At 40.5% G+C, this 55239-nt stretch overlaps 3 protein-coding genes across 4 annotated transcripts; 1 reads left to right on the forward strand and 2 right to left on the reverse strand.

Annotated features, from left to right (window-relative positions):
• Window positions 1–7126: 7126 nt before the first annotated feature.
• Window positions 7127–21706, reverse strand: sec63 (SEC63 homolog, protein translocation regulator). Its single transcript, XM_068343030.1, has 20 exons — window positions 21470–21706; window positions 20656–20755; window positions 19014–19128; window positions 18808–18920; window positions 18632–18693; window positions 18191–18249; window positions 16656–16706; window positions 16420–16528; window positions 14501–14595; window positions 14270–14402; window positions 13742–13834; window positions 13470–13615; window positions 13231–13378; window positions 12758–12840; window positions 12512–12580; window positions 12223–12378; window positions 11947–12120; window positions 11622–11822; window positions 10744–10848; window positions 7127–9443 (listed from the first exon to the last, which is right to left on the reverse strand). The coding sequence occupies exons 1-20, from the start codon at window positions 21591–21593 to the stop codon at window positions 9306–9308; spliced, it is 2274 nt and encodes a 757-aa protein (XP_068199131.1). The 5' UTR covers window positions 21594–21706; the 3' UTR covers window positions 7127–9305.
• Window positions 21707–22320: 614 nt separating this feature from the next.
• On the reverse strand, window positions 22321–25682 carry iyd (iodotyrosine deiodinase). The gene is made up of 5 exons (XM_068343223.1): window positions 24809–25682; window positions 23740–23940; window positions 23493–23652; window positions 23204–23360; window positions 22321–23059 (listed from the first exon to the last, which is right to left on the reverse strand). The coding sequence occupies exons 1-5, from the start codon at window positions 24990–24992 to the stop codon at window positions 22877–22879; spliced, it is 885 nt and encodes a 294-aa protein (XP_068199324.1). The 5' UTR covers window positions 24993–25682; the 3' UTR covers window positions 22321–22876.
• Window positions 25683–28517: 2835 nt separating this feature from the next.
• On the forward strand, window positions 28518–45765 carry ppp1r14c (protein phosphatase 1, regulatory (inhibitor) subunit 14C). 2 transcript variants are annotated; one of them, XM_068343221.1, is made up of 4 exons: window positions 28518–28844; window positions 41701–41784; window positions 42124–42156; window positions 43465–45765. In XM_068343221.1, the coding sequence occupies exons 1-4, from the start codon at window positions 28608–28610 to the stop codon at window positions 43537–43539; spliced, it is 429 nt and encodes a 142-aa protein (XP_068199322.1). In that variant the 5' UTR covers window positions 28518–28607; the 3' UTR covers window positions 43540–45765. The 2 variants fall into 2 exon arrangements, with proteins under 2 accessions (XP_068199322.1, XP_068199323.1); XM_068343222.1 differs by lacking the exon at window positions 42124–42156.
• Window positions 45766–55239: the final 9474 nt, after the last annotated feature.

Here is a 55239-nt window from a genome sequence, read left to right on the forward strand (position 1 = left end):
ATGTGGTACAAGTAACTCAAATGTATTATCATCATCTTGTTTAAAACTACTGGAGAAGCTCAACTTCCCTGAACTCCTGTTACATTTGTAGGTCAGACCAAAGATGAGAGTACGAATCCTAGAAAGCAACCAGAAAGTCAGACAAAAGCCAGCAGCTATTAGCAGAGTTTAATTACAGGTTTAACAGGCAGCTATGCACCATCAGCTAAGTTAGTTAAGTCAGTTAGTTAAGTCTGCATTTTGCCCATAAAATGACTTGTGTTTCATTGGAATCAGGGAGCAGAATATGCAATGTAATGTTTTTTGAAAGTAAATTCAGCAACGTTATGATCTCTGTAGATATATCACGGAGTGATTGTTGAATGACTTCTGGTCACTGAGCTAACTTTTTAATCAAACACCTCCTGAAAGCTATCAAAAGAGTGAAAAAAGGTTTGAGATTATATGCTGAAAAATAATTTTTTTAAAAACATTTTCACTTCGGAATATTATGAATGAAACAATGACTGATATCACCAAAAACTTTCGAGAAAGGATTCTTTTTATGGTGGTTCAGATAAATGTATTGGGGGGAAAAAACAGTTTAAAAAAAAAAAAAAATTACACATACTTTGTGTATTGAATTATCTGCATGAGATATTTTTGAGTAGTAGTCTTTGGAATGTAACTAATTACTTAATGACATCTTGTTGCAAAAAAAAATGTCATAGATTGATTATTAAATGTGATTAAATAGAAGATAATGGCTAATTTTACTCACATGTGTTGTCTGGATTTTTTATTAAAGACATCATTATGGCTGAAAAAAAATCTGTGGCTCTAATAGACACATGAACAAAAAAAATAAACTCCATCACTGTTTGGATAATGAGTTTCCAACATTAACATAAAGAATTTGAGACTTCATTAAATTAATATCGTGAAGGAATCCTCCATGATTGGTACAAAAACATTTCTTCAACTTTACTTTCAATGGTTACATCAGGAATTTAAAAGACAGATATGCTGATGACCGATTTTTGTGTGTGTGTGTGTGTGTGTGTGTGTGTCATTGTGAGCCCCTGTTAGTTGTCTGCCTTGGACAGAATCATCTATCACTGGAATGCAGCTCACCGCCAACTTTCTCAGTGTGTCATGACAAAATAATCGTCCCTAAATAATGAATTAATGCTTGTGTGACAATAAAAAAAAGTCAATAACAGCATTACATGTAAACTGTGGTATTATGACATGATGAAAAGGCGTCTGTATAAATTATCAGTAGGAACTGATGTGAGTTTCTGACCTTGTGGCTCCTCTCTATGACCTGTTACAAGTCTAAAAACAATACATGTGATAAATGTTCATGTCTTTATCCAGGTAGGTAACAATAACGTTAAAAACAGGCTGCGGTTCTTACCCGATCGATGCGGTGGATTCACCGGCAGGAATCCATCCCTCCGCAGCAGGCGGGCTGCGAGCAGACACAGAGCCGGGCCATGTTGCAGCAGAGGCGGCGGAGACACCAGGGAGCCGTCGGCTCAGCTCAGCCCGGGTTCCACCCCTGCTACTGCGGCAGCGGCTGCAGCGAGCGGCGCGCACCGGTCGAAAGGGGTCCGCGGGGCGGGGAAGCGAAGCTGCGGCTTGACCTTCTCTCCGAGGAGATTTTAATCGGATTTAAATGTCGTCTTTTAGGTAAAGTTGGTGGGAAAAATGGGGAGAGCGGGTCGTGATCGCTGTGTGTGTGTGTGTGTGTGGGGGGGGGGTTAATTCTCCTCTGTCCTCTCTTTAAAAGCTGCGTCTGTTTCACCTGCGGTGGAGGAAGAGGCTGAGAGAGGAAGAGGAGGCTCTCCACCTGGAGAGGTTCAGCCCCAATCACACACAACACCCCGATGGGTTTGGGCTCAAGCCCGAAACAGAACAGAATATTCACTTTTCCTTCTCCATTTATTATGCGCCTCATAATTAAGACGCGTAATTAGTCATAGTGGTTGAGATTTATTTCACTCATACGATAATTAGGTCGTTTCACCCTATTAACCTCAAATTACACATGAATTCATCCTCTCTGGTGAGAGTAATAAATTAGGCTGTTAGATTATTAGCTTCATGATATTTGTCATATATGAGGATTTCTTAGGATGGAGAACTCCCCACAGGTGTTTGGATGAAGAGGAGGGGCTCCACACCCCAGGGCAAAACCCACCGTGGGAATAAAACCAACTACAAATAGTGTGTGATGCATGAGTGTGATGAGTGTGATGCATAAATACAAGTGTGATGCATATTTTAACAAGGATTCCCTAAACACGGTGCATTCAGGACACACCTTAGACCCGCATCTGTCTATCTATCTATCTATCTATCTATCTATCTATCTATCTATCTATCTATCTATCTATCTATCTATCTATCTATCTATCTATCTATCTATCTATCTATCTATCTATCTATCTATCTATCTATCTATCTATCTATCTGTCTATCTATATTATATTTGTTATTTGACCTTTAAACTTTAAACTTTTCTTATGTCTTCAAAAATACATGAAGTTCCTGGGAGGAATCTCCCGGTGATATGGGAAAGTTGGTCCTTCTCTGTGAGTTGATGGAGGAAGTGGGAACCAAGATAACCTGAATTTGGCTCCAACTACTAGAATCTTGTTTTTGTTATGTTTATTATTTTGTATAGATTTCCCTTTAAAACAGCTTTTAATTAAACCTGACAGGAAGAGTTTCCACTGTCTGTATACTTTTCTAGATGATGTAGCTGTCCCTGCTAAAGTTTTCTCCTTCAGTTATTTTATGAATTCTTAATATTTGGGTGTGAGGGCTCCAGGGCCTGTGGAGGAGAAGGAATTAGCGATGCCTTACAGCAGGGATGTCAAAGTCAAATACACAGAGGGCCGAAACAAATTTACTTTAAGCCGAGGGCCGGACTGGTTCAATATTTATTAAAACATGTTGAAATGATTACACATAGCCTGTTGAACCAAGAATGTATATTATATAATTTTCTTATGGCTGTCAGTAATTTCAAGTGAAAAGATTTTTCAACAGGCAGACAGACAAAAATTAACTTCCATCAAAGAAAAATCACATCTTTGTCTGTGTGTTTCTGAGACGTTTGATGGTGCCTTTTTATCTTATATTCTTTAATTACAGCCAAACTTTCTCCACACAGATTTACCTTTTACCTCTGTGAACATACTCTGCCTCTCACCTGGCTTAAAAACACCTTGTTCTAAACGCTCACCTTTCGTTTAGCTATTTTTGAGGAGAGGGAAAGCTGAAAGTTAACCTCTGCTCTGATGGTTGATGAATAATGAAGCCCGCTTGCTGTAGTGACTTTTTGGGCTACTGTTGCATTGTGGGGAATGTAGTGGTGGCACATGCAAAAGCCCGGCAGGTGGCTGCGGCCTGCTGGGTGGTTCTAATAGCAATTAAATATCATCCAGGGGGCCATGGATAATTCATCTGTGGGCCAGATACGGCCCCCAGGCCTTGACTTTGACATATTTGCCTTACAGTCTCATTCTCTTCATGGGTGTTTACAGGATGCGTTATTTATTTTTAACTAAGTTTTCAAGTTCCATGTTGCGTTTTGATTGCTGATCCTCTCCGAAGAGTCTTTTGTGTGAAGTAGTGTCACTTCTTACTTTGTTGAGCTACAAGCGTGCACCTAATGTCCATCATATTCATTTGAATCCTGTGTTTTATCAGAAATACGGTTTTACCAGGGGTGGCAAGTTATCCCCAGTTAATATATTATCAGCTACACTCATGTGGGATTCTGAAAGAACCTTAACTGTGTAGCATAATGTCCTAAATAGATAAAGAATTTTTTTTTAAAAATAGTAAAAACAGAAAAAGAAAACAATGAGTTTTGTACCTAAGAGATTTTTTTAATCCCCATCTCTGATTGTTAGGGTCAGGTTAGTTAGTATAACTATGTCCCTGAATAATTAGGATTAGTGTAACTACATCCTTGAACAGTTGGGGTTAGGTTAGTTAGTGTGACTATATTCCTATACTTACAGTGTAAATATGTCAGATGTCAGTTGCTGTTATGTGAGGTTAAAATGCATTGTTGTTTTCTTCTAGGCACTGCCAAGTTGGGTACAGAATTTCCTGTTGACAAGGCCCCTTAACCCAAACCAAAAAGTACCATCTATGACGATGTGGAGAAATTCAAAGTGTGAGTACTAGCAATGAAGTGCCTCAAGTCACTTTGAATTAGACCTTAAAAGTCAGGACTCCCGAACTGTATCATGAAAGATTCTGCAGTTACTAAAAGCTTTGAGATGGGATGAAATGTAAAATTCATGAAGGAACGCTGTCTCACTTATTGAGAAGAAAGATTTAAGGCCAGTAAATAAAGGAAACGGTCACAGAGGTGTGGAAAGTTAGTCAATCGCTATATTGCATGTTTTTGTTGTTGGGAGGAAGAGAAACCTTACAGATAGTGGGAGAACATGCAACATGTCCCAGGACCTTCTAGCTGTGAGGTATCAGTGATTTCTACTGCACCACCCTGCTGCCCAAAGCTGGATATAATAATATATCTATATTCTATTATTGTAATAATATTTTGACATACTGTAATTATTGATTAGGGTTCTAATCTTGATATCATTAAACATCAGTAATAAGTCTAATTTTTACCACAAAAAAAAAGCCAAAAGCGACATATGAATCATAATGAACATGATTGGTTTCTAAAAAAATAAACGATGAAAGTTTGCATATGGTCAACAATGGAAGGGGGCTCTAAATAAAATTAAGCATCAAAGGAAACAATAGGGATGCTCAACTATGACAAAAATCTGAATTTTTATTTAATGAAATAGCACATTGATTTTGAAATATCATTCATTTATTAAATCTGAAAAAAATTCCCTTTTATCTTGTTCAATGTTTTTCATGTCTTACAGATATCACCCTGAAAAACAGACAGGCCAAAAATGTAGGTGTGTAAAAATGAAGCAATGTTAATTATTCCAAAATGCGTTTAATCCCTGGCGTTCCTTCCCAGAACTGGAAGCATGTGTGGGAGATATCAAAGCGAGTGAATGCCATCCAGGAGGTGAAGGAGAATGTCAGCAAGGAGAGCTGTTCCCAGAGCAACCAGGAGCTCATTAGCGTTAGCCCAGCTCAGCACAACAGCACTACCAGCAGCCATAGTCTGAAAACAATGGTCGCAGCACTCACTGGTTTTCAACGTGTGTGCAGGAGCAATCAGAAAAAAATGGGGCCTATAATATATGATGGAAAGAAAACGATGAAGTGTTTGGTATGTTTGTGGACTTCATATCTTTGCCAGTGCATAAACAACATAGTATTCTAGGGAGCGACATGTTCCCAGATATACCATCCATCCATCCATTCATCTTCCACTGCTTATCCATAGTCCGGTCGCAGGGGCAGCAGCTTCAAAAGGGAGCCCCAACCTTCCCTTTCCTCGCCCACATCCACCAGCTCTGCCTGGGGGATCCAAAGGCGTTCCCAGGCCAGTGTTGAGATATAATCCCTCCACCTGGTCCTGGGTCTGCCCCGAGGTCTCCTCCCAGCTGGACGTGCCAGGAACACCTCCCTAGGGAGGCAGGAGTGTGATGCCCCCCAGATAAACCAGATTTAACTAAATCAGACTACGGGAACTCAGCATCCTCAGCAGGCCACATCTGGCTGGACCAATATTCTCGGTTTTTAAATTATGATCAAAAATGAGTTGCAAGACACTTTAAATAGCACTGCATGTTAGTATCAGGAAGTATTGGAACGCAGTTTAATTAACCTGGAGTGTCTGACTTTGGCGCTACCTTGTGGACGTTTTACAGACAGAACCCACTTCTATTATCATATTTAATTAAAATATGCTAATCGTGTAAACATTCACCACACAGAAGCTTTAATATTATATATTAAAACTATTTCAATCTGTGTCTCCTCATATATAAAATGTATCCTCTAAGTCTGCTCCATCTACTGAGCCAGTCCCTGCTCCTGTGCTTTTTCCATCTGTGGTTTAAAAACCACAGTCCCAACAAACAGGGGACCCCCACTCCATCACATCCTGTTTCGTTTTTGCTGTTTCACTACAAAGCTGTTTCAGGCAGCTTGTTACTGGTGTCAGCATTCGACAGACGCAGCCTCTGGGGTTTGTTCACCTTTGCCTGTAACCATCCTCCATCGCAGCCTGATGGGCTGGTCGTGATTATCTCCATGTTGTTGTCTGACACTATTCCTGTCAGCAGCATCTGCTTTCAGTCTGCATCACCAAAGCTGGGTTCATGCTGCCTGCCATTTAGTCTTATGACTGAAAAATGACATCATCCCATACCATAATGGCTTTATATGACTTTGAGAATAAAACACTATCAAATTCAGTCAGGAGTATATTTTGATCATATTTGTGCATCTCAGCTGTTGACTCGGTGTGTATGTGTGTGTGTGTGTGTGTGTGTGTGTGTGTGTGCATCTGTTTCCTAGGTGATGAAAGTGAAACTGCAGGCTCCCCCCAGCACTGAGGTCCAAGTGTTCGATCCCATCATGCCTCCAGCCGCCATCACACAAATCCTGCTGTTGGCTCAGTCTCAAAGGGTCCTGGGCCAGTTGTCGAACCATCTGTCAGTCAGCCACAGTTCAGGACCAGCAGCTTCACCTGGTGACTCTTCGTCGCTATTCCACAGATGTCACTGACAGAAGTGTCTTAAAAAAAATGAAGATCTCAGACACACTAAGTTCTTTATATTATCTGGATTGTGATCATTGATTTGAATGTAATGCACATTTAAAACGTCGCTGATATGTCTGGTAAGCAAGTAATTAAATACATTTGCTTACAAAAATTTCATTAGAGTAAATGGGGTAATAGAGTCGAAAGCTGCACAGACGTTAACATGATGATGTGTTCAGGGACTGGGACCAGCTCCACTTTGCTTTGACATCTTTTAAGCAGCTTTGCTGAAAATATTATAGCAAACGATGCTTTTACAAGCAAATTTTGGAGTTTAGTTTCCTTGCTCCTTCCTTAAAGTCCGTTTTCTTCATCTGTCTGCAGGAAATGTAATTTGGAGTCAAAACTTCAGCTGCTTGGCTGAAGAGTTTAATGCTGTAATGCTGTAATGCTATAAGACAGCACATCAGGGAAACATCTCATTTAAAAGTTTTTATTTGAAATGATTTTAAATACAAATAATATATTTTTTCCATATACAATGACAGTTCCTTTGTAAACAAAAGTGGCAGATAGTCGTTGGGTAGTTTGTCCAAACCAGCCAGCCTGACTGGCTCCGTCACAGGAGAGATGTTGTCCCATTTAACCTCAACCGCAGTTCTTTTCCCCACACAGCAGAAATCACTGATGCTACATTCTATTGCAGAGCGCTAAATACTCAGGGTAGTTTTACCTGTAAGCAAACACCTGCCTCAGACATTACAGGAGGGTACAGTGTATTGTGTTTGTGGTCAGGAAAGCACACTTCGATATTAGATGTCGGTCTCGCCCACGCTAACATAATTCACTAGCAGGTACTGTTAAAAAAAAACAACAAAAAAAACTACAGTTGAGTGTAAATATTCATGGTTGATATGGATTGGGAATTTAAAAAAAAAAATCCACATTTCTGATTTATTTGAGCTAAAGGAAAAAAGGACTTGTTTTGATGCTCTGGAGCCAGACAGATGTCAAAGCAATGGTTTGGGGAAAAAAAACAACTTGTGTTACATTTGCTAGAACTACAAAACACAAACCTGTTTTTTTTGTTTTTGTTTTTTAAAAATAAAAAGTTTCCTGGTTAGCAAAAAAAAATGTTACTATCCAACACGAGTTTTCGAGCTGTAACAGCAGCCGTGTTTAACAAACTTGTTCTATTTTAATGACAGTAGAGAGGGCGCAGGACCTCTCATTTCAAGTTCATTTCATCATCATTTTGTTTGACACGTGTTGGGATCTCATGAAAATTCATTCTACCACAGTCAAACATGTACAACTGTCGGACCAGTTTCAGACAGTTGTACTAGAGGCTCTGTCATGGAAACCTTAGTGATATGTAATTCAAGACCAAGAGAATAACTAAAGTGAAACTAAAGGAAACACTGTGGAGTTTTTTGTGTGTTTTTTTCAACCAAAGGAGAAGCAAAAGGTTTTTCTGCTCTAGCAGGAACTGTTGTTGCCGGGCACCCAAGGACTCGAGTGTTGTATGTCAGTTGTATTGTTAAGGCCTTTTGGACGATGAGTATACACTGGAATGTGCTACGACTGTAAAACTAAGGATAAAGAGAAGTCACCCCTCTGAAAAGCCACATGTATACATTATATATACATCTAATGTTTCTGAGTCCCTAAGAGTGACTGCAATTGTCAAATGTGGCCAAGAAACAAATTCAAAAGCTCATTCAAGCAAATCTTGACACTGTATGTTGTGTAATTTTTCAAAGATAATTGACATAATTCATATGACGTTCGAGCTTTTAGCTGACAAACAGCCTGGTCTGGATGTGGATCACACGGCCGCAGCAGCAGATCATTGATGGAACTGACTGGAGATCATCCCCTTTAACAATCAGGCAGTAAATACGAGTGACAGGCTGACGTGACGGACGAAAAAACAACAACAACCACTGCCCCAGAGTTCAAAAGGTGAGATGTTGACTCAGATGCAATCGCTGACAAACGGGGTTAAAGGTCACACTTCTGCAGATTTCAGTGTACAATAGAACGTATCATTTGTGTGGAAATCATCAGCACTGAGTGACTGAAAATTAGGAGCGACAGTGATGTAAAGGTTTTATTACAGGAGGTTGTGTGTTTTGTATGGAATTAGCTGTAATACATTCCCCTCTCCCCCCAAAGGAATAGAAGAAAAGAGCCCAGATAATAGGTCCTACAGTCCACAGTGTGTCAATCTTTCATACCTGTACAAACACATACATTACAAACGCACACACACATACACACACGCACGCATTACTCACACATATTGTGCCACACACACACTCTCACATGCACGTATGGTTTCACACACACCTGGGTAAGTATTCACAGAATTCTCTCCCCACACCCCCCCACCGGCAACAGAAGGTGAATGAAGGAGTTCAATATAAAAGAGGAAAGGCCAGGATCACAGTCTATGTCACTGTCAAGATAAACTGGAGGACGAGGGCTGTGTGTGTGTGTGTGTGTGTGTGTGTGTGTGTGTGTGTGTGTGTGTGTGTGTGTGTGTGCGCGCGCGTGCGTGCGTGTGTGACAGGCACAGCTTTGCTGCTCCTCCTCCTGTGATCGGGTGTGGGTGGGTGGCTCTTCCATCAGGCGGGGGTCTCGGCACTCAGTCGTTATCCTCATCGTCGTCTTCGCTCTCCTCGATGCCGTCGCTGTCCTCCTGCTCCTCATCCTCCTCCTCCGTGTCGGGGATGTCCCACTGTGGGTGGTTGTCCAGCATGGCTTTAGCCTCGTGGACCTCCAGCTGGGAAATAAAAAGATTCATGCAGTTAATAAACTGACCTTCTGCAAGGGATCATCCATCATTTTACACAACTACACTAAATGTACTGATATTATAAAGAAAAATACAAATTCCAGTGTCTCTAATGCTTCTTACAGATATATTGCTGTTCTCTTGTGGCCCCCAGAAATAGCAGATGAGAAGTATTTGTGAAAGTTGCAAAACAATCTCATCTCATCAACAACAACTGAGTCTTTTAGAACAATATCATGCCGGATGATCATTAATATACGATTGAAATTTCAGCACAACATCCCGTACTGTGATGAAATACCGCAGATACGTTTTGCTAGTACAACACAAACTACATGGAAACAACTGAGATGTCAGGTGGTGGCGGTCGTTTCATCTGAAAGCTGGCAGCCTGACATTTAGATTTGTTTTCTTTTCTACATATATTGGTATTTCAACAAGTGATAAACAGAGACTAAAGAATTATTTTACTGCCATTAAACATCTCATTTTTTACAAATCCAAATGTCATTGTTGAACATAAGTAGTATGTCAGACTTACTTCATTTGCAAAGGTCAGTATAGCACCAGTCTGGTGTTTCATTGCCAAGAAAGAAGAAAGAATGACTAATTTCAACTGTTTTTAAATCCAAATTGCAGTCAAGGAAAATGTTAATTGCAAAATTAATGTACGACAGGGTCCAGGAATTCTAAATTAATCTAATTAACTGGCTGAATTCCTAAGTGAAATAAATCAAGCCAGTTCTAAAACACTGATTATAAAGTAGCAGAGATGGACTTTTAACGATCGTCCTGCTTCGGTGTCTCTGCAAACGACAAATTAAGACCCAGCAATAACATTGTGATCACTCCATTCTAAACCAATTGGCAGCTACATCACACCTTAGGTGCACTGTAGCTACACACACACACACACACACACCTACAGGGAACCCTGAGTGCCGACCAGAGACACTGAGGTAAAATCCATTCTTTGTGTTGTGTGTGTGTTTGTGTGTTTGCGCGCTTGGTTATAACTCTGCTCTATAACACGAGCTGCTTTTTAAAATTGACTGCGGTGCCAGAGTTCATTATCTATCCCCACATGAACTCATCAAGCTCTCCAGAGGTATGATCTGTCTGAGAAACGTTCACCGCTCCACTCTCTCCTCTCCCTGCCATTATGTATAATAGCAATCGCAAAGAGACTGTTGTACCTAATTATGAGAGACACAGATTGTAAATAGACTAGTAGATACACACACTTTTGCAAAGACACACACAAATACACACACAACTCCCTCATTACCTTGAGTGGTTTGATCTGGTCCAGCCCCAAGTAGGAATCAGAACGGAGGATCACAGAATATTGGTAGTTTCCTGTTTTGGAAGGAGCTGGAAACTTCAGCTCCACCTGGGAAAAACAACACACACACACACACACACACAATTACAAACAAAACATGACATGATGAACGGGTCCGGCTGTTGACCAACATTACTTCAGGATGTGCGACTACACACACCAAACATCTAATTAGAAGCGCAGCGAGGCTAATTATTATTCGGAGTGTGAGTGCAGAATGAGACGTGAACACAGATATTTGCTGCCCCTGTCATGTCGATGAAAGCAGCCACTCTGTCCTGGATAACACGGTCGTCATACACACAGTGTGTGGGCTACCGTCTCACCGCAGAAGGATCGGTGGTAGTGACAGACTAATTGATTACTAGACAGTGATCGTTATCTTGCTGGGTCACCTCTTTGCCATCTCATTCCCTCAGAGCGGGGGCAGCTGGTCCTGCAGATTTACACAAGACTCTTTGAGCTTTTACCTCGCTGTCAACCCTTCTTGTTATTGGAGAATGCTAGGATCAGAGGTGCACATTGTGCAAAAAAGCACACACACACACATAAGTACACAGACCACCAAGCAAACCAGTGCAAACAGGTTGCCTAGCAACAGGATGCAGGTCGGGCTATGGTGTGCAGGAAATAAGACCAGTCACTCTTGACTTCAGACCTTTCCTCTCCAGACAGACTATAATACAAGTCAAAAAAGCCTCAAAATCAGTTTACTGTGAAGTATTGACTATATTACAAAGCAAAAACTGAAAGATATTAAAACTGAATTAAACAGAATTCTTAAAAAAAACAAAACCCCGTAACAATAGATGTTAACTCACCTCCTCTGTGTCTTTTAGCGTGCAGACGTGGTAGGGCATGGAGACGAGGGTTTGATCCCGGCGGTCTGCTATGTAGAGCCACCACCACTCCTGCTTCTCCTCGGGGTAGTACAGACTGTAGACAGGGTGCGTCACCTTCGACTTGGTCTCGAGCAGCGCCCGCTCCCGTCGCTGGATGCTCTGCTGCAATGCCTCCCACTCCTGAGAGTTGTGGGGAGGAAGATGGAGTTAGGTTCAGGTACAAACAGGGTTACCGCCAGTATCCTTAACACTAGGATATTTTTGCCACATTGTTCACGCATGATTCAAGCTGAGTTTATCAAACCTCTTCGTCGTCTCCGGCCATCTCGTCCACCTCTGTGTCGCTTTGCTTGTCGCTTTCTTCGTCTCTCTCGCTGGGAGAGTCCTTGTTAGCATCACCGTCATCTGACTCGCTGCCCTTGTCGGAGGCATCATCCTCATCCTCCTTCACCGCTGGCACTATGGATGCGGCGACCTCCTGTGACATCAGCATTGAATATGAATGTTTGTCATGTTTTGGGGGTTTTTTTATGCAAGACAAAAAGAAGTTGACGTAAATGAGCTGTTATTGGACGCTTACATTCCCTGCCACGTTGCCATTGGCCTGCTTGGCTTTGGCAGGTGCTGGTGTCGCCTTCTTTTTGGTTAATTTTTTCTTCTTGGACTTGGCCGTCTTCTTTGCCCCTTTACTCTTGTTCTGCCACACTTTTGTTTTGGTTTTACTCGTGTCCCCTTGCTGCAAGCACATACAATAATATTAAGTGATATCTTTCTTGAACCAGGTAACTTTTAATCGTGATTATATCTGACACAAATAAAGTGACTGTATTTCCTGAACTGGATTGGATTCGCATGTATTTTATCCTTACTGCTTCTTCTGTAGCCGCTGCATCATCTGTTGGACACGGTGTGGATTCCTGCTCCTTTTCAAATACCTCCTGCAAACACAGGTAAGTTAATTATGGCTAATCAGTAATAGATGTGGTCAGCAGCACCATCTAGTGGTAGTTCATGGGAAAACAACTCAAACACCTGTTGCATTCACATCAATCTCTTTCACGTAACTGTTTTCTGCTTCTACTTCAGCCTTGAAATCAAATGCGATGATTCCTTACCACCATTCGTTTTCTGGTTAAGGTCACTGTTACTGTAACAATAGAGCCTGCTGTGATGTTATTGCTGTCTTCATCATCAAGCACTGCAAACACAAGGGCCAGAACGAAAGGAACTTTAAATAGCCTGAAGTATCACATAGACTAATACCTAAATGCTTCCATGCAGCTTTTTTTCTTTTAACTGTTTAGCAGTTCATATAAACTGTTTGAATAAAGTGGTACATTTAAAAAGAACCTGAACTTGTGATGATAAGTTTATGCCATTCTAAGTTCACTGTTTATCTAATCGGTTAGCTATAAATGAACTACACTCCATGAGTGCTAACTATAATGTTGCTTAAATTAAGCATCTTTTGATAAAGTGACAGAAATTAAAGATGGCTCCATTTGACTGACACATGGAGGTGTTCCAACACGTCACCAGTGAGATAGCGGCTAAAGAAGTGTTTGCAAGTGTGTATTTTATCACCAACCCTGCAGTTTGGTAACCATGGTGATGTGAGGGAAGCTGCCCAGCACAGACATGACCTCGTCATACTTCTCCTCTCCCAAGAAACGCAGCATACTGCGTCTGTCAGAGTCCTTGAGACTCACCAGGTCCTGGAGGCTTCGAACTTTATACTGATGAGAAGAAGAAACTTAAACTGATCCACTGAACCACCGCTGGACGAAACGTAACATCTATGTGTGTGTACAAACACTCTGTTGTCACCTTCTTAGAGATGCAGTAGCGGAGGTGCTCCTCCTCAAAGTGGGGCAGCTGCAGCAGGGGTGACTTGGACTCCTGCAGACCCTGTACTATCATTTGGGTCAGCTTCATGCAGTTCTCTATGGTTACCAGGCGAGGTGCATGGAAACCTGGGATCAGGCCAGCCAGCAGAGGACACCACACACAATGGACAAAATTATCCAAGTTGTTATGTGGGTTGAAGCTTGTGACAATTTATTCAAAGAGATAACTCCTTTTAAATAGTGTGTTTGTACCTCCTCTGCTGTTGGCCATCATGGTAAGCTGACAGCCCACATTGATCATCTCCTGCAGGAGGGCTGGACTCTTCTTCACCACAAACCTCTGATCTGAAACAAAACCACAAATAACTTTCCTCACAGCTAACGTTTTATATTATTTCAATAGTTAATCTTTTTAAGCCAAATTTATAAGAAAACAACAGCTGAAATGTTTAAAAACTTTTTTTCTTATCTCTGATTAGGTCACAGGTCACAAAACTTTGGAAAATGATTAAATACATCTAATCTGTTGTAGAAATGCTTTTAACATTAAAAGCACCACAAATTCAAATTCTCTCCAAGCAGCTTGTGCAGCTGTTTTATTTCCTATTTTTGGAACTGCAAAAAAGTTATGAGACAGAACCATTTAGGCTGACTGACTCTTGCTGAGTGAAATACAGCGAAAATTTCATTCATCAAACCGCTCTTAGAAAACTATTTCTAACATCTCAGATGGTAAAGAGTTAACGTTTCTGATATTGCTGCAGCTTTTTGGAAAATTACCTTCCTCCAGGTCCTCTGACACATCCATACGTGCCAGGTGAGCAAGCACCAAGACCCTGGCCTTCAAACTGTATGGATAGCAGAACGGAGGCTCCTTCTTCTTCACGTTAATGTTTCCCAACTCCCGGATTAGCTGCAAGAAAGAAAGACGATGATTTTTTTGACAAACATTCAGATCTGTTTGCACATCTTGAACAAACTCAAGCGCACGGCTTTGATGAGTGTTAATACCTGCGGTACTTCAATGTTGTCTGTTGGTCGTATGGTGGCCTCTTTATTGCTGCGAGGGTCAAACTCAAAAGCTGCCGTCAACACCATTCCTAAACCTGGAGGACAGCATTCATGAAAAATTAGAATTAGTCAAGTTAAGACAACACGAATGTGGGACTCCAAACCAGTGTTGTTAAAAGGAAGTAAAACTCAGTAGTGGAGTCAAAATACAAATCCACAATACATCTTTCAATTTTGATGCCAGAATCAGTCAATTTTAAACTTGATTTCATCGGCTAGTAACCTTCATTTACATTTTTAAATACATACCGTATTTTCCGCACTATAAGGAGCACCTAAAAGCCTAAAATTACCTAAAATAAACCCGTAGTGCGCCTTATAACCCGGTGCGTCTTATATATGGATTCATATTCATATTCACATTGGTTAAAAACATGATCGCTGAAAAAATCCGGCGGTCTTGGCCGCCAGTTATGCCGCACTCCGCCACCAGGGGAGCCCACTCACAAGGCACTCGGGCCCACGCCCCCTAACAACGGTAGTCAAGTGCCGTCACCGAAGTCCCGGCTCTGACTGAGCTGCTCTCAGACGGTAGAGCAGACTATTGGAGCACCGGTGATTACGTAGCAAAACATATGGAACTTTCAACAATTCTATTAATAAAGTTTGACTGACTGACTGATCTCAGTATTTCCTAACTATTTGGCGTTGGAAATAACCCACTTTAAACTTAATTGGTCTAAAAAATGCCATTGTGCTGTCCTCTGGAATCTAGTGAGGGTCCATTCTATTAGTCTGTGGAAACACACGGAGAAACTGGCATGAAGGTGAATGAAAGACCCTCAAAGCTGAGCTTCCAGCCTTTTCTGAAATTTCAAGAGCAGAGTCACTGCTAGACAAAGGTGTCTACTGTACTGCAATTGATTCACAAATGTAGTTGATAGCTCTGGGCGGGCGGCGGAGGGGCGCATTCAGGCTTGTGTATTCTGTCTGCAGCGACGTGCTGTGAGATTCACGGCAGTGAGACACCGACGTTAAAGTCAGTTATAGGAGTAAAACAGCGTCATATTTGCCAGTAAATTAGCAGCCTGACATTAAAAACTAGTTAAAAAATTGTAGTAAATAGCTGCACCTCACCTCCAACTGGATAACCGATCGATCGAAACAATATTTAATTAATAAACGAAGACGAACGTCGGAGCTTAAATATCTGCTTCGAACTTCAGATCAGGAAATAATCCGCTCTGTTTGCACTGACTGCACTCGTAATGAATTTAACCAGTTTTTAATGTCAGGTTTTTTAATATGCGTGTTGACTTCTTTCTAAGATGACAAAGTGATCAAGTGATCAGGTTTCCTTGATGAGGCTCAGAATGGCTTATTGACATAACAACAGGGGCCATTCAAAGGTAGTCAGGAAGTCATGAACACAATCATGACTGCCTGAGCAGCGCGGCTCTATCTAGTGGACGGATTGCGCAACTACAGCCGCTGCAGTTTATCAAATACATTTTATTCATTTTTTATTGTGTGCGCCTTATAATCTCGTGCGCCTTCTATATGAAATAAATTATAAAACAAACACATTATTGAGGGTGCTCCTTATAGTCTAGTGCGCCTAATAGTGCGGAAAACACTGTACTTAAGAAGAAAAACTACAGTACATGGATTCAGTTGTGGTATAGCCACTGCATTTTAAAATATAGCAGAACAATTCCTTTGAGCAATTTATTTGAAATTGACCATGAAAACAAGTTAATTGAACAGGAATAATTTTTTAACACCCAAACTAAATGTTTACAAAAGGAACTGATGTCTGAACCATTACCAGAGCCCATTTACACAGCCTCTATCATCTACAGTTTACAGCACAGTTCTGCAGCACATCATGAGTGTGACAGTGGGTGTGGGAAACTCACGCTTCATGTTCATATTGGGTGTCTTGTACATGAAATGCATGAAGAGCTGCGTGGTATTGATGAGGATCTGGTCTCCACTGTATCGAATGGAGCGATACCACCACGTTCCCTATGACCGAGAGTCAAACCCCCGAAAAGAAACAACAACAAAAAATGACAATGAGCAACAAACTGAGCAATTCAGAGAGAGAAGTGTGTTACTGCAGAGCCTGGTTTTAGTCACTGTGTAGACTTACCACAACCACAGGCAGAATGACCATAAAGGCTAGGCCGTACACCAACAACACCTACAGATGAAAAGCAAAAACAAATGGTGTTAAGCCTTCAAATGTATGCAGAGGCAGTCAGAGACTGCAACATCCTGCGACACTCCTGAATTCAAAATTTTACCCTGATCTACTTTCATAGGTCAGGGACATTTAATAAAAGACCCATGATCCAACATGTAACTGGTGCATTCTATTTGTCATGAGGTTTCAGAGATGCGTACCTAAAAAGGCATTAAAGTGAAAATGTGACGACCTAGTTTTTCAAGATCAAGGTTGTGATCTAATTTTCTTCCCCTTGCCTCCCTGAATATAACGCCTGTCATTTTGTCTTTCTATCTTATCAGGTTCATGAGATATGTGCAAAAGTAGCCCAGGATAGAATATATATGACCATAGATCAAAACTAGTCAGGGTAAAATCAAAGCACTATCTTTGATCTATGGTCTTACACACACTGGCCTTCTCCCTAGTCTTTCTATCTTATCCGGTTCCTGAGTGTACAAAAGTATAAATTTGATCATGACCTAGTTTTATCAAGGTCAAGGTCATCATCTCATTTTCATCCCGTTTGCCGCCCGAGTAATGTGCTATATAATTCATCTTTCTATCTGCAACGGTTGTATAGATATTTGGTGGACGGACGAACACACAAACACTGACAATTACAATACATCACTGCTTCGCAGGATGTAATAAACACTTACAGTACTGTAGGAGTTTGTGTGCTAGGTTAATATTCCTCCGGTGATAACAAAACCCAAAACCCACTGCTTCAAGATGTTGGCAAACAACAGTGTGACTGTAATGTCTATGATGAAACAGTTTTTTATATTCATATTTCCTGCATGTTTCCTTAGGAATACTTTGGTCATTGTTACTAGAGATTAAACATGTCACCCTGGATTTAACAGGTTGATCAGACATGAATGTTTATGTTGTTTGTCAGCACAGAATTCACGTCCGTCTTATGACTATTTGATAATGCTTTTGAAAAAGAAATATGTTCTTAACACACAAATACAGCCTTCAAACAAACTTTGTACTACAGTGAGGCATGGGAATGATCATTTGATGCTTCACTATTTTTCATTGTATGTTTTGTGCACTGTGTGCGAATATAAGATATACTTTATTGCTCCAAAACTAGGAAATTTATATGTATAAGTACCTCATGCACTGAATATGTGTAGCATTTGTTACAAGCTGAACATTCTTATAGATAGTCCAATTATTTTAATTTTTTTCTCTGTTACACAGTCACATACTGTATATTGTTCAATACCTGAGTGAAGAAACATTCAGTGCATTCTTACCGATGCACCCTGGAAGCCACAAGTTTTACCCGATTAAAATATAAGCTTCTTCACATTCACCATGTCAAATTTGGTCTTGGATTTTTGGAAGACTTTGCTCATTCTTTCTAGTCAACTACGATAAATTTCATACAACCGAATCTAGATTCACCCGTTCAAACTGCTATGACATAATTAATGAATGTGTACCAGCATCGAGTTCTTCTGGTCAACAATCCAGGCAGGCAGAGCGATGCCAAAGCTGGTTGCTGAATGGGAAGACAACAGAGGAAATGGGAAAACATGTTAAAAATATTTCTTTATCTACTGAAGCAGCATGTGGCCTAGTGGTAAATGAATTTCATCACACATTTATTCTAAATGCTCAAGAGTGTTTCTTTTAATTATCTGCATTCAAATCAAATAATTCATTGGAAGAGCCAAAATCTACATTAAAAATATTGCTTTTAATTGATGGGTTCTCATCCTTGGCTCTGGTGGCCAGCTCTTGTTGAAATGAATGAAAAGAATGAGTTTCATCTGCCACACACACATGATATCGGGACTGAGTCACCAGGATGAGGTACAGACGGAGTGTCAACAGACAAAAATATAAATGCATGCTGTGTGAGTTAGGGGAGCTCCTCTCACCTCCCGGGCCATCTGGGTTACCGTATATTTCCCAGTTTTGTCTTGACTGTTCATTCGTCAAGCTGTGGAAAGAGACAAAAAATGTCGATGAACCAATCGACTCAAATTGATTCATCTGTTTATCGATTATGTAAATGCAGTCTTGCACACAAAGCCAATTCCTGATTGACACTTACGCAGCATAAGCTTTGGCAATTCTCATGAATGTGGCCTCATCACCACCTTTGTCAGGGTGGTACTTGAGAGATAGCACACGGTATTGCTTCTTGATTTCTGGCAGTGATGCACCCTGAAAAGAGAGAAATACTTAAAGCAACTCCTTATGACATTGAGGAGCCACTGTAAAATAAAAAAAATATTTAATATATTTGCAAATCTTTACCGGGTCCAAGCTGAGGACTTCATATGGGTTATACTCCTGGTACTCTCGGTCCAGTTTGGACACCTTGTACGCTAGCAGCAGGAACACAGCCCAGCCAAATAATAAGGCTGCTTTCCTGGAAATGCCAATGCAAAAATAAGGATAAAATTTCACACACAAATATCTTTGTTGTAGAAACAACATCAGGTCATTCAGCATCTGACATTTTCTCACACTGGCATTCTATTGCTAAAGCTATCTGGATTTGATTTATCCTGTGAGGCCCATCAGAGCTATAATGTAAACTTGCGTTCAGCATTTTAATGCATTCAAAGTTACAAAAACTTTTCCCTAATTTCACAAACTACAGAAAGCTTTATTTTAATTGGCTGATTACGCGCAGACAGACAGGACAGGTTCCAACACTACTGTTATTTGGTACTTAGGTATGGAATTTAAACTTGTTTCCATGACAATCACAAAACCCTGTGTCCTACACTGCACCATCTGTTGTCATGACAACATATCACTCATCCAAGTTGGCTGAATGGCTGGACCAGAAAAATACATGCTGGATTCTTATAATAAGCTGCAGTTGTCAAGAAAAAATACAAAAACCAAGATTTTGATAGATTAGCTGATATTTTTCAATCCGCTTAACATTCCATTCACACACAAATTAAATCATACAAATTAGGGATTGTGAAGAGAAAAATCGGATGTAGGTCTGATCACTGAAGAGTACAAAGAAAAAATGTGATGACAATGTGAGCAAATTAAAAGAAACATCAACACTGCAACAGAAAAAAGGCAAATCGAGGCACCAATCAGTACTTGAACACTAATCTTTCCATTAACCCCCTCCCACCGACACACACACACACACACACACACACACACACACACACACACACACACACACCCACACACAGAATGAATAAACACCCCTGAGAAAAGAGGATGGCATTAAGACAAATGTTAAACAGTGCGTCACAATATTTACACCAAATGCACACTCGACTGACAGGTTTACAAAATAAACCAATGTAAGCCAAACTTGTCCAAAAAAACTACCCAACGCAAACACACCACAGAGATGAACTCAAGTTGGTCTACGTCATTGAAAGCAAGGTTCTTCTTTACATATCAACTGGTAAAAAACTTTTCTCTCTAGCTGCAAATACACACAAATTGATCAGCTGTTTGTTAGCGGACACAAAAACCTTCTCAGTGAAAACTGTTGAGGGAATTCACAAATTAACAACAAAAGAAATGCATGCTGCAGTTTAATTAATTAAATGCTGTTTTCTTTTTTTTTTTGCTTGTCCCATTAGAGATAGCCACAGCATGTTGTCCTTTCCATGTCAGCCCATCTTCTTCATCCTATCACACCAAATGCCCTCATGTCGTCTCCACTACATCCATCCACCTTCTCTTTGGTCTTTATCTTGTCCTCTTGCCTGGTAGCTCCATCCTCAACACCCTTTTACCAAAATACTCATGATCTCTCCTCCTGGACATGTCCAAACCATTAAAGTCTGATCTCTTTGACTTTTAAGGTGTACTTGTATGTTTTTATGTATAACAGTAAAAATTTCAGAAGTAGACAGTGTTTGTTTTTATAACAAACTCTACAAATCCAAATCCATACCACCTGACTTACTTTAGTGTTGGGACGATGCTCTGCTGTGACTTCATCAGCCTGAGCCGGTACCACAGACAGCGGCCATGTACCCTCCGCAAGCTCTTCAGACGCAGTTGTTCTGGAAAGAGGATGGACAAAGACAACATCACAAACATGCTGGGACCCTCCAACAATGCAAAACTAGTCCTGATAATGCCACTGCTGTCTGAAGTTAATCTAAAGAAGAACGTCATTTAACCAAGCAGAAGGCACAGGGCGAAGAAGATCTAACTCACAAATCAATTTCACAACTCTTACAAACATATTTCCAATTCATGATGACTCGACACTGACCTTTTCTTACTAGTTCCAGCTGAGTAAAGTTTATTATCCTGTTACACAACCCTTGGTTGATACAGTCTGTTGTTGTCCTACAATCTAAACACATTTCAGATGAACGACACACGGGAGTGAGCTGAGGCTGGAAGGGTGACGCTAGCTGCTGCAGCTGCTGAAGTTTGATCTTCAGTCTCCACCAGTTAACTTCACGTTTACCCACAGGAGGCAGCTCCTAATCGATATGAGGAGATGGATGGCAGACAGCGGCTGGTCATCGGTAATGCTGTCTGAAATTCACTTAGTGACCAAACGTAAACAACCAATCTGTGTGGTGTAATAGTCTAACGCTTGGCCAGCCGGCGCAGACGTGGGATGCAACACTATTTGTACGATAACACAGCAGATTGTCAACGTGAGAGCATTTATAGGACGAACTGCTGGCTGAACTCTTAACGGTACACTAGCTGTGGTTGGAGTTAGCCAAGTTAGCAATGAACTAGACATTGGGCCTTACCAGCATTCTGATCCCGTGGCCAGAGGTAATATGTGGCTGGGATCACAATAAGTCCGACGAAGGACGTTAGGAAATAGAAAAAGGTATTGCCGCTGTCATCGTACTGGAACTGTTGTCCGGCCATTTTTTAGCGGCGTTTGGGTCGCCCTTCTTCTCCACCGCCGCGCTTCCCTCCTCAAACCCAATGTGTGCGACTTGACAGACAGTTAGCAAGTCAGCTAGCAGTCGGCCGAGACAGAGCTGATCCTCGGTGTACGTGGTGTACGCATGCGCAATGTTGTCGGTCTTCTTTTTCTACGGATGATTCAAAGCGTTTGTGGTACGCGACTGACCCCTACCGGCCAGGATGTAGGAGCAGTGACCACGTGACTGATGACGTTCAAACCACTCAAGCGCTTCATTCACATTTGAAACACTGAAGTGCTTCGTTCACCAAGTGAAACACTAGCGATTCATTCACCGGGAGAACTACTTTAGTGGTTCGGATCAGTGGGCGAGGATTCGAAACACCGGCCGGTCCCAGATGTGTTAAAATGGATGAAACAGCGCGGTAAACTGTCCAGTTGGTTTGCAATGGAACCAACCAGAAAGAGATTTCACGTTTGAGAACATTTAGAACTAATGTCGCCGTTTCCTGTATTTTGATTTCTAAGAAACTTATTTTCAAGTTCTTTTGCTCGCACAGTAAAAAAAAAACGAAGTGTTAACTTTGACACGTCGTCAATGATGAGGTATTACAGACGGTGCCGATGGTGCTGCTGTGATGACGTCTCGGAATTCCGACTTTTATTTTACAACATAGAACTTTTTTCTAATAGCCCTAATACTCTTGTAAATCAAGTACATAAACATATATGTACATATTTTTATTACATGGATAGACAGACAGATAGATATATAGACAGATAGAACCCTGCAAGGATCTATAACCATAAATCAATTTGATATAAGGTTAAGATATAACAAGCAAGGATTAACACATTGAATTATATTACATTCTTTTTTTATTCAGAAGATATACGCAATATAGGAAATGTCAAAGCGCTGTTTTCTGGGCTCATCGTCGTGTGGCTGCAGTACAGACACCCTGCCAAGGAGGGCGCCGAGTTATGAAACTGTTTCCAAACGGTTCGAAGCCCCATCAGATGCCATTCGGACATCACTACCTAACTACACCTGGTTCCAACATAAAAATGTTTATTAAGTGATCAAGGAAATTATTATTAATTGTTCAGTTTTCACAGACGCATAGTAGTTCTGCTGGAGAAAGTGTAATGTACAGCATCTTTAGCTATAAATAATACAGGCACGGTTAAAACCTTTTGACAACACACTAGGCTCATATCTAGATGATTTTCGAGTTCAGCAAGAGAAGGAGATGAAGAATACAGTTACATTTTACATTTTTCAAATATACACCATCATATCTTCCAGAGGCTTGCGTTTTAAGTCTGGCACTGTGGCATCTGAAGCAGGGTAACCCAAGGGAAGCAGCATCACCAGTTTCTCATTAGCTGGTCGTTTAAGGAGGAGCCTGAGCTGCAGTCCACAGTTTAGAGGCGTGGATGTGACAGTAACCAGTCCCACATTCTGATAAGTAAATGAACACGAAGAAAATACATGAGACAAACACAAAAAGTAGATTTTTTTCACCAGATCTGGCATATTCCTGGTCAAAAAAAAAAAATCGTCCTACCACAATATGGATCAACTCATATCTGAACAAGCCTTTACCTGCAGTGCAGCCAAAAGTATCCCACAGGATATGGAAATACTGATTTCACTGTAGTAGTGTGTCTTCTTTTGGCCGTTTGGTAGAATCCCATATGTCTGTCTGAAGATGAGGATCAAGTATGGAGCGTCATCCAAGTACTGTTTGATCCAGTTGGTACTGAAGGATAAGATGGTGACATAGTTACTGTGTTCTCCCTTATTTAGGATAAAGGTGTTTCTCATTTAATGGTGTCACAGAAGTTAAATGATTCAGTAGAAATACACTGATGAGCCAAATATGAATGCTCACCGAAGTTTTGATAAATCTTTGACCCACTTGTACCCCATCCTCTGCTGGTAGTTGATCATCTCTTCTTTTTCCACTATCTCTCTAATTTGGTGCTTTACTGCTGCATCTGACACTACAACAAACGTCCAGGGCTCTGTGTGTGCTCCACTAGGGGCCGTACCTGTCCGGACAAAAAAGGAGGCGGACTGGGAGAAATGCTAGACCAGTATATAAAAGATAAATAATGATAAATTTGATCTTCACATGCCTGCAGTGCGGATGATATTATCAATGATTTCTCTTGGCACAGGCTTTGAACTGATGAATCGAATAGTCCTTCGCTGGTTCAACAGAGTGTAAAAATCTCTGGATCTCTTCAGCATCACGTCCTCAGGGTAACATGGTTGTGAGTAGGGAACCTGTGGATGGTCTTCTTCGTCTTCAATGCTATCTGTGTAATCACAGTCCTCTAAAATGATAGTAAACACAAAGCAGATCAGAGAGTAAGTAGTGAGATTTTGCCTTTATCTTCTGTTCTACTTTGCAGTCAAGTGCTGCTGTCATTCCCTTTCCTGTGATCATGCCATTGGTGTTTCTCTATTGATTTTCCCTGTGCTGTGAGCGTCTGATTCTTCCCAACTAGTTAACTGTTAAACAGTCCGATACATTATAGATAATTTTCTCTCTCTCTCTCTCTGTCTTTCTCTCTCTCTCTCTCTCTCTGTCTTTCTCTCTCTCTGGTGTTTTCCACCGATCATTGCCTTCACTGTCTGAAAGAAAGGAAGAAAATAAAGGTTTAAAAAGGCCTGTTATTGTCTCAAGACAGTCCTGGATTTAAATCCACTTGAGAAGCGTGTTCTAATGCAGAGTTTGCATTTTTACCTCATGCCTGCATGGATTCCTTCTGAGTTCTCTGCATTCCTTTCACCATCAAAAACATACAATGGAGGCGAGTTAGTGACTTTAAATTATATGGAAAATAGTTCATTTCATACATGTCAACTAAATTCACACTAATTAACTACAATTTTACTTTGAGAGACAAAGTAAAATGTGTAAAATTGCGCATATCGTTTAAAATGAGTTAACATCTTCCAAATCTGTTTTTAAATCATGCTTGGTCTTTGATAAATTTGTTCCTGGACAGCCAAAAAGGAAGTTGAGTATTTTCCACACTATAAGAAGCACCTAAAAGCCTTTAATTTTCTCAAAAACCGACAGTGTGCCTTATAATCAAGTGTGCCTTTTATATGAAAAAAGCTTTTAAAAAGGCCATTCATTGAAGGTGCGTCTTCAATGTCCAGTGTGGCCCCAAACACAAACAATAAAGCTCTCACCATCCACTCCTGGTGAAGTTTCTGGATCATCCCTAGAGTCCTGCTGCGTCATCGGTCCAAGGTCTTGAGATTTCCCCGGTGAAGACTTGATGGTCTTGGCTTCCTGTGTTTTCACCAGCATGAAGCCTATGACCAAACACAGAACCACCAGCAGAACGGGCGTCAGGGCCGTTAGGATAGTCATGGCTCAGCAAAGACCAAGTCAAAGTCAAAGGTGGCTTGATCCTATCGGGGCTGGATTATAAAATACTCCGACCATCGGACTGTTTCCATATCAAGCCAATCACCGATTGAAGTGGGCGGGTCAAGGTAGAAAAGGAACCTGCACTGAGGGGCCCACCTCGCCTGCATATCTGATGTGTGTCCCAAGGAGTGATTAAATAACTTTATTAAAAGGGCAGACATTGTTGTGCATTTGTGATCTTTTGGCTGGAATTTAATTAAGTCACAATACATTCAGCTGTTTTGGAACCTTCTGCTCAGGGTTCATCAACTTTTAGTTCATCAATAAATAATAAAAGTTATAGTTTGTGAACCCCACTTCATGGAATACCTTCTGATGTTTACACGTGGTATTGATTGGAATGGATGTGTTTTTTTTCTGGGTCAGCGTTGTCTCTGTTAAACAAAAACTACGATTAGATTTACTATGCTCTGCAGTGTAAAGAAGACTATGAAGGGCACAGTCTTATTTACACTGTCACATGAACCTCGATGTACATGTCACATGAAGCCTCCCCAGAACTCACTGATCTATTTGATCTTTCCATGATGGCTAGAGCGAAACCGGCTCGCTGTTGAATTCAGAGAGTTGAGTCCCAGATCTGCTGCTTCTACTTTTCTGGATGGATTCTGGCCTGTGATTTGTTTCAAGAATGCCCTTGAAAGTGTTGTTCCAGACTTTACATTTGGCATATTGCAGTTAGACAAGCACCATTCTTCTGGAAACATCCAAAACCAGACTGATTCTTCAGATAGACAAACACTGTTCTTGATGTTAGAATAATGTATATACAGTAGGTTATCTCATATTTACTCTTTTATATTACTTTATTCTTTGTACTACATAGCATGACCATATAAATGTTCATATCTGTGTGTAAGTGTCTTGCTATGTATTGAGTTATTTTTTAGAAAGACAACATCAGCAAGGGGAACACCGGAGTGATAGTAGAGTTACCTTGAGCAGGGCGTGACCTCTGGACTGCTAGTCAGTAATGTGCGTGGTTGTTGTCTTTAAAGGAGAGGATGCCATAAAAAGAAGAATTATTAACTCTCTTATGGCATCGTGCCATAACAGAGTATTACGGTTGTTTTTCTGCCCCCCATCCCTTATAAAAATAATGTAAACAGAGAACGCCCCAAGAGAATAAAGAAGAGGATTCGGCAGAGACATGTTGAGAACGGACAGAGATGTGCTCTGTAACCGAGCACATCTCTGTCCGTTCTCCTCGCGAGTAAAAAATATAAACTGTTGTCTTCTCCTTTTTGTGTCTGTGTTTTAAATGATTTAGGTTGCTTGAACCTGACACTTGAGTCCAGTGGCGGAGTGCTTTACACCACTGCATCTCACGCTTTGCATTGTGGTTGTCGATGTAAGGCTAAATATGCTTGTGGAATATTTAGCAGGGAAATTTCACCGCTGGACTTATTGCACTGGTGCCCTTCACTGAGCCGCTGACAGCAATCCTTTCTTTGACAAATATTTGTACAAGTAGTGACCATGGAAGTGACCCTGAATTATATGATTCAGATAGTTGAATAAATACATTTGGCAATATAGGGTATGTGATATTATTATTTTCATCTGTTGTGAGAGATGTACTACATCCTTCAGACCCAGTGCTCTTATCACTATTCAAGGATTATGTCACATCCAATATCGTGCGTCACACAATCAAATGATTTGTATTATGTTCAGTGAAACAGGTTAACAACCATTGTTCATCATGTAAACACATCATACTATCATGGTCCTACTGATTTTCAGCTTTTCACATTATTTAACTTTACATGTAAGACTTGGCTTTTTTCATTTCCGTCTATGTTTGAACTGCCCGACAATTGTTATTTTTTATCATTGTAGAAAGTTATTTTATTTTGCTGAAGATGAATCTCTGGTAGAGAACCTCACTATGACCTCAGCCACACGAACAGCTCTGTCTCCAATCTGTCTCAGTACAGCAACAAGTTAAGAAACTGGAGACAGAGAAGTCACAGCTGGAAAAGGAAAAGGTTGAGTTTGAAAAACAGGATGTTGCCTTAGAAACCCAGCAACTAGAATGACAGACCAACGACAGAGTCAAGAATGGAAGAATGTGTAGGTTCTCAACCATGTAAATTAAATTAAGTCAATGTAAATTAAGATGCACAAAAAAGAATCCAGTGGACTTGCCTGAGGTTGAGTAAAGAAGTTTTGCCTCTTATCCAAGAGGCGTTTTCAGTTCTGACTGACTGGTAAGAGTCCAGATACTTAAACTCCTGTTGGAGCAGAAAACAAACAAAGGAACAAACTGGAACCAATACTACAGTTGGGTGAAGCACATATTGCCAACTCATGCACCACAGTAGTTGCTGCCATGCCAGTGAGACAGACAAGGCTAAATGGTACTCACCCACAATACCATAGGCTGTCACAGCCCTGGATAAGAAAGAGGAACCTTTTGGGCCGATCTTGGTGTGGTTTCCTCAGGCCAGACACCCCAGTAACTCCTGGAGCTCTTCTTGGTTGCACACATGCTGGACAACAACAGTAACAAGTGGAGAAAATGAAGTATGTATTTATTCTTTAAAGAATAAGATTCAATTCATGGAGAAATTCTCCCTAATTACTTAATCCTGAGCCATTGAGTCTTGCACAATAGAATTATTTTATATGCAATAAAAACAAAATGACTAGCAGGCTTAGTTTAATCAATGAGTTTAGTCATTAATCATTTCATCATTAAGATAAAATAAACCTTTATATTGTACCTTTTTCAATTATTTTTCAAAATAGTGAATACTCAATATAATAATCTAATATTATGATGCTTTTTGTACAAGTGTACTCAAATGTAAGCGTTTTTACGCTTTATTCTCCATGTCACTTTTCAACTTTAAATCTTTTGGAACTTCATATCATAAATTTATTTTATCATTAATTATTAGTATTTTATCATTACAAAATGCCTTTTCCACGTGTGCACACTTGAACCCAGCTCATTACAGACCCGGAGCAGTGGATGAACCATTGAAAGGGAGGCGCGCTTTTTTTTTTTCAAGTGGTAATATCTCCATGTGGCCGGCAGGGGTCGCTCTTCAGTCCTAACGAGCTCCATGGAGGGAATTTGTCTCACATGCTGCAAACATACCGACATCAGGTATTGATTTTAATGAAGTATATCAGTATTTAAATCGTTTCACTTTTTACAACAAGCTTCTTCACTCAATATATTTCATCTCGTTTAGCATAGCGTTTATGATGATGACGATCATCAATCATTGCAGAACCACAGAACCCTGTTTTAGAATTCCCATATAACTGCTGCTGTGAAACACTGTGGTGAAATAAAATATTTTTGTCACGTATTCCTCTACCGACAATCAGATTTTAATTTTGGCAGACAGTACTGTATATTAAGGACCCGCTCCATTCACTTCTTACAGTGTACGCTCCGCCTTCCGGAGCTGCGCTTTAAATAGCTGCTGTTTAAAAGCGCCTCACCATTCTCCCGTCTCTGCACCGTCAGGACCTCTCTGCTCCACAGTCCCACTCATTCACACCTTTCTAGATTAATTCAACCTTTCACATCCTGCAATGTCGGCCGCCAGCACCGAGACTAGTGCCCCGCTGCCAACCGCCGGCAGTCGCGTCTTCTTCCAAGGTGCGACAGGCGTGGGTTGCGTGGGGTCCGGCCCCATCACCTCCGGAGACGACCCGGTCCAGAAGAAACAGGGCAAAGTGACCGTCAAGTACGACAGGAAAGAGCTGCGGAAAAGGCTGGTCCTGGAGGAGTGGATCATCGAGCAGCTGAGCGAACTGTACGACTGTGAGGTGAGTGGATCCGTGTGCGTCCTGGAAAGGCGCACAGGCAGGCAGACAGGTGGACAATGGAAGAAGACTCCGGGGGGGGGGGGGGGGGGGGCACACAGGAATGCACCTGAATTCCTACCTGAAACACTGTCCATCAAATCCAATCAAGAGTTTCTGTTTTATTGTGTCTACAGCGGCTTCAGAATAATTGCCCCCCCCCCACCCCCACCCCCCGCGTTAATGTTCACAGCGAACCTCTGACGCCTCATGACAGAGGTAGGGGCATAAGAGGCAAATAAATCTGTGTGGTGTAACAAGGTGGCGTTTTGCCTGGCTCTTGTCCCCCCCCCCCATGTCTCATCCTCAATGGCGCGCTCGGCGATGGATGAATGGATGAATGGTTGGATGGTTGGATGGATGGTTGGATGGTTGGAGGAAATCTAAATTGACTGCAGGAGAAATCGCAAAGGTTGCCGGTTTTGCGCATCAGTCAGACTTCATTGTTCTATTTTAACTGATGTTTTTTTCTGTTATGCTTCCACTGCATTCATTTCTCGTTTCCGTGCCTAAATCTGGGGGTCCTCGACAGCAGATGTTGTGTTTCAGTCTCCAGTCGGAATTGATTTCTTTGGTGTGAATGTGAAGAAATTCCTTTTCAACCCTTGAACCACTGTCACCTTTCCACCAACAGTCTGTCTCTAGATCTCATTGCAGACCATCAATTTCTCTCATGAAGGATGAGTTCCATTGGAGGTCGTGTGCGTGCATGTGTGTGTACGTGTGTGTGTGTCTGTGTGTGTGTGTGTGGGGGGGGGGGGGGTCTGTGTCTGGAGAGACACGTGGTGGAAGAGCAGGGCCTATAAAGGTGATGTGTAGTGTGCGTGTGTGTGTGTGTGTGTGTGTGTGTGTGTGTGCGCGCGCGTGTGTGTGCTTGTATGTGTGTGTGTGTGCCCGCTTCCACGTACAGTATGCCGCTGGAGCCATGTGGGGGATGGGATGGGGAGGAAAGCTGGAGAAGAAGAAAGAAGGGCAGTGGGTTAAGGATGTGCTGGTGCCGTTGCTCTCCTCACCAGCCAATCACCTCCCCTCTGGCCCTCCCCACAAGCACACACACACACACACACACACACACACACACACACACACACACACACACACACACACACGGACACACACTGCAGGCATTCTGTGTGTGTTTATCACCTCAGACTCACAGTCAGGAAAAAAGGCACATGCATGAATCTGTTAAGAGATGTGTGTTTAAACACTGCCGTGTGTGTGTGTGTGTGTGTGTGTGTGTGTGTGTGTGTGTGTGTGTGCATGAGCAGTATGAAAAGAAGACCCAACAGGATGAGCGATACAAAAACGTTTTCAGACTCAGGGCAGACATACTGATTTTTTTTAGATGAAACATCAAGTCATAAGATTCTGGGGTTTTTTTTATGGCTGCTATCCTCTTTACAAGTCTCCCCTCTTTCTCACTCCTGCAGAAAAGCACTGTGTAGATTATCTGAGTGTCCTGCTTAACATTTCAAAGCTGCATGTCCGTCTGCCATCAGCAGGCGTGCTGGATGTCCATGTCACGTGAAGCCTCCCCAGAACTCACTGATCTATTTGATCTTTCCATGATGGCTAGAGCGAACCGGCCCGTTGTTGAACTCAGAGTCGAGTCCTAGATCTGCTGCTTCTGCCTGTCTGGATAGATTTTGGCCTGTGATTTGTTTTAATGCAAATGCATGTTGTAAGTTCCTTCTGTGATGCATGGATGAACAGTTTAGCTCCCCAATGGAGACCATTATCATCTGCAGACGTTATTTTCCTCATTGCAGCTCTGCAATGCAGATTTCAGTGTAGATATTCCCACATCATTGTGTAATCATATAAGTCTTGCCCACAGCAAATGGAATAATATCATGTGATAATCCCCCGGCTCTCTGGTGTTGTTACCATCCTGATATCCTGTTGGGATAAGCTCCGTACAGACTGGTACTGGAAAGACATGAACGCTTTCAGGCGCTGGCCTTTTGGTGTGTCGTTCAGGTTTAGGGTTAGGGTCCGAGAGTTTCATATCATAAATGCAGATGATGATGTCAGTGTTTGAGCAGGTGGATTTAAGTGTTCTGCTGATAAATATTTAGTCATGTGACTGCTAATAGGACATTCCCATTAACACCTAGAGGGGGAGGTGGGGGGAGGGAGAGAGAGAGAGATGATTTGGCTTTGTTGGTCCAGCATAAAGGTCAGGGTCCGTATCCGTTTCATAAGAAAACCTGATACTAGAGAACATCATAGAGTGACTGGGTGGGGGTGGGGGTTCTGTGCAGATAGAGACAGTAACATAGAGCATAAAAGATTATCCCAGACTGAATTTTTGTTTTTAATTCCTGCTGCTCAAATTATGTTTTAGGTCCACTGGTTTCAAAATCCAGGACCAGTATTCTCACACAATGAAGGCAAATCCATACATTGCATAATTGCATACAAATGACTTAACTCCAGACAGTGGGAACCATGTTTATTTTATCTTAGATTTGGTATTATTAGTCTTGAATTTTCGGCATCACCATAACCCTAAAGTCCACTCAAAAAATCAATTTTTTTACATGGTAACTTCGATAAAATATTTCTAATGAGCAAGTTTCAGATGTGCTGGTAGGCAGATGTTCTCTTCTGTTTCCCTTAATGTCAATGTGTTTCTTAAACTTCACAACAAGCTTTACTTAAAATACATCATCAGCTTTTTTTTTTTGCAGTGCTACCTCATCCTGTACTTGTGTCTTATTGTCTTTCATTAAAAATGATTTTGGTCCAACATTGGCGTCAACCTGCCGGGAGCCTCCTTCTTTCCTCCTCCTCCTCCTCCTCCTCCTCCTCCTCCTCCTCCTCCTCCTCCTCCTCTCTGGGTGAAAGTGAAGGTGAGTTCTGTCAGAGATGGATTCCCTTCAGCTCTCCTGGGAAACATTGCCTCAGTTCTTTTTGTGTTCAAAGGAGAGAAAGGAGAGAGGAGAGAGGAGCAATGACTTGAAGAGAAACAGAAGAAGAAGAAGCCAAAGCCAAATGCTCCCAGTATAGCTCCAAAACCAGTGGAGACTTTCCAGTATCTTATTTCCTTTGACATTTTCTATCATGGTTGTGTCCAAAAAATCCATTGGTCTTTTAAATTAGGTTTTTTTTAATTTTTTACATTGATCAGTTATTTCGTTTAAAAGTGTAAGATGATATATGATTGTCTAAAAGTATTTATTGTAGCATAAAAATAAAGAAAGATAGCAAACTAGCTGTCTCAGCTTCAAAATAAATAAACCCCTTTAATAGTGAACCTTTTCCCATATTTCCAAGAGTTATAAAACTCTTCTGCGGGATGGTATTTGATATTTTACTGCAAACACAAACCAACTCACTGATTCTGAAGCATGTACTGCAATAAAAGAACAAGAGCTTGCTGGAGTTCAGAGCGATGCTGAGGACAAGTCTGGAATGTGTGAGCGTGATGAAGAGTCTGAACAGGGCCAGTGAAGGTTACAGAGAAGGAAAACCTGTAAGTGGTGTGACGGACAGAATGAAGCAGTGACAGAAGTGATGGAGCAGTAAATCTGATGCAGGTTTGCAGACTCTGCAGTTTGTGTGAGTGTTGTTTGGGTGCATGCAGCACAATGAAGAATAGACATACTGTAACGTCCTACTTTCCTATGGCTCAGTTTCAGACCCCCACCCCCCCACCCCAATTGAGGCTTATCCATGTGTATTCATGTGTACAAGCACAGACACTGCCGACATGTAGCCCCTGCCTCAGGCCTTGTGTGTTTATGTGTGATTCTTTGTCTGTATGAGGTCCTGCAGGCGTCTCTGGCTGGATTATAGCCTTGTTCTCACAGACATGTGTGTTTTTCCGTATGAGCATGAGCTACAACACTTTCTTTATTTCATATATATTTCTTTGTATATATTTTATACTCTTTATTTATAACATTTTATATGTTGTATAATTATCATCTCTTTCTCTCTGCATTCTTGTCTCCGCTGTCCTTTTCTGATGACCTTGTCAATGCGTCTCCCCTTCCTCACATGTTTCTTGCGGGTCAGAAAAACAACAGTCTTGTGTCATGTGACACACTAACAGAGGAGGAGTAAACAATGCAGTTCAAGCTAAGTCATTAGCAACGCTTGATAGTTTAATCAATCGTATTGAAGAAGCAGATGCTATTTTGAGGGGTTGTTTCTTCATTAATTTATTATCTATTGGCCCATTTAAATGTGCATACATCTCTTATGTACGACAGGAACTGGGATGAGCACCAATCCAGTGTGTTTTGCTCTCAGCTGAAGGTCAACATTGTCTGAAAGGGTAAAGCTGCCAGCGGTGAAAGAAATTCATGTATCATGAAGTTCTGTCTAGGACAGCCACCATAAATCTGACTGTTACAGACAGGCTGATAGATCCACACGTTCACCCAGTCGATTGATTCCAAGGGCTGCTTTTATCGAGTGACCCTGATTTGGTTGGTAAAGCATTTATCTGTCTGCCATTCAAATTGCACCAGCAAAAATAGGCGGTCTCTTATCACCAACGTCTGAGCATGTGTTCACACATTTCAGCTCGCACCTGCCGACGCATCTGGAGCTGAACAAGTCAGAAGTGTTGACATGAAGGCCTTTTAGTGGGCAGAGAACCACCAGCTGTTTAAACTAAGTCACACGGTAGAAAGGTGCCAAAAGGCTACTGCGAAAAGGTCAAAGGTTCCTCTTTGTTTGTTCCCGTCCCTGTCATCTCTCCATATGTTCCATTTTCCCTTGTCCACCTTCTCAGCTTTTGAAGCTGTGGGACCCCCGCCTCGCTGTTCTTTAATCCTTCTCCCCCGCTCTGACTTTCCCTTGGGCTTTTTAAGTTAGACACTCCATTAGCTTTAAAATACATGTAGATTCGTTTGTTGACACCATTTGTCACATACACAAAAAATATTCAAATGCTACCTCAAAAATCCAGTATCCTCAAAGCCATAACCAAATTTATCATGATCACAAAATACAAAAAATGAAAACAACATTAAAATTCAGTGATATAAGAGAGTGTTTGTCTTGTTTTTTGTCGCTGTTGTCAGCCTGTGTCTGTCTGTTTTTTTCCAGTTTCTGTCCTTCATGGTTTTCTCTCTCTATTAACCCTGTAAGCTGTGTTTTATGGGCTGTCATGAAGTATTTAGATGCTCCCATCAACCCCAGGGACTCATATCTGTCTGCCTGCTGCACAGAAGAAGAAAAAACCTGACTTGTGTGAAAATGAAAAGATCTGTAAAGAACAAAAATGTCTACAGGTTATTAATATGAATTATTGATGGCTTGGCTAATCCCAAGACGAGAAGAGGTACAAGAAAAAAGATGTGTGGGAAACTAACGTTATAGCCAAGTGACATGCATTCTGCATTAATAATTTAAATTAGTTTTAGTCTTAACCACCAATAAAAATGTCTGTTTGCTCAGAAACACAAGCTCAAGACTTGTGGTTATCCTATATAAAGAATGTCCAGCAGACAGTTTACAAAGAACAAAAAGCATATTCAAAAACGATGAGCGACTGAGAATGTGAAAGGAAGAGATCCTGGATTTTTACCGTCACACAGACTTTTGTATTTCTCTCTCTATGACACCCCCAAAGTTGGTCCAGTTAATCACCAGTTTCATAAACTGGCTTCACACAAACACTGACTCACTGTGTGTGGCCGCCGCTGAGAAAAGATGCAAAACATAGCCGGGCCTGTGAGAGGGAGTCAAAGAGAGGAGACGAGGGGGAGGCAGAGAGAAGGAGGACGCTTGTTTTGAATTTCAAAGTTGTGTGTACACACTATGGTCGTGTATAGTTTGCTTGTATTTATACCTTTGCATGCGTTGGATGAGACATTCAAATTTGGCAGTGACATTTCTTTTCTTTTTTTAATTTATCAGTGAGCACTCAATTCAGAGTGTGAGAAATAATTAGAACTGGTAAAACAACTCTTGTTGGTTCATCGCTGCTGCATCACTTCTTGTACTCACAACAGAGTGCTTTCATTTCAAGCGGACTGGTTGTGTCCATGTCATGCCCTGTGTTGATGGTATAGATTCAGCTGCTGATACGTGAGCCTTGGGGGGGGGGGGGGGGGGGGTTCCCGGTGAATACAGTGAATCAGTGTATCTGAAACACAGCGCTGTTCAGTGGAGTCACAGGACAGATACTGACACTGTCATGGATTAGTGTTCAATAATGCCTACTCTGGCCTTTAAATAAAGAGTTTAACCAAAGGATGATTATAACCCTGTATTGTAACAGCAGAGAGTAAGGTACTATGAGCTGCTGGGGGCTGCTCCTTCCATATTGTTCATCCTATAAAGACCTTTAATAAAGAATTATGTGTCTAAGACAGTCCCTCATTTTCAAGACAAAGGTTTGCATCACCATCTCCTTAGATTGCCATACCTGCAGTTGGAGAAGCTGTGAAAAGGAAACCTGAAGACTTGTGACTGATCCAGATCCTTCATCTAGATAAGGCTATGAATGGAAGACTGGAAGCAGGACATCCCTCTTTATTATGAAGAGCACAGTGAAAATAGAAGTTCAATTTCCAGGATGTATTCCAGTTCTAAGTGAAGGGTCTGGGTTATATTCGGTAACCCCATCTCTGCACCAGTAACTGATTTTAACACTGCATGCGTTAATCTGACACTGAAAAGGTGAAAGTTTCTGAAGATAGTCCGTCGTAAAATAACACCAAAAGGAATCTCCTCTGTTTGGTTTGTCCTGCTGACCCTTCTCTGAGCAGTTCCCTTCTCTAGTGTCTGTGAGAGCTGAATCAGCGTAGGAACGAGCTTTTGCTGCAGCAGCCGACTTTGAAGCCACGTCATTTGTGCTTTATGGTTTCAGCAAATTGTATTGCTGTAAAGGGAGGAGGTGGATGTCCCAGGGTGGAGGATGGAGGAAAGGGTTGATGAACAGAGGGATAGAGCTGGTTTTTACTTTATCTTGCGAGGCATGGAAACCATATGAACCCTCTGGAGCCTCTATTTTATCATTTCTCATACTTCTCTCTCTCTCTCTCCACCGCCTTTGTCCTCCTGTTTGCCGCGATCGCTCGGGCCCCTCGGCTGGTTCCATTCATATCCTCCATTTACTTTTTCCAAGACCATTTGTGTCTTTCTTTTCTTCACCACAGATGACCTCCTGGATGAGCTCAGCTCACCTTGAGCTCCTCTTCACTGTGATGTGACACAGAGAAGAGGAGAAAGCTGAGCGCTGTTTTACTGTCGCACAATCTTCTTCTGTGATCACAATGATCGACCACATCATTTTCCCACTCATACATGCAGCCTTCACCTCCATGCAACTCAGTCTCCTCTTTATGTACTGCAATTTATTGTTCTCACACAATGATCTCATCTCTCACTTAGCATGTTTGCACTTATGAATTAAAATTCACCATTTTGTCTCACCATCTTGCATTTAAACAGATCTGTGATTATAGACGGAAATATTGGCCTTATTTCTTTTACAAAATAACTTCTGAGAAACAGTTCGGACTTACCTTACTAGCGGACTGAATGTGAGTCTAGAAATGTCAATATTAGGATATGTGATTGAATACTTAAATCTAAGTGTTTGAGAGATCAGGACGTCCACTAAGCAGAGAAAACATTCATTTACAACTTCAATCCTCGTGTTTTGCTGTTCCTGGGGATGGTTCCAGCCGTTCTTGTTTATTCGCATCCCAGAAGGCTGTTATAGATTAGTTCCACCTCCGTTTGTAAATTTAAGTTAAATAGATTAAAATGTAATGGTGATTTTAAAATAAAGTTACAGTACTTCAATTGAATTAGCCCCCTTTTGTTACATACACAACCTTACCACCAGAGTTCATGAACATGTGTCAGTTAGTTTTTGTGTAATATTGCTAACAGAGGCGAACAAAAATTGGTACGAATCTACCTAATTATAATCTTTCTGTACAATAGACCTGAACAAAAGTAGTCAGTGTCACAGGAAGTCTTGTTCAACACATGGATCTAGTATATTTGGGTATGGGTATACCGTATTACCTTGAGATACGAATTTAATTTGTTCAGTGACTAAGCTTGTATATCAAACAGCTTGTAAGTCAAACATACTTTACCTTTGTATAATTAATTCTATTTAAGTTACATTAACAATGATAAAGTATGACAAGAAACACGCACTACAACTTTACTTTGTGAATGAGAACAAGATCCGGTCTCAGTTGATGCTGTATCCATTCACCAACTCGTGGTGGTGTCCCAAAGTACAGCTCATATCTTGCATTTTGCTTGTATGTCCAACAAAAATAAGGACAGAGTGAAGGGTTTTATCTCAAAAACTTGTATGTCGAGCAGCTAGTATCTCGAGGTTCTTCTATAGCTGTAAAGTAGAGAATCTCTGTCTAAATGTCCTCAACCTCTTGGTCAGTTCTGATCAACTACTTTTTGTTGTAGCAACAGTCATCATTTCCCACCACCAGGAGTTACACTCTTTGTTCATGGAGTTGTTTGAATTAAGTTTGAATAGCATTCAGGGTGATTCACAGGTCAGGTCCATACAGTACATATGATTCATCTCATAACGTACTAGGGTGAAACCCTCAGTCGTCTGTAAAAACAAATCCTCCACACAAGCCGGCTGGACAATCTCACTCTTTTTCTCACTGCCCGACTCTTTCACTGGCTGGCTGACAGGCAGTATAAAGTCAAAGTCGCTTCCCTTACAAGTAACACTCGCTCCTTGTTCTACACACTATCCTCAAAACACATGAGATCCATACAAACTCTCTTTTCCCACTGTGTCTTTATCCTGTATCTGTAAACACACAAACAAGCCCTTATATGCAATAATTGCTGCTTTTATGCTAAATCTGTCAAGCCTAGATACAATTTTGCACAATTTTGTTACAAAAGATTTTATATGTGTAATGCAAACAAATATGGCAAACATGCTTAAATCAGTTTCCGCTTTTTTTGGACTAATTCCATCATGTTTTCCATTATAGGCCAAAAATTCATGTTGGCATTTCCAGGTTTTTCTTTGTATTTTTGGCTGTTTTCTCTCACACATTGGTGTTAAGGTTTATTCCTTTTCATTTGTTTTCATTTGTGTTTGTTTGAAGGCCCTTTTGACATCTGAATTATACCTTGTGTTATATTAGCATTATATTCCATGCTATGTGTGTGTGTGTGTGTGTGTGTGTTTGCTTTGCTTCCCCTCTGGTCTCCTTTACTTTGTGTGATGTCATCCCTTCTCTGCTGGCATGATGGAAAACTGTTTTCCCCTCAGCTGGGTGTGACCTCAGCTATTTAAAGCTCTCAATCACCAGCAGGACAACGAGTTCACTGTTTATCGGCATGTTAAGGGTATGAGTGTGAATATGACTGTCTATTTTTAATCATTGTATTCAGTATATTTAACAAACTCGGGCACTTATTCATAAGCGAGATTCAGAAAGATATAAAGCCCTGCGCTACACCCCCCTGCAGAGGATCGCTGATAGAAAGAAGTTTGAGTGTGTGAAATTACACCATTGGCAAACGCCTGCAGTCAAACCTCATGAGGCCATGTTTGCTGTCTTCGTCACTGAGTGACAGAAGGTGACAACTGCCTGAACTGCCTGCTGGAAAGCGGTACATGTACACACACACACACACACACACACACACACACACACACACACACACACACACACACACACACACACACACACACACACACACACACACACACACACACACACACACACACACACACACACACACACACACACACACAGAGCGACAGAAGAGCCAGAGGATAGGTGGATGGACTTGTCTTTCCCTCTTAACCCTCTTGAGAAGTAGGCCGTGTGTTCACTCTGCTGTTACTCATTCTATTTCTCTTATTCATCTCTATTATTAGCGTGAAGCTTCTCTCTGTAGCGTATAGAAACCAGCAGACCACAGTATGCAAGCATGACATCACTCACCGCCCACATTTTGTTTTGATACATCTGATCTAGTATTTTTGACATCAATGACCAAGGCCACGATCTATGTACACTGGTCGCTTTCCAGACTCGCAGGTAGCTGCTGTCAGCGGGAAATGAGGTCACCTTTCAAGAAAGAGCAGCAGTCCTCCATTCAGTTCGTTCTAGATATTCTAGTTTGGATACGCAATAGGTTTCTGTCTTTAGGACATGAAACTTCCTTGCGGCAAGTTTGCAGTATTTGTTTATTTTTGTCCAAAAAAAGAAAAAGTAGTACCAGTAACTACTAAGACCGGTTCATGCTTCTATAGACCTATCATGAATAATTTTTACATAAAAAGTGTTGATGATGACTGAACATGTGGTGCTAACTGTATCAAAATCCCCTTTTTTTGTCCTACACCTTAAATACTATGTGCCTTTCTGCTTATTTGCACATTTCCATTGAGTAATTACTTAATAATTACCTAGTTTAACAAAGATTAAAAAGTAGATGTCCCGCTTACTCAATCTAACATGAAAATTTAAAAGCTAAAGAAAAGTAATTGCGTATTAATTTTTAAAAGCTTATCAATTATTATTGATCTGACTGTTTTTAGGATTGGGGTTTTTAATATCTTCTTCCTTTTATTATTATAAGTCACGTAACCTCATCGACAATCCTCATATGTGCTATGACAACACACCAGTAGTGACATAACCAAAATGGTGGCTATGCTGCCTGTACATATTTATTATGTTGCTATCAGCTTGAGTTACAGCTAGTGATGTAGTGGTAGAGGAGCTTGTGTTAATATTCTATTGCATGTTAATGGTACAAATGGAGAAATTCATTTTCTTTTAAATCTGTGCTCTGTGAATCATGAGCAAGCACTGAAATTAAGAAAAAAGAAAGATATATAGTCCGCAAGTCATAGATCCTGGTTGTGATATTATTTTTTTGACATGATTAAACATTCTAGCAGCATTATGTTAATCCTTTCATTCTTAACTGCCTCCCATCTATTGCTATCTATCCATTTCTCTTTCTCTCCATCACATTTGCATACAACCCCAGTTTCCACAGCACACACTCGTCTATGCTAATAGATGACAGGCTTTGATATGTTCTGCATCAATCCACCATTCCTCCTCTCCTTTTTTCTGTCTCTTTAATGAGAGGAGATTTCAGAGCGAGAGCCTCTCACTAAGATGAAGAGGGAGGTTTCAGAGAGAGGTCAGAGGGGATGCTCGTCCATAGAGAGACTGAGATGCTTAAAATGCTGGCTGTCTAAATGCCTCTTAACAGCTCAGGAATGAGGGTGAAGGTGATCTGTGTAGACTTATGTAAAACTGTGTCTGTGACAAATACAAATGAGGTATGAGCAAGTTTGAGAGTGAGTTATGTCAAGCGTGATTTTTTTTTTTTTTTTTTAACTGTGTGAAACAGCGAAGTCCGGTCTCTGTGTTTGTCGCTCACATGAAACACAGGGGATTTGTGTAATCACTTGTCATTGACTTGCTGTTTGAAATGTGTAATTTTCACCTGAGTTCATTTTTTTTCACATCAAACTAGATGTAGAAAAACTGAGAGATTTAAAGCTGGGAACTGAACCTTCATGTTCCTGTGTCTGAATACCAGAGCGTGCTCCAGGCTGAATCATAAACAGAAGTCCCCTGACACTCACACACACACACACACACACACACACACACACACACACACACACACACACAATACTCAGTATACTGTATATTGTGATTCACAGGAGTCAGTCGACCTCATGCATCAAAAAAAGACAAGCTAGCTAAACTTCGTGCCGTTCTCTGTGAGACGCTGCAGTATTTCTAACATTAACAGCAAAAACTTGGATATGAGTTTGAGTTTGACCTTGATGAAGATTCTGAAGCTGATGATTATTCTATAGAACATTGTAGTTAGATGACATGGGAGGCGATGTCAGACAAGAATTTAAATCTGGGGCAGTTAAACAAAACCACAGAATATGTTTGTTATCAAGGATTTGGAAGTCCCATACCTTTACTTTTTAAGTGCTGACTCACTCCTAGTTATGAAAGATGTCAGGTGTAGCAAATAAACTGGTTTAGGGCCTAAACTTTAGTCTATAGGTAGCTCAAATCCTTTAAGTTCAAAGAACGCAACACCATACAAACCATTGTGTCCTGGTTAAAGCTCTTCTGGCTACAGGCCCAGGACCACCAGTACTTCCACACCTTTGTGTTCCACCTGGATACATAAAGAACACACATTTTGGATGTTAATTATGCAATATGGAGTCATCCACTATGGATGGGTTTCCAAGCGATAGCAGCAGATTCCATTTTGCTGTAATCATGCAGTATGGTCTCGGTAAAAGATGAAGAAGCTGCACATGTGTTCGGCTTCTTTGGATTCAATTCCCAGAAGGGAGAGTCTGGAAGATACATCCTGTGGTAGCTGGAAGGCAAAGCTTGATCCTCCCTGCATGCCTCTTTTGCACAAGCCTTGTGGTGGAATAAAATGAAGCAGAGGAACACAGAACCTTTGAAGTGGTGCTGAGCAGAATTCAGCTTCTTGCCACAGGGCCACTAAACAGCCCAGCCCTGGCAACAAATTATGACACAATGACATTTCAGTATGACGTCTGCTCCTAATAAGCAAACAGATGAGAGATCCAGGAGCTCAGGGTACTGACTGAACACAGAAATTATGATGGAAATGTAAGAAGTAAAAATGAGCGAGTGTGTCATCAGGATTGATATTGATGAAGTTAAAAAATACACATTTTCTTTTCATTCCCATCCAAATTCATTAGTTTTACATTTTAATTTCCTTTTTCTTTCCCAGGTGGCTTCTTATTGACCTGCCTCTAATCCAGCATCTCACTAAGAGTATTTGTGTGTTTCAGGAGGAAGAGATGCCAGAAGTAGAGATAGACATAGATGACCTGCTGGAGGTCAACAGTGATGACGAGAGAGCCAGCAAACTGCAGGTATTCCCCCGTGGCTGTGTGGGTTTTAAAAAATCCATTTTTCAAAATTGGTGACAAGTAAAGCTTCATTTTTGATGTTAATTGTATCAGATTACATTTTACTTTCTGGAGCTAGATAGTTTTCTAAACACGATGATTTTTTCTGTGTTTCATGTCAAATTCATTGCATGTAGTTCTGGCATTTCTCTCAGTGGATAAACTGCCTTTTCTACCCTACTTTTCTCCCTTTCATCCATCAAACACTGATAAAACAGAGCATTTCAAGCATTTTAACATTGTGTTTAAGAATGTATTTATAATAAATCCTTCTATCCATTTTCCGGTGTTCCTTTTACTCAGGAATCATTAACAGATTGCTACAAACCAACAGAGGTGAGTGTGTTCAGTTTCCAGCCTGTTCAACAAAATTTCTCTTTGCATTGAGTCTATAATCTGATGAGCAGACAGACATCATTGGTGTGTGTGTGTGTGTGTGTGTGTGTGTGTGTGTGTGTTTTATTCTTTACCCATGAACATTGCAGCCCAACACGCTGTTTGACACCAAGCAACAAAACATTTAACTATCTTTGTACATCAGTTAATAACTTGGATTGGATATGAAATTAAATGAATAATTACTCATATATCATAATCATACTATCATAATATTTAATTATGTTTTAACTTAGAAACCTAAGTTAAAATGTTGCTTTACATGTATGAGTTCACTAACTGAAGGAATTAGTCTTTCTTTAACTGCACAGAACAGATGTGTAGTGAGAATAAACCATGGTAAATAAACAAAACAAATGTTGATGTATTTTTCTAACATCAGCTCAAAGACAACATTTAAAACATAAACTTCTCATTGTAAAAAAATAAGCTTGCCTGAAGAGTTTCTCTCATACAAATTATGGTGGGAAGTCAAAAAGGCCAATTAGGTTTTTAATGAACTGATTATCATGAAAGTCATCATGTCTACTCAGAAGACCTCAAAGTGTCTTAAAATAAGCATTTCAGGTTGAATCAAGTTCAAGTTCAATGTACATGCCCATTTAAGTTCAAGAGGTAAGTAAGTTGATGCATACGTATTCCTCGTAATCCTTCACAATGTGTGTGATTGTGTGTGGAGGTGTTAAGTGTTTGGGTGTGTGTGAGGTTGGGTTAAGCCTGGACGCCAATCTGTCATCTGTGTGAATGTGTCGGTATTAGATCAGCCCGTCACAGCAGCCGCAAGGTCACGGCTCCAAAGCTGTAGATGCGTCCGATCAGGTGTACGACGACTGATACACACACACACAGGCACGCACACACACACACACACACACACACACACACACACACACACACAGACTGTAATCCTCTAACAGTGATGCAGCACAGATGCCATTTTGAATGCAATCCGACACAGGAGGCATCAGCTGGGGATAAATGGTGAATGACTGAGGCAGTGGAGAGAAAAGGTGATTGTGATAAAGGTTGGGAGTGATGGTGGGAGGAAAGAGAGAGGACTGTTAGGATGGACCGCTGAGAAGAAGAAAACATGGAACTAAAGACATGGAAAAAGGGAGATGTGGCTAGAGAGAGAGTGGTTAGATTCCATACACTAACAAATAAAATAGGAAGACAGAAGGCTTGACTTTTTGTCGTTATATTTACACAACTGTCTTTCTAACCCTTATTTCATCTCTTGTGTTGCAGGACTTTGTCCGAGAGTTGCTGGGCAGGATAAGGGGAATGAGAAAACTCAGTGCTCCTACTAAAAAGGGCCTATAATGGCTGTAATATCAACCGTCAATCAACCATAAAACACACTTTGGCTCCACCTACTTGACCCACTCAACATGGACTGTCATCACAAAGAGAAACCCGGCTATTTGACAGCATCAGTAACCATTCTGCATCCTGCAAACTGAATTCTGAACCTTGCACATACAACATTAGTCACTCATCTCATAGAATAAAGTGTATTATATTTGACTGTTGAAAGGTACTTAAAGCTAACACGGTTCGGTAGCATACAATCACAGAAAAATGTCAATCCCTGGAATGTGCCAGAGCTGCAACCATGCTACACGAATGGCATCCATTTCCATAATTCAGAGCCATGTTACAAACAGATGCTGTGATACCGACAGCCATACAGACTGACACCAAGGAATCTCTAAAAAGGAGATGGTAAAAGGTTTGTACTGTAGTAGGTGTTAAATTAGCTGTAGCACTCTGCTAACACAGTGCTTCATGGTTATTTTTTACTGGGGTGTTTTGCTGTTACCTTTTTAATGTACTGTATGCTGTCATTTATTGTTCATGTGATGGAAACGTGGTCTTCAGCCGTTTTTTTGTCCTACTTAGAGTCGACCTCAATGTCATTCTCTGTCAGCGCTTGTAAGGGAGCTCGAAGATTTTATTTTAAGCACAGGGTGTTAACACAACATTTCTGCCCTTTTGTGACATGTAAAATCGGGGAGGAAAGAAATTGGCTTTTTAAATCACTGTTCTGCTCCAATAGTCACCACAGTGAAGCATGATGGGTGTTGTAGTTCCGTGTGAGACTACAAAACCTGTATGATTAGCAGCCTTTCACTCATGTGGTTCATTGCTGTCCCTTGTCAGAATATACTGTATATCTCAGTTGGTTGTTTAGGTTTAAGCACAAAGCCCAAACCTCATATTTGATTCTCACTCTGGTTAACTTGATTTTGCGAACTTGCCTCTGATAACGGTCAATGTTGCCTTCAGGAATATTCAGGATCAGTTCACTTTTTTTCCTCAGCATTAAACCTTAACTACTCACAACTGAAGGGCAAATAAGGTTCAACCTGGGGGCAGCTTGAAACTTTACTTTTTAACCTGTCAGGTCTGGTGAAGAAGGGTGTGGCATAACTGGATGCATTAATCCTAAATGTCATACATCATGGTGACAACATTTGTGAAACAACTTCCGGGTGGGATATGAATTTTTGAAATGTCATAAGACATTTCCAGGTTGCAGAAAATACGACGTAATTGCATAACCACAGGTTTAGGAATTGGATATAGATGTGTGAGGTTGTTAAATCTGTTCACCAACACACTGAAAAATATTTCAGCTTTGGAACAATCAGCCTTGAGCAGATCTGAACCTGCCATGTGATGAATAACCTCAGCTGCCAAAGACAAAAACAGGACAATGTTTGATTTTAACACAACACTCGCAAAGCACCCGTCTTGCATGAGAACAGAAAAACACAGATAACAAGTATAGATATTATTAACCTATAGTCAAGCAAAAAATACCTTTTGGATGTAGCTGCTATGTCTGACTTTGTAGAACTTTTTTTGTGTTGAAATGACGTGACTCGCGTTGCACAAAATCCAGGAAAATTTTTTAAATGGTGCTGTTAATTTATGTTGTATGATGCATTTTACTGTTGAGAGAAATGTGCGAGAAATGCGCCTGCCTCTATTCATGGAGTTCATGCAGCATTTACTTCCAGATTGTGAGCTGGATTGGATGGAACCAGGTAGCAAAGGTGAATCTGTTTAGAAAAGTCATGTATTCTCCCGATCGGGGAAATGGAAACGTTGGAGAGGAACCTTATCGATCTTTTCAGTAACAAAAACAAACATTGTAGGCAACTGAAATGCATCCAAGGCTAATTTTGAGGTACTTCATACAATTTTCTCTTTCCAGAAACATTTCAGGGGCCCTAGGTTTATATTTTATGATTTATAGGATTTTATGTGAAGAGTACTTTGAAAGTGTCCAGCTTTACGTTTGCATGTATTTTTTAAGTGGCATGTCGAGGGGAACATTTTTTGGCCCGATGGTTTTTATTTAACAAAATAAAACACTTTCCTTTTTATACCTTTTAATATTATTATTATTATTACTACTACTAAAATATTCAGTTTTTCAGCAGCAGTTTTGGTTTTCTGTACATCCACAATAAGAGTTCCTGTTTTTAAAATGTAATGTGGTGTGTGTGGTTTGTTTTTGCCGATAATAAAAATACAGAATGACTGTAACGTTTAAACAGATGTCTTCTGTGTATTTTTTTCTTACTTTTTAATTGACAAATAATATTTGACTTGTGAGCAATAACCTTTTGTGTCAGTTGTAATGTGTATTTTCTGTCTGTCTTTTCAATGAGAATATTACAAGGTTACATAACCCCCCTAGTCCCTCTAAAGCTCATTCTCTTATGAGATAAAAAGGTGCATCCTTTAAGCTACGCTAGTCTGACCACAAAAATATTTTCTGAACTGATAATAGTTTTATTGATCTTCCTGTGTAATTCCAAACAACAAGAAAAGTGCCTTTCCTAAAGTGGAGTGGAACTTTACAGGTGAATTTAGGTTGATGAGCTGAGATTTAATGTCCGTTTGCTGCTGAATGAGGGTCATATGAGAGCATTGTGGTTGCCAATGTGTTCCTTCTCAGCACCACACAATGTGGCTGTAGTTTAGTAGGGCAGTCCTGTCTGATTCAGTAAAGAGCCCATCAGGGTGTGACATTATTGCTCAATGTGCGCATGAGTAGCCTTTCTCTGCAGTGTGTCTAGGCCCATATGGACTGGCCTACTGTACACTGTTGCTAGGTAGAAAGCCTTGACTGCTGTCAGACACACTCTTAGTTAACATATCAGAATTTTTTTTAAAAACGGTAAAGGTTACACATTTATTTGTCTGTGATGGAACAAATCAACTTCACTAGAAAAACCCCTCCCAATTCTCTCTAAAGGATTATTGTGTGGAAGAATAAAGGCCAGTTCAGAGGAGAGAGACCCACATAATGTGATAATGGCTGTCCTCTGATTCACTGACACATATTCCCCTCACAGCCAGGGTTTCACTGCAGGATACAGGATTGCACACACAGACTGCTTTTGCTGCTTCGGCATGTTGGGGTGAAAACCAGTCAGGCCCGAGTGTGGCGGTGCGGAGCGACAAGGCGGAGTGTGCCTTTAAATTCCATGACCCACTTTTCACAGCTGGGGCTGGCTGGCAGGGAAGCGCTCGTGCACGCTACCTTGAATAATTGGGACTGCAAGGTGAATGTGAGGAGAATAGTTAAAGACGGAAGCTTTCCCCTCTAGTCAGCCTGGCTGCAGGCCAGCAGATCTCACACCAGCGCTTGTCCTCAAGCTCCCGTCAGTCAGTCATGTTGTGTCAGATTGTTGAAACTGATGTGGAGGTGGATGTTTGATGGGTAAAAAGGAAATTGTATGATGTGTAAAATAAAATGAAACTGGCATGGGTGATGGAGTACCACTTTATGAGCTCTAGTCAGTCGTACCATTTAAAACACTATGAATTTTCATGGCATGCAGTATGTGATACATCTTATCTCCAGATGTGAAACAACCCTGCAGACCCTACCTTAAACTGAGTCTCCCCCCCACCCCTCTTCAATCTGTGCCTATATGTTCCTCTCGACCTTCTTCTTCTTCTGGTTTCCCCTTTCTCCTTCATGGACACAGCGATCCATCATGTCAGTATTTCAGGGTGACAGAGACAGTGAAGTGGAACGGATTGAGTAGAGAAGACAGATAATGTAAGCAGAGCACTAAAGAGAGAGATGAGAGAAAGGGTGACACCAGCAGTTCCCTCCCACCCTCCATCAAACTGTGAGACAGATCACATCTTATCCACGCTGCTGTGGAACCGGCAAAAAGACAAATCCACGGGCGACACACTGGCCTCTGCATTCATTCATATGACATGCAATCCATCTGTGCAACATCGCAAATAAGCCAGACAGAGATAGAGACAGGTGGATGAGGATTTCTTTGGTCACCTCCATGATGCATACCTGAATTCACCCTGCAGACCTTCGGCATTGTGGGTAAAAAGGAAGCGGCAGATCAGACTGTCGCCCAGCCATCCATATTGTAACTTACCAGTGATCTATTCCGACAGGAACAATGAACAGAGCATTATAAAAAGGTCCAGATGAAATCATCACAAATTTTGGGACACTGAATATTTTATTCAACTTCAAGTACAATCAAATCCCCGGGAACAATTTGGGGTCTAGACTGCATAAATACTGTATAACATGCATGTTCCATTTATGCTGCCTCCGTGTGTCTGTGTGTGTTTGTGTGTGTGTGTGTGTTAAATCTGCAGAGTGCACCTCATGGGAAATCTCTTTAATTTCACTACACTGAGCCCATTCAATCTTCCAGCACTCGAAACATAAATGTTACAACTCCTGCACCACAAGCATAAAAAGATGTGGGTGCGTCAACACCACACAGATGCTGACAACATTCACTGTTTTTTGTGTTCCTACAACTACAGCTGAAATCAAAAACACACATTTGAATATTCAAAAGATTTGTACTAATGTTTCCTATGTGTACTACAAATGAAGTACGTATTGTGCAAAAATAAGATATCCTGTGTGATTGACATCTATTGCCAACACTGTCTCAATGTACTTGTAGGTGGTCGTACAGAAAGACACCAACCATTGGGTTTTTCCTGTGACAGCGTTCATCAATCAGTATATTGCATTGAAAAGTGATGGGGACCATACTGGATGAAACACAGATGAACCATGACAACACCTATTGGAAAAATTTACTCGCACTAAGAAATGTTGACTCACAACAAAAGCGAATTCTCAATAACGACCTGTAGTTAAAACTAGCTGGTGCAGAATCTGGTAGGAAATTTTAACAAAATCTTAATTAAAGCAGTATTTACAGTTCACGATGAAAAAAGGCAAAGCCACATCCTATGACGTATAACGAGCAGAAAAAATTATCAATTTAAAATTAGATGTAACCATCATGTACAATAACTACAAAATATGAGTATAGTACACAACATAGAGCAATTACATCAGTGGCTAATATTACAAACTCTTCATTAGACACTTTTTTTTAGTGATTAATAAGTATGAGTTCTTATAAATTGCATATAAATAGATACCATCATGCTCGTTATTTATGTTCCTCTGTCCTCTGTGACACTTTGGGATGCGTACAGGGCCTAGCTGATGTGTGCTTATTGTTTTCTAATGCAGTATTGCCCTAACCAACTCAACTCAATAAATACCTGGATGTCAGAGAGTCAACACAGCTTTTGTAAACACAATGAGAAAACACCACTACGAACCCCGGAGGGATTAATTGCAGGGATTTTGAATTAATGCTTCTATTTACTTGGGTCGCGCAGCCGTATGTCCACTAGCCTGTTTGCTGGACTTTGTTTTCTTTATAGCGATTGGCCCTGTCTGTTTATGCCCAGAGGGCTTAGATTGGTCAGATACAGAGGATTTCATACCTGGATACAACATGCGGCCTAAAAAGCTGAATATGTGTGTCTGTGCTTGAGGCAGGGCAACGTTATTTAGACAACATGGAGAGAATCGTAGTAGAGATCTGTCTGTCTGCAGGGAGTGATTCCGGATTATCCTCCATTACACCATCTGTTTGTAGCAAATGATGCAAAAACAAAGACAGAAGAAGCTATTATCATTTCGCTTCCAGAACAACAAAGAGATGCATACGAAGAACAACAGTATGACGTATGACGGTAGATGATCATTTAGAACTACAAGCAAAGATCTCATCATAAGAAACACAAGGTAAACAAAAAAGAAAAAAATCAACTGACCTATATGTCTTCATGATAACAATCCACGTATATAAACCAGTGTTAATACACTGAATGGGATCAGAAAAATAAACCAGCGAAGCTAAACTTGTCTGGGGTGAGTTGTTGTAATTCAGAGAGGGTCTCTGTCTGCTGCATGAGAGGTAACACGAGGATACAGACAGGCTGCAGAGACAGAGGCAGCAACAGACACAAAGATTCAGACAAAATTCGGTCTAGCCTGTTAGGACCTGACGTTCACACTGCAGCGACATCACATTTTGGTTATATACGCATATTACTTAATTCTGCTTAACTACGACCCTCATGTGAGGACACTTACCCTACTAGATAGATAGATAGATAGATAGATAGATAGATAGATAGATAGATAGATAGATAGATAGATAGATAGATAGATAGATAGATAGATAGATAGATAGATAGATAGATAGATAGATAGATAGATAGATAGATAGATAGATAGGACATACTGTGTTATTATTGTACCATGAAAATAACATTTAATATTCAATCACCTGCTTTCAGTGCTACTTTGAAATGCAACGACATGGGCACTACGTGAATAACAGCAGTAAACCTTCTGCATTGTTAATGACACTTTGTGGATTTTCATCAAAAAACTGAGTGAATGGAAAGTCAATCACATTCTTGTTTTGTGAGGCACTAAAGAACTAAAACTTTTGGAGATCTACAAGCTGGGCTGTGGATCTCCATCAGAATACTGACATCTGTTTGATGAGAGTTTGGTAGGTGGCCATGTCTTACTGCCATCCACACAGTGGAATGCCAGCTGCCTCTTGCTGGTTTTTAGATCAATTTCTGCAACCTATGGATTGTTTGTCTCATTATCTCTTACATTCTCTGTGCTTACTCAGAACCTTCGACTTGTATGTAAATAATTAAGCTGCGTCCAAGCTGTTAGAACTAGTGCACCCCAGGGCGTATTGAATTTGTACCCCCCACCCACTGCCGTGACTATAAATAATATCAATTGTCTATAAAACTGTTATAAATACACATCTGCATAAAATTGTATCCTTATTAACATTTAAGAAAACAAAAAGAAAAAAAGAAATATAGTTCAATTTCTAACAAAGAATAATTTTATTAACATTATTTTTTAGTCTATAACAGAAAAGTTTTCAGTGCATCAATTTACCTAAAATTAAAAAAAGCAACTTGTTTAAACTGTAAACATTTTGACCAACGTATTGCACCATTTGATACTGAAAAATAAAAATAAAATCAATCAATAAATTAAAAAAATTAAAATTCAGTTCAGTAACATTCACTTCATAGTTCCTCGAGCTAAAACTCCCAGCGCACACCTAACAATGAGAGCACCACTGCCCACTTCTGTAGTGGATGTGCAATTACACTTTATTCTAGTACGGCAAAAAAAAGCTTGCTCCCCAGGGTCACACCCTGGGGAGCAAGGTCCCAGATAGATAGATAGATAGATAGATAGATAGATAGATAGATGAATTGATTCCAAAGGCAATTCTGTGACTTTAAAGGTGTTAAAGCAGATAGGCATGTTTTATTTGAGCGTTTCTTGCTAAAATATTAAGTAATCCTTACAAGCTAACCAACCAAGATTTTTTTTTATATCTCTCATCTATTAAGAGAAGTTTTACCATTTTGTTGATCCTGCTCAATAAACCATCCTGCTCATCCTCACCTTCACCTTGATGTTCGCTGGCCTATGGTGTGACCTGGGCAAAATGCATTCTCAAACAATCCATGTAAATTAATGAGGAGCTGGGAGGCTTTTCGTCCTCATGATCAACCTGTCCCTCCCTCTTTATATTTCTCAGCAGCCCACCCCAACCGTCTTTGATCCTCCATGAAGCGCCATGAGCTTTAATCAGTAACAGATAAAGATCTCTATGGAAAGGTGTGACGTCTGTTGCCTTCAAATCTTCACAATTGTTGAATATTTCCATGTCTTCCATGTCTGTGAAAGCTCTTTTCTTGATGTGGATCTATTATTGGTAGAATCTCAAAATCCCTCACTCTGAAGAACCATTATTGAAAGTTCAGGGAGACTTTCATCGTGCACATGTGAACACTGTCAAAAGCACATTGTGCTTAATGTCACCCCAGGCTTTATCCACTACCACTTGATTTAATCCTGCACCCCATGACCAACATTCACACGCACTTATAGGAAGGAGAGCTGGTGAAGGATTTGGCTGGTGAGATTTTCTTTAAAAATACTTGGGCTTGGGATAATCCTTGCAGGACTGTCATATAAAGCTCCCCATTTGCAAGCAGAATGTCTTCCTCTTTTCCATTCCTGTCCTTATCATGCATCCCAGTGATCCCAGTGAAGTTGAGAAAGTCTGTTTGCCTGCTAGTCAGGTTCTGGAAGTAGACACAAGTCAATGTCCAATGTCTCTTCCCTCCACCTCCCCCATCAGAAAAATTGTCAAACAACTGGTTGCCATGGTTACAGTTTTCTGTGCACTAATAGTAGCCATTTCATTGGGGATATTCACAGGGGGATGCCTGAACAGTCTGGAAAATAACAGCAATTTGAGAGATTAGCATATATTTAGCAAGGAATAATAAATCCCCATCAGTTAGTTGAACACTGATCTATCTAATTTTTGTTCTATGTTCCAGTCTGTCTGGCTGAAGAATCTATTTGTTGAACTGTGAATGGAACAGCCGCTATATTTTTATGTGTTGTGTCATTGATTGATTTTGTGGTATTGAGCCATAATGGATACGTCTCTGCAGCTTCACAGCTACGGCTAGTAAAGTATTCAAATTCAAGACATTTAAGAATGCTTCATTCATTTTTAATGGGTTTGCAATTAGCTGACAATGACAATCTAAAAACCTGCATTATTGAACCCCCACAGTGGGATTCACTGTAGTTTTGAGCAAAAAATTGTAAATGTAAGTAGAGGACGCCCTCTGGTGGTGATAGTGCTGCACTCAACAAAAGAGTGCTTTCAGCACATCGAATCAGTGACATGAAGCTGTTATCCTTTGTTATGGGGATGTGATCACATTTGTGTTATGGGTCCACACAGGCGTTTTAATCGATTAAGAGCACAACAAGAGAGACCCATAATGAACAATTAACTGTGAATTTATTTAAAAATTTAAGTGACACTCAATTCTAACACAACAAGAGATGTCGTTGCTAAAAAAAGAATGTGGGTGTGAATAGTGAATGTTGAAAAGCTGCTGCTAAACTATTGCTGCCTGAAAACGTTGAATATAATCTCTCTTACTACTTGGTTTTATTTTTCTATCTAGTACTTCTTTTGTGAGGGCACAAATTTGTTCATTCCAGATGTTGTGTGTGTGTGTGTGTGTGTGTGTGTGTGTGTGTGTGTGTGCACGCGCGTGTCTCTTTGCTGCACAAGGACATGAACAAAACTCTCTCTCTACATTTAATAAAAATCCCTATTTTTTTCATGAGGCTTCAGGAAGGATTGTGGGGAATGTATGAAAAATACAGTATTACATTTGAAAAGATGAAGAGTGTATGAATGCCTAAAGTATTTCATAATGATGTTTCTAGCTTAAAGTACGAGGGTTAAGTCAGTCATTAAAAGCTACAAATATTTGGGAACTGATAAATGAAAAATTAATGGGAAATTTTACTGGAAAAAAAATCAGGAAATTTCAAAACTACGCTTCTCACAAATTTTTTCTGCATTATCTGACGCATGATTGACGTGTCTAGGATGAAGTATGTGACACTAGTTAGGTGCCACAAAACGGAAGAATAATATGAATATAAATAATAAAATACCCAAAATGCTGCCTGAAAAAGTTGAATCTACCATGAAGGATAAGATAAGATAGTACTTATTGATCGCCATGGGGAGATTATATTCGCACATCCTACTATAAGGTGTAGTGGGCCACATGAACCTCTATGGGGTGCCACCTCTTAAACAGGGGGAGAAAAAAAGAGAGGTGGAGGAAGGGGGATTAAAACAAAAAAGTAACTCTTGCAAAAGCAAGCGTAATGAAGAATGACAAAAAAAACAACATATGAATATTTATGTATACTCTATGTGTTCTGTCAGAAGTCAACAACAGGTGTCAGGGAAGGGATAGAACTCCAATTTGGACTTGGAGGAATTTCTTATCTTCTGCCCACTGATAATATTGGGGGATGTCATAAAGAAACATGAGAAAGGAGGTTTTTTTTCAGTATTTTTCAGTATTTACTGAAGGGAAAAGCCAAAAGGAGAAGAAGACTGAATTAAATGGTTTCATCATAGTTAAATCTTTAAACATTATCATCTGTTGCATCTCAGGGGTGACTAGGAGTGCATGAACAGAGGAGTAGTCATCAGAAGAGCAAAGACATATTGTAGGACAGATATTAGAGACAAAAAATGTAGATGCGCAGACCAATGAAGTGTTCAAATGAAATGAGGAGACATATTTTTCTCATGCTTTCCTCTCTTTGTCCACCCTCAGGCACCGTTGTGCTGATGTAAGACAGAGCACAGCTAAACACTCTCACCAGCTGGCTGACAGATTGGGAGCTAATTACATGATGGCAGCAGGAAACAGTGTGAACAAGCGCTTCCTTTCTGTTGTCGCAAAAATGTCTGTGGATACAGAACAGGAAGCGAGCAGATTACCATGTTTTATAAATTAGGGGGTGTTTGGCAAAAATCATGACATATGTGATTTCTATCACATATTTGATTTTTTAATATACAGTTTGATGAGAATAATTTCCCCAAAAAGCACCATGGTTAGATGGAACGATCCTTCTACAAGAGCTTACAAAAAGCTGTGGACAAGGACTATACCAGAAAAAGACAGATGTAAGCTGGAAAAGACCCTTCACAATCCAAATTAAAGGGGTGTTGTTATGAAAAAGACATTTTTTTCAGGTCTCTACATATAAATAGTGGTCCTCCCTAACCCTAACTAGCCTATGCTATTCTTATGCTATTGCTATTAACCTTATAATACCAAATGGGTCAAATTTGATACAGGAATTTCTGAGACCTTTTACACCACCATATGGTAAAATCTTCACTCAAAACCCTCTGGCCTATCTGATACTTGTCTTCCACACCCTGGTGAATACATATATCACTACAACATGGGACAATCCAAGATGGCCACCTTCAGAGAGTTCCCAACTCAAAGGACTAAGCCATTACAATTTTTAAAATTTTTCAGGGACGTTTTCTTTGACATTTTTAGTAATATTCCAACATGAACACATACACTGTTGAAGTAAGTTATATTTACTTTTTTTTTTTTTTTTTTTACATTTTAGTGTATAGTAAAAGCTGAAAGGAAAAGGAGTGTGTAGTAAAATCATGTATAAAATTTGTGTCCAAATTTCGTACTGCAGGTAAAAAGTGGAATTTGGTAGTAAAACCCTCAATTGCAATTGTCTTTTTTTTCTTGGTGCAATATGCATTATAGTGATGAGTGTGTATCATAAAAATGTTTTTATCAATCATTACACAAATTATATATGAGGCTATTTGGAAAATGGAAATCAAGTTGCTGATGTGATGTGATGTGATTGACTTGAGAAATTGCTGAACCTGCTGTACTTTCAAGACAATCTCAGTGTTTCTGAAGATGCAAAGAAGGATAAATTGTGGAAGCTAAAGCCATGGCTTGAAAAGCTACGAGAAAAATACTGTCATATCCCTCCTGAAGAACATCATGCAGTGAATGTCTACATGCCAGCAAAACCTCACACAAGGAGATTTAGAGGGTAAGGACCTGCAGCACAGAGTGGGTTTCCTGCATGATTTTGATGTTTATCAAGGGGCAACAGATCCAGACAAGGAAAGGTCTGAGTTTGGTGTGAGTGGAGATGTTGTTCAGAACTGAATGTTATGTCCAATG

This window comes from Antennarius striatus, chromosome 19, assembly GCF_040054535.1.
Source record: "Antennarius striatus isolate MH-2024 chromosome 19, ASM4005453v1, whole genome shotgun sequence".
In the NCBI taxonomy this organism is placed as follows: Eukaryota; Metazoa; Chordata; class Actinopteri; order Lophiiformes; family Antennariidae; genus Antennarius; species Antennarius striatus.

Bases quoted from the DNA above. Each gene is read 5' to 3' on its own strand.
- sec63 (XM_068343030.1), bottom strand. From the start codon at position 21,593: ATGGCCGGACAACAGTTCCAGTACGATGACAGCGGCAATACCTTTTTC. The intron at 12,581-12,757 runs GTAAGGAATCAT...CTGTGTTTGCAG, and splicing joins TAACCAGAAAACGAATGGTG to GAGGTATTTGAAAAGGAGCA. The intron at 11,823-11,946 runs GTTTGATAAACT...CACAACTCTCAG, and splicing joins TGGCCGGAGACGACGAAGAG to GAGTGGGAGGCATTGCAGCA.
- iyd (XM_068343223.1), bottom strand. From the start codon at position 24,992: ATGACTATCCTAACGGCCCTGACGCCCGTTCTGCTGGTGGTTCTGTGT. The intron at 23,653-23,739 runs GCATGTGAAGAT...TTGTCCGGACAG, and splicing joins TAATATCATCCGCACTGCAG to GTACGGCCCCTAGTGGAGCA. The intron at 23,060-23,203 runs GTAAAGGCTTGT...TTTACTTATCAG, and splicing joins TACTTTTGGCTGCACTGCAG to AATGTGGGACTGGTTACTGT.
- ppp1r14c (XM_068343221.1), top strand. From the start codon at position 28,608: ATGTCGGCCGCCAGCACCGAGACTAGTGCCCCGCTGCCAACCGCCGGC. The intron at 28,845-41,700 runs GTGAGTGGATCC...TGTGTGTTTCAG, and splicing joins GCGAACTGTACGACTGTGAG to GAGGAAGAGATGCCAGAAGT. The intron at 42,157-43,464 runs GTGAGTGTGTTC...CTTGTGTTGCAG, and splicing joins ATTGCTACAAACCAACAGAG to GACTTTGTCCGAGAGTTGCT.